Here is a 70,836-nt window from a genome sequence, read left to right on the forward strand (position 1 = left end):
ATCCCATGTCAGCCTCTTCTTGCAGCATGACTTAACATTCACTCAGCTTCCTCCTCTGTGAAACAGAACCACAGAGATAGCACCTACCTCTCAAGGGGGTTGTGAAGATGAACAAAATTATGGGAAGGACAGTTCCCTTCCCATCCCTGCCCCACGGGGGTCCTTGCCCCAGCTCTGGCCCCTCCCATGTATTGACAAGCACTGGTCAGTCCTACTCCTCTCTGTCACCCTTTTGGCAGTGATGGGGACTGAGTGGTCTTCGTCCTCCCATCTCAGTGAGGAGAGCTGGTTTTCCTGTGTGAAGTCTTGGTCGTATGCCCATCTCTATAGAGCACGAATAAGGGCATGGGCACAACAGGAAAGCCACTCGCTCTAGGACCCACCTCCACAATGGGCTAAGGGAACATTTGACCTTTTGGAGGGTGCATTTCCCTACCTAACCCCCCACCCTGCCCCGCCCATTCAATGCAGAATCATGCTTGAAGCCAAAACTCTCCCAACCCCCAGAGTGAGACTACTTAGGCCCAGCCCTCAGCCCCCATAATCAACTCCTGTAACGGCACAGCATTTGGCTCTCAGGCAAGCCTCCTGTTAGTTCCTTCCAGCATGCTGCAGCCCTGTCTCCTGGCTGGGCAGAGGGAGCCAGGGGCCTGCAGGGTCAGCACCAGCACACCAGCACCGGTGAGTGGGGCCTGGGCAGGAAGCCAGGTCATCACAGGGAGATGCTAGGGAGGCAAGAGCCAGAGATCTCAGCTACCCTGGAGTCCAGGAATTGGGAACCAGGAAATAGAGTCACGGTAACAGGAGTCTCCAGGGGACACAAGAAATCATTCTGAGGATAATGTGACCAGTTCTGCTCAGTCATCTCCTCCCCTTCCAGGCTGTTTTTTTAGCGAAGTAGCTCCACTTGAATTTGCTCCAGCCCTTTGGTATAAAGACACCTGCTGATCAAGACATTGAGGGAAATAGGACTGGTGGTATTAATGTCTCCATTTTACTGATGAAGAAATTGAGGTCAGAAAGGGTAACCTATTTCCCCCAGACCACACAGCTTGTAATAGATGAATCTGGGACTGAAAACCAAGTGTTCAGACTCCAATTACAGAGTACAGCCTTACCAGGCCCCCACAGTCTCCCTGACCAAGCCATCGCTCATCCCAGCTGCACCTGTGGGGCCCTCATCGCCATGCCTGTCACCACTCTGCTCAGATCAGGCTCTTTTTTGGGGGCACATGGCATGTGGGATCTTAGTCCCCTGACCAGAAATGGAACGCACGTCGCTTGCATTGTGAGGCAGATTCTTAACCACTGGACCGCTGGGGAAGTCCAAGCTTTGCCTTTTTTGGCACAGTCACCCCCCTGGGCCCTGTCACAGCAGCCTTGGGCTCACATCCTCATCCTTTTCCAGAAGGGCAGCCCAGTCTTGGAGACTTAGTCCCATGCGACCTCCAGGAGGAAGAAACTATAGCCCTGAAGGTCGAGGGAGGGTCACAGTGGCCTGAAGCTGAGGGCCTCCGAGCATGGCCAGGGACCCCACTGGGCCTATAGACACAATTTGGCCGTCACCTCAAAGGATGGCCGCACCCGCCAACTTTCCAGACCCCCTCCACAGGGCCACCCTGTCACTGAACAGAAGCGGAGGGGCTGGCTCCCGAGCCGGAATCTCCAGCAGGCAGCTCTGACATTTTCCTCAGCCACACATGTCGGCTCTCCAGGACAGAGATCTCACCTTGCCGCCCAACTGGAGTCCTGTCTGCTGTGCATGTTCTTGTTCTGTTCCGTGTCTGTGCTGAGAGCAATCCAGTCACGCCCTAAAATAAAATCCACCCACCCCACTCTTTTTCTTCCATGAGAACATGAGGGCAGTGGCTGGGGTGAAAGGATCACTTAGTGAAAGGTCCTCCAGGGGATGGCCCCCAGGCTGTGTTCTCCAAAGCAGATCCTTTTGCTTTACTTGAAATGGTCCCTAATTCCCAGAATTGCCTGGGTGACCTATAGAAGGAATCACTGGAGTCCTGACTCTGTCCTAACACTCTTCATAAGTCACTTCTCTAGCCTCTCCCCAGAGCTGTCCTCCCACAATGAATGCAGAAGGGGTCCAGACAGGGAAAGGGTGCTACCTCGGCCAAGAGCCTACTGTGTACCAGGCTAACGCTAGTAGCTTGACCTACAGGAAGCCAGGTGATCCATGCAACAGCCTGTAAGGCAGTGTTTAATGGTCCCCACTTTGCAGTTACGGAAACTGAAGCTCAGATAGGTTAAGTGACTTATCCAGGGTCACACAGGAAGAAGACCGGAGAGCCAGGGTTTGAACCTAAACATTCGAAAGCTCATGCTCTTTCCACCCCAGGTGCCTTTCATCCCTGTTTCAGCCCCTTCTCAGGAAAAAGGTCTCCACTTAAACTTGGCAGTACCTTTCAAAATGAAAAATTCACACACACTTTGAGCCAGCAATCTCTCTTCTAGGAATGAATCCTCAAGAAACACTTATACGTGTGCACAAGGTATATTAGGTGTTCACTGCACAAAACATGTGAGATGTTCTTGTTTGCAACAGTAAAAAAGTCAGATACAACCTCAGTGACCATCAGTAAGGGAGTGGATAAATAAACAGAATTACCATGCTGCTGTAGGAAAGGATGAAGCAGATCTTAACTGGAAATTTCTCTAAAACAGAGTTAACAGGGAGAATGACAACTGTTTGAATATTGTATGTATTTTTATATATTGAATTTTGTATGTACGCATATACTACATAAATGTATTTTTAGGTCATTTTTTTAAAAAGCATTGATCATTTCCCAATGAGGGGAAGTGGGAGAAATGGAGAAGAGTAAAGAGAGAAGTAACTCCCAGGCACCAGGCAACAGACCCTCCACCCTCTCTGTCTCTCTTTAGGGCCGTGTCCTCCCTCTCACCCCTGCGAGGCAGACATTGGTGTGTCTGGGACAAGGGAAGGGAGTTCCTTATCAGCACAGGGCATGATTTCCTCCCACCATGCCCATCTACACCTGGCATCTCCTGAAGCAGCACAGACAAGACTCGAGGTTGGTGGTCCCCAGGAGGTCATCCCATTAGGTTATAATCGATGGGGTTTCAGCATATCATGCAGTAACAGCAAGGAAAGCTGTGATCACCCACCCGGGGCTGCATCTGGCACATGTCAGAGCCAGGCAACCTGGACCACGGATGAGTCAAGCTTGTGACTTAGTTCCTCCTTCTGTTTCTCTTGTTTATCACTTAGTATCCTGTAAATCAGATGAAATCTGGGGATGCCTGATAAGGAATGGGTGGGGGAGGGGCAATGCTGAACACAAGTGATAAGCAGGGATTGGTTGAATGTTTTCATTTGTCTTTAAAGCTCTGTCTTGGAATGAAGCTTGTTAAAAGTCTTAAGAGCTATTAATAGGGACGTCCGTTGCAACTGGCTGCTGACTGTCAAAACAAATGCTAACTGCCCTTGCCTCCCGCCCCCACCCTCTGTTGACCCAACCCTGTGCAGGCCGGGGGCTCAGGTGGACTTCTGTTAGTACACAGATAGACGGTCTACGTAGCAGGAAAACAGCTTTCACCCCACCTCAGATTAACCCACCTGCAGATTCGTCTTCAGCTGTGCTTTCTTTCCAATAAACTCTGGTATTCCTGTTTCACGGTTGAATGTCAATTCGGTAATCCTAATGGACCAGCCCTCCCCCTGCTTCACTTTCCTTTGCTCTCCTATCAGACTTGGTCCTCATTCCTACAACTGTCTCTGTCAGTCATTCTGTCCTCCTGTTTCTCTAAGCTGCCTTAGTCTCTTTGATGCACATCCAACAGTCTGGCTTAAGTTTTACTCACATAACTGAAAAGTCTAAAGTTAGACTTCAGGTATAGCTGGATCCAAGCACTTAGACAATGTTATCTGGCATCTGTCACTCTTCAGCTCTTGGCTCTCCTCTCCTTTGTGTTGGCTTACTCTTTAATAGTCACTCGCCAAGCGATATAAGCAGCTCTAGGCTTAAACTTACCAACATGGACAAATCCAATGGAAAGAAAGCACTCCTTTTCCATTGGTTCCACAAAAAGACCCAGTGCTGATCTCACTGGATCAGCTGTTACCAAGACATGTGACCCAGGGATGGATGGCACAGATGGGCCAGCTCCAGTCATAGGCCACCCTAGGATCTCATGGACAGAAGTAGGGAAGCGGTGGTTCCTAGGAAAAATCTAGGCGTGCTCAGCAACAGAAGGGAGATGGAAAGTAGTATGCAAATCAGTGTGACACTGACTTGGGCGGGGTCTTCACTTCTCTGGGCTTCTCTTAGTTTCCTTGTGTGGTAAACTGGGTGTGGTGTCCACAGCGGATCCCCTGCTCCTGGACATTTTCACAGCCTGGGTTCTTTTCAGAACCTTGGGCAGGTGATCTGCAGGAAAGCAGCTCCCAGATCTTTTGGTGTCACCTCTACTGTCACCACTCCCTTCCCCATTTCTGCTCCTGGTGGAGACTATGGTGGAGAGCAGTACAGGGAGGGGAAAAAGAGGAAGAGACAGGCTAGGAAAGGAAGACAAGGGAAAAGCAACAGAGACAGAGACTGGGAGGGAGGCAGAAGTTCAGTAGCAAACCTCTAAGGCTGTGCTGATGCTGGGCACTTTGGCCTACCTCCCTGCCCCCCGCCACTCACACCCCCCAGCCTGGAAGTGGTGCATCATGGCTTAGCGGTGCCAGCACCTGGCCGGGCTAAGCTCCAAGCCCCCACTACTTTGTCAGGGTATTATTATCCCCATTCTGCAGCTCTTGTCACCTGGAGGTTCTTTCTTCTCCTCTGGCCCACACACCAAACCTGCACAGGCACCTCTGTGATGGTCTCCTAACTGCCATCTCCTCCAAGGCCCTCTCCACGGCACAGTCAGTGCCTTGCTCCTGTGGGGGCCATCCCTGCCCCAAGACCATTTTCCCCTCCTTTGCCTCCCTCTGACTACATTCTCTACTCTTTGTCTAGAGAGAGCCAGGGTCTCTGCTTCAGAGAGCCTTCTGTCCTCCCTGGGTGGACTAAGATGGAAGGGGCCAGAGGTCAGAGGTGATACAACCGGGGACTGGGCACATCCGGTCAACTGATCACCCAGTAAGAACTGAGCACTCATTCAGTGTCCAGTGTGGGATCCCTCCATGGTCTTCTCCACAGCTTCAAGTTGGCTGATCTTATCCCATACTAAGGATCCACTTTCCCTGGGTCCCTTATCTTTGTCTAGGATGTATCGTACAACTTTCACTTGGATTTTAGGAGACAACAAAGGGCCCTGAGACCCTTGAACAGGTCTCTTCACCTTTGGGTTGCTCCAGAATGAAGAGATTGAAACTAGATCAGGGATGTAAATTCTGGCACCCATGCTACCACTTCTAATTCAGTGCCCATGGCAGACATTGCTAATCAATAACGACACTCTCTTCTCAGGACACTTTCTAGGCAGCTGCTATTCATCATTTAGCATTAACTTGAAACTCCTTTGCCACTCCTGGACTGGCTGATCTCTAAGGGCTATTCCAACACTGACAGTCAAGGATTCTTTTGGCCTGGTTGAATCGATATCATCTCCCCCATTTCCCATTTCTCCCTCCAGCTCATTCTTTTGATTGTCCCATCCCTCTCTCTCTCCCATCCTGCCTTATGTCTAAGTTCCTGCTGCTGAGTCCATGTATACCCGAGATGATGTCTGGGTCTCCAAGGTTCTGTTTACTGTCACTCAACTTCAGTCTCTTTGAAAGTTACATTTTCCAGGCAGTCACACTTACACATGTTGGGCGGTTCTGTGGCATTGGCTCAGGGGAGGGAGGCAATGATAGAGACACCAGAGGCAGTCAGAGGAGAAGCAGGAGTGACATCCAGAGAAATATTAAGAAAGAGATAACAGGGTGGGCAGATAGAGGGCCTAGAGTTAAATTTCTGTCTCAAGGCCATATGGGTGGGAGTGGGGAGAGGGGAGTTTAAATGGAGTTTATCTTGGACCCCCAAGGTCAAGTAGGAGGGAGGATCAGGTAGAACCTAAAAGCAAAGGACAAAGAGGACACATAAATTAGTAGCTCAGCTGACAAACAGGAAAAGGGAAAGGGGATTCTTTGGTGGGAAGGACTATCAAGAATTATAATAATGAGATGGTATTTTAGTGGGTGCTTTACGAACATAAAAGCATCCCCTAGTTATTGATCAGAAGAGTTTGATACAGGAAGGTGAGTGCTGGCCAACAGCCAACTGGAGGGTTAAAGCAAAGCCTGACCCAAGTCGCAGGACACTCCCATCAGAATTGCTTGGAGCAGTTTTGGAATTTCAGGAAATGCTGCCAACTTTACCAGAGGGACCTGTGTACTTGTGCGACAGGCACAAGGGCCAGTCATTCAGGAGCCTAGTGACTACAAGAAAGCCACTTACCTGTAGGCCTGGGTTCAAATCCCAGCTCGTTCATGTACTATGAGACTTTCGCCTCAGTTTTTTCATCTGTAAGATGAGAATGAGTAGCATCTAACTTATAGGTCATGGAAAATATTAAATGTCTGTAAAGTGCTCAGCACAGTATCAGGTTTGAGATTGATAATAGCCAGTAGCTGATAAGCTGGTAATGCTAGCAATAGTATTACCATGGGTGATGCATCTCAGGGGCCCCATGAGGGACCCTCTAATCCACTTACTGTATATATATATGCTGGGTGCTGGCCTAAGTGTTTACCTGTATCACTGACTTTAATCGTGGGATTCTCCCAGGCACCGGTACACCATCAAATTCCCATGTGACAGATACATTTTGTTTAAACCCAAAAGGCTGCAATTCAAAATGCTTGCTCTCTGGTTTCGCTTGTGGGTGGTAGAGGAAGAGCTGGATAGATCCTTTGGGTCTGAGAAGAGGGGCTCCTTTTCTTTAGGGGGAAAACAGAGGTATAGGGGAAAGCACCACGGCCAGGCAAGAGGCTGGGAAAGGGCCCCAAGATGCTCAGCAGAGAGAGGGGCAGCTTCTGCCTTCCCTGTTGTGCTGTGGGTGAGCCCTGTTGAGGCTGCGGCCCCGCCCAGCCTCCCTCTGAAGGAAGCGATCAGGCCAGTGGGGCCCCTGCCTGTGAGGCTGCTGCAGGAGTCCCACTGGCTGGGGTTAACAAGGGTGAGTCGGCTGTCAGGATGCCATTTACTAGCATGACCTGGGGCTGGGTCAGCTCTTGAGCAATCTGTGCCTCAGTTTCCTTGCCGATAAATTAGGGATGATAAAAATTAGCTCCCGACAGGATTAAGTAAGAATGTAGCATGTGTAGTATTAATTATTTGGCCCAGGGCTTCCGAGGTGGCACAGTGGGAAAGAATCTGCCTGCCAGTGTAGGAGTAGTGGGTTCGATCCCTGGGTGGTCGGGAAGTTCCCCTGGAGAAGGGAATGGCTACCCACTCCAGTATTCTTGCCTGGAGAATTCCATAGACAGAGCAGCCTCGTGGACTACAGTCCATGGGGTCGCAAACAGTCAGACATGACTGAGCATGCACACATGACACGTGACTATTTAGCCCAGGTTGGACACAGTAAGTGCTTAAAAAAATGTGAGCTATTATTCTTCCAGTTAATTATTATTATGGCTTGTGACATCCTCAAATGTTTATTTTTACTGCTTGTGACAGCCTCAGATTGGGCAGTTACACCAATTCCAGCCAGGAGGTCCATGAGGGCCAGTGAGGGAGTGGGTCTTAGCCAAGTCTGGTATGATTTGGTCCCAGTCTGTCTGCCACCCATAGTCCTGACTCCAGATGATTCCATAGGGGAAGGCAGCCCCCTACCTCACCAAGCAATTGCTGAGGAAGTAGGAGGGGAGCAATCACTTGTGAAGACAGACAGGAGCGGCCACAGGGAGACCCGACCTTTTCTGTTAGGGACCTCAGTTCAAGAGCCCCACCCAGAGGAGTGTTCTCCACCCAGCTCCCCACATCCATCCCTGACTCCTACCTTCCTTCTCATCAGGAACACACTGTGTTCCTGTGTTTACCTGGGAAGGTGGGGGCTGATGTGTCTGGGTATTTCTCTGGACACGGTCCTTCCTTGTCCCCACCCGGCGGATGCCTGGCCTGGATTGTATATTTCCGGAGCTGCCTACTTGAAACACAGGCTTTTATTTTTAGAAAATTACAAATGCAGGGGGCTGGGAGGAGAAGCTTGGGGCCCCAGAACTGGGGTGAAGGGGAGAAACTCAGGGGTCTGAATATGAATATGATGACTCTGAAACAAGAGTGAAGGGAGGCGTGAAGGGGAATAAGTGAGATGGTGGGAAAACCGAGGTGAGGAAGTAGGGGGCGATCCCACACTCCCAGCACCCTGAGCAGGGATCAGAGTCTTTACCCATTTAGGCTGGGGAGCCCGGGTGGGTGGAGGGGGAAGGGTCAAGGGTCACCTCTCTGGCATGTAGCTGGATCCCCAGGGAGGCTGAGGAGCCTGGGAAAGAGACTGAGCCAGCAGCTCCCCTCCCCACTCCCTGAGGCCTTGGGGACTGGGAGAGCAGCTTCCTGCACAGACAGCTCCTCAGTCTCCTGGGCTGGGGACGTCTTAACCCTTCTGCTGCCAGTATCAGGGAAAGCAGAGAGGAACACAGATGTACACCCAGGTAGCCCAAATGCTGTTTTGTGCCTGCCTTCCTCATGATGTCTTGCTTAATAGGCATCTCTGCATCTCTGGAGTCCCAACCCCAAAGCCCCAGATGGCCTGAAGCGGCAAGAATTCAGCTAATTGTCTTCTCCCAGAGCCCAGACAGAGGGACATAGGGGTGCATCCCCCTAGGGATGGTTGGCACAGGGTCTTTTCCTTCACTGATGGGTGTTAGGGGATGTCAGTCAGAACTTCAAGCTCAGAAGGTAAAGAAGTCCCCATTCTGCCGTAAAGGCTTCCCAGGTGGCTCGGTAGTAAAGAATCTGCCTACCAATGAAGGAGACATGGGTCAGGAAGATCCCACAGAGTAGGAAATGGCAACCCACTCCTGTATTCTTGCCCGAAAAACCCATGGAGAGAGGAGCCTGGTAGGCTACAGTCCATGGGGCTGAAAAGAGTTGGACACAACTGAGTGACTGAGTACATGCTACTGTGAATGGGAGGCCCCGGGCTGAGGGGAAACTCATCTTAAGAGTCAGGAGTCCTGGTTTGCTTGCCCACATGTGACCTTGGGGAGTTATTTAACTCTCTGGGCTTCAGCTGTAGCCTGTGCAAAATGAGGAAATCAGACCAGAGATGACCTCGTGTCATAAGGGGCACACCCTTCTCTGGGCCTTCATTCCCTGGTGTCCCCTGACCAATGCAGCTCCACATCCCTGGACACTGAACTTCAAGGCTTTCTTCTCCACCTGCTCCATGGAGACAGGAAAACGTTTGCTTTCTCCACCCCTAAATAAGCATGCCTAGCACAGTGTCTTACACAATCCTTCAAACAGGCTTGTGACCGATGAGTACATAGATGAACCAGCCACCCTTGATTTAGGGATAGGATGTCTCTTTCTCTTTCCATTGTCTCCTCAAGAGCACTAGACTAGGAGCAGAAGGACCTGGCCTGGGTTCAAGTTCTGACTGTTACTCACCAACTATGAAGCTTCAGGCAGGTCACCTTGCCCCTCCAAACCTTGATTTCTTTTCTCTGCAAAGTAGGAATTAGAAATAAAACATCTACCTTATGGACTTGTCAGGATAAATCCAGAAAGCCTTTGTAAATTCTAAAGCAAAAGAATTATATACAAAAAAAAAAAAAAATCAAGAAGTATGACCATCAGTTACATTCTTGTTAATCCTGCACCCAGTTCAGGGGTAGCACAAAGTATGGTGGTTTTGAGGTTGGGGAGTCTTGATAGTCGTGTGACTTTGGGCAAGTTTCTAAACCTCTGAAAGCTTCCATTTCCTCATCTGCAAAATGGGGATTCTAATAGTACCTACAGTAAAGGGTTGTTGTAGGTATAAAAGAGAGACTTCATATAAACGGTTTCCCCAGTGCCTGGTGCATAGCAAATTCCACAAATAATAGCTGTTATTATTTCAGCACTGGTCCCCAACAATTCCTCCAGCTGCTTCAGCCCTGCCCTCCCACCTGCAGGAAGTGATGGTCTCCGCCATACCTTCCTTGCCTGACACAGACATTCCCAAACTCATTTGATGAAAACGTATCCTGCAGAAGCTGCCTACCCCAAAACCCTCAGAGGAGGCAGAGCAGGAGTGGGTGCTGCTGACGGGAGGCCAGAGGATGAGGGCACTGTGCAGGGCTGTGTGGCGGCCAGGGCCGGGGAACGGAGGGTCAGAGGCTGTCCCTGCACCCTCGCCAGCCAACCAGGATTGGGGCCTCCTCCGCTTGCCAGGCTGGGCCTCATTGATGTTGGGAGCTGCTTATCAGGTTAGCACGGAGCCGCTGTCTCTGGCTGTCTCTGCGTATTACCCGACCCATCCGTCCTGGCCCTCCTGCGTGCTCTGCCTGCCCCCAGCTCTGCCTGCGCTAACTAGCTAATTGGATCTTGGCTAACCTGGTTATGAGCCAAGTCAGCCCAGCTCCTCTGCCTCCAGAAGCACAGGTGGGGGCAGGGCAGAGCGGCTGTGCATGAGTGTGTGAGCGAGTGTGTGTGTGTGTGTGTGTGTGCGCGCGTGTCTGTGTGTAGGAGCCTGTCTTGGCGCCCTTGTTCTAATCCTCCTGGGATTCCCTGGGCCCACGGAGATTGGATCTTAGGCGCCCGAGGTGAGCTCAGAGCACCCCAATCCGCTGTAAGTGGTTGAGGGCATGAGGGCATACACCCTATTCCAAAACTCAGCTCTGCCACTGTCACCATCTAGATGAATTCGGGGCAGCTGAGCCTCAACTTCCTCCTCTGTCAGCTGTATTATGGAATAATAAAATGTGCCACCTTGAGTGGCTTTGAGGACTAAGAGAAAACAGAAGACACATTCTAGTGCTTGGAGCTTAGTAGGCACTCTGGGAATGATAACTGTGATGTGTGACCACATTGTCATCACCGTCGTCATTAGGCACGCTGGGTTCCTGCCACTTCCCCCATCCTGCGGTGGGGGTGGGAGGGATCTCAGGGTGGGGGGCGGGAAAGGCTTTCATTCACAGTTCCTGGCAGGTGTTTCCTCCAAGGCAAGACTCCAATCTCCCCAATTGTTCCTTATGCAAATATCATGCTAATGATCACGTCAGAACACCCTAGAGCTTGGGGAAGGTGAAGGATGGACTGATTCCCCAGGTTTCTCTTTGGCCATTCCTTCTCCTTCCTCCCCCAAAGAGGAGCAAGTGCTGATCCCCACCAGTCCTCAGGGCAAAGAGAGGCAGAAAGACCCCGATTGAGAGAGAAACAAAGAAAGGCCCCAGTCTTGGTGGGAGATGGACAGCCTCATCATCGCCATAATCACCAACATCAAAAAGGCCTTTGGAAACGTCAGATTCTTCCCCGCCTTATGCAGGCTACTCTGCAATTACGGAGGCGCAGCCCCCTGGCCCTGGGGAGCTGGGGCGGGGGTGGGGAGGTGGTGGGGGGAGGGGAGGAGTTGGGGGGAGGGGAGGAGGAGGGGAGAGAGCTAGGGTTTGCTAAAAGGCAAGGGGCTGCTCCCTCATTGTCCTCGAAGGCAGGGCTTGCTCAGGCCACTCCCAGAGCCCCAGTGCCCCAGCTCCAGGCTGAGGCCAGGCTCACAATCAAGTGGGGAGACTGGAGATAAAGTGATCCTGAGGCAGCCACAGTGGGCCTTGCCCTGCTCTGCTTTCACTTTCTGACCAGTGATGATGGGCCAGTCACCTCATAGTCTTTTCCCCTCAATGTTAAATGGGCAAGATAATCCCTGCTTCTTTACATTCCTGTGAGAATTAAATGAGATGCTGTAGGCCTCACCCAAGGATGATCGTAACTGGCAAGTAGAGTGAGAGCAAAGTAAAAGCAAATGCCCATCCCCACTCGTGGCCCACAGTAGGGGGGCTTGACAGAACCAGCCTCATTCTGTACCTGGCAACGTGACACAGGGTGTCCACTGAGCATTTACCCTGCCTTCTGGGTTAATGTTGGACAAGATTTGCAGTTGAACCTTAGCCTTCTGGCACTGTCCTCTGTTAGAACAGAGATGGAAGGGAAGTATACCTGTGCAGGCAAAAGTACTGCTGAGGCCAGTGTGGAACCAGCCTCTTCCCTGAGGGAACTCCCAGCACATACTGCCTTTCTTTTGCTGAGATGTCAGACCTGTAGGCAGCTCTACCAACCATGACCCCTCCTGACCCTGTTGTGAGGACCCCTGGCCCTTGGAACCTACTTCAGGCACACCTGGCCCTCAAGACTTAGAAGGTACTCAGGGACTTACCTGATAGTCCAGTCATTAAGAATTCCCCTTGCAATGCAGGGGCTACGGGTTTGATGCCTGGTCAGGGAACTAAGATCCCATGTGCCTCAAGCAACTAAGTTGTATGTGAACCTACTGAGCCTGCACAGCACAACTAGAGAGTCCCTGCGCCACAACCAAAGATCCCACATGATGCAATAAAGAGCCCACAGCCACAACTAAAAGGCAAATAAATAAAAATTAAAACAAATATGTCTCCTTAAAAAAAAAAAGACACAGTAGGCACTCAATATATACAAATTGGGTGGAATGAGGAGAAAGCCATGAGAACACTGCCAAGTAAGTAACCAATTGTGCAAGTGCAAGCCACTGTAATTAGACCAAGGAGGATGGTCAGTTATTAATATCAGACGAGTGGCAGGGTTAACAGCCATGGAGGGTGGCTGTAAGGACGAGAGAGGCACCTGCTACACCCTCAAGGCCTCCCCTCCCTTTTTGGCCTTCTGAAGACGGCTGAACGGCTCCCAGTGCCCTCCCTGCCTCAGGTTTCCCTGCCTTCATGGTGCCTTCCAAGATGGTCTCTGTCTTGATCTCCCCCCCCCACCATTAAGGTCCCTGCCTCTCCCATTCCTCCTCCCTCCTAGAATCGCCCCCACCCCAGCCTTCTATCTATACCTCTATTACGATGCCTATCAGGATGGAGCCCAATTACAGTTCTTTATGCCCGAGCCTTATCTCTTCTGTGGGATTCTAAACTCCCCAGGGCAGGATTTATCCAGTGGTGTCCATTGCTGCATTCCCAATGGGGGAGGGCAGCCCCTGGCCTGTAAACGATGCTTAATAAATCCATGTTGAAATGGAAAATTAGAGTGAGGAGGAGAAGGGGAGTTGGAAAGAAGGGAGAGAAAGACCTGAGAGAGGGAGAAGAAAGGAGAGGGGTGAAGGGAGGAGAAAGGGAGGAAGGGAGAGGGGACAATGAGGCAGCTGTGTTGTTCTCTGATGGGGGACGCAGCCTAGCCCTCTTTTGGTGCTTATAGTCTGCTTGGAAACACAGGTGGCCGCACAAAGGGTGAGGCCCTAGTGCTCCTGCCGTACTGCAGGCTCCCGTGTCCCTGCCCTGGACCTGCTTCTCTGTCCTGTCAGTCTAGGCTCCCCTCACTCCCTGGCTCCCCTTGGCAGCCCGGCTCTGAGGAGGTGTTCCTGGGTGCCATCCAGCGGGAAGGGGCTGGGCAAAAACCACCCCAAGCCAGGGAGCACGGCCAGGAAGGAGTCGGCAAGGCAGATGCCGCCCCTCTCCTGCTGCCTTGATTAGAGAAATTGAGATGTTAATAATATTCTGAGATGCAAGGTGCTAATTAAAGTTAATTACTGTTTCCTTGTGAAGTAACCTCTCCTCATGTTTACCAGGAGCAAGGCTGCCAGCCGCTCCCCTGGCTCGTGCCAATCACGGTGCCCGCTGCTTAGTGTCCCCACATCCTCACAGGTACCCTCAGCTGCCCTAGTCCAGCAATCTGAGGTTCCCAGGCCCTGCCTCTTGGCACAGTACCAGACTAGCTCTGCCAAGGCGCATGGGGGCACACGGACAGGAGTGTCATGTGGGGCCTTTGAGGTTGGCACCCTGTCCTTTGCCTTCTCCCCTCCTGCAGAGTCTTGCCCTGTCTCTTTCCAGTTCCTAGACCTACAGCAAGTTACTTCACCTCTTAGAATCTCAGTTTTCACATCTGTAAATGGGGCTAATAATTCCTACCTTGTACAGTTGTTGTGAGGATCAAATGAGACTGCCTGTAAAACGCTCACCACAATCACAGGACTGGGATTTAATAAGCTCTCAATTAAGGTTAACTGTGATTGCTGTTGTCTTTGTTAATAATCATCTCCCTCCCAAATCCCTCTCCTGTGTGGTCTGACTGCAGGATTGGCAGTGGGTGAGTTGTAGACACATCCTCTACATATACCAGGGACACCACCTCAGGGACACTCCATGCGCTCCCCACACTGACACCCTTGGGAAGCACACCCTGCCTTGTGGAGGGCCTCCCCATCCCTGCCCCTCCCCAATACAGCTTTTTCTCAGGGCTCAGTCCCTGGTCTCAGCCTCACCCAGGGCAGTAGAGAGCAGAAGCGGGGAAGCTGATAGGGCTCTCTCAGGGATAGAGTTCTGCAAAGCCGTGTGTGTGTGTGTGTGTGTGTGTGTGTGTGTGTGTGTGTGTGTGTTTCCACCCTTGCGTTCCAGGCCACCCTCTTGGGATACAAGTCAGGTTGCCATGACAACCACTGCAGGTGCACAGCACCTCCAATCTTTTCTGCTTCCCCCTCCACAGCCACTCTGACCAATGCTGGGGGAGACACCATCTATCTGATGGGAGTCTCCCCACCCCACCCCAGGCTACCACCCCTGTCCCTTTCCTGCCTTCTTAGGAAGCCACAGCCTCAGGAGGGGGCCCAGGGCTAAGGAAGAGCCCTGGGAAAGGATTCCTCCTTCAAGCCCAGGTTCCTCTATGGGCTTAGTGCTAAGAGTTAATATTGCTGTCACCTTTGATTTGGGCAGATGGAGGCTTCTGAAGCTTGGGTAATCAGAGTCAGGACCCCCTACTGATTTTGTGTACCTCCCTCTCTCCTGCCCTGATTGCTGGCTCTTTCTCTGAGGGCGGCACTGGTCAGCCCAGCCTGGGGCATTTCCTGTTTATGGGCTTAGAAGGGCAAAGGGAGGGGCTCTCAGACTGGGCATCTGGCCCAGATTTCAGATGAGGGTGAGTTGGAGGGACACTGATGGTACCAGCAGGCCCTGGGAAACTCCCATGGCTCAGCTATTCCTGGTGGATTTCTGTGTTCCACCAACTCTGACCCCAAACCCGAATTCCAAGTGTAGCCTTGCTGAGGGTAGAGCCTGTCCTTAGCTTTCTATTCCAGACTTGATCTCTTTCTGCCCAAGTACCTGCCTCTAGCCCCTCTGGAGGCCTGGATCCCTTCCCCCAAAGCCCATGCCTCATGGGTCCAGCTCCATCTACCTCCACCCTAGCCCCCTCCTCACAGCCCTCTTCCCCAGTCTCCCTCTCATCCCCATCCCACCCACCCTCCACACGTCCTTCCCCCTCTCCACCACACCCTCTCACCTATATCCCTGTTCACCTCTCACCACCCTCCCTCTGCCTCCTTTTCTTGCTCAGGCTGCAGAAACCCCAAGCAGATTTCCTCCCATTCATTCATTCATTTGTTCTTTCAGCAAACATTTTTGAGGTCTGACAAATAAGTTAAACAAGATTTTTGCCTCCTGCGAGCAAGCTTTTATTCTAGTGAGAAGAGACCGAAATCGAAAAAGTAAACATAGAAATGAAATAATGACAGATTGGGCAAGGTCAAGGAAAAGGATAAAGGAGAACCTGTGACAGAGATCACAAGGGCACCTTCTAATCCCCTCTTAGATATGGAGTCAAGAAAAGGATCATGGAGAGCAGCCGACAGGGGCCACCTGGAGGCAGAGATTTGGCAGAGGCTGTCCCTCAGCTCCTCTTTAAGCAGTAGACAGGGGCGCTACTAGATCCTGCTGCTCTCCACCCATTCCCCACCTGCTCTCATAGATACCTTGCTCTTCAGTCAAGCATGACAGACAGAGACAGGAAATCAGAAAGACCTCCTCCCTGCCAGCCCTGCCCCTGCCCCCGCCCCACCAGCTTTTGCCAACAGCAGCTCTCCTGATGCCAAGGGCATCAGTCCTGGGTCATCTAGAGGGGGAAACTGAGATACAGGTAAGAAAAACATGACCTTGTCAAAATAGTTTGTTTAGCCTCAAGCCTGAACAAACTACCACAGCTGTAAGAAATAAAATATGCACATACCAAGACACGTTCCTGGCCAGGAAAGGGTTCACTATGGGCAGTTTCCCGTGAGGTGTGGGCACTGAGCATGTGGAATGGCTCCAAGCCACGTGGAGTCCAGGGCACGTTCACAAACACAGCTCGGGGACTTTGCCCTTCCCAGTGCTGCAGCCCCATGAAATATTTAGGCTTCTGGACTCAGCTTATCCCTTCTTGTCCCCTTCAGCAAGTGCACTTCCCCTACATCATTTATGGCTGTCCCTTTTCCTCTTCTTGGAGTCCTGCAGAGGAGGGAAAACCAGTCTCCAGACTGGAGGAGGGTATGTCCCGAACCCCGCATCCTGGCCCCGTGGGCGGGGGCAGGAATCAAGCCTAACCTTCTATTCTCTATCCCCTCCCCACCCCATAACAGGGACAGCCACCCGCAGATAGAGAGCTAGGCAGTGGGGTTGAGTCTAGGAGCTGAGAGGTAATTTGGGGGCCACAATAAGAGGGAAGAAGAACAAGAAAAGGAAAATGCACACGTTATGGTTCCTAAAGGGCCCCAGGAAAGGAAAAGAGCTGGGGACTGATGATGATAAGAGCTGTGTTCATTGAGCTCTTACAACTTACTGTTCTAAGCAGCTCACATACATTATCCTTTTAAATCTACACTCCAAAGTTAGGATCTATTATCCCCATCTCAATAGCTAGAGAAACTGATGCTCAGAGAGGTTAAGTTACTTGTCCAAGGCAATTCAGACAGTTCAACTTCAGAGGTCAAGCTCCACATGCTCCAGAAAGGTGATGAGACTTGGTTAGGGGTGGGAAGTGGGAATAGAGTTGCATATGTGTGTGTGTGTGTCCATGTGTGGGGAGTCATACTGGGGTAGTGTCTGCTGTCTTCCCTCTAACTCCCAAAAGATGAGGCTGCTCTCAATATAATCCCATCCCTTTGCTCCTCCTCCACTCTAAAGTGGATCTGCCCCAGTCAGCACTCCTAATGGCAAACGTTGTTGGCCAGAGATTGGGAGACCCTGAGGAAAGGGGAAAACGAAGGTGAGGAGACAGAGGAGGAGGAAGAGCTAGAGGAAGAGACAGACACTAAGCAGAAAGCAGGTGTGTGTGAGGGAACATGAGTGACAGCTGGGTGGGGGGATTAGCATGACCCACAGCTTGGACAGTTAGAGCCCAGCCCATCCACTGGATGGTGACAGAATGGATGGAAGGTGATAGAAGGAACTCCCGCTCCACTCCCCATCCCCACGGGGCTCCCTCTCCTCCCACCCTTCCCCCTTCACACCCCAGCTTCTCTTCCCCTCCCCCACTGTCTTCTTCGGAACAATTCTAATTAGACTAAGTGACTAAGAGGTGGTTTCAGCCTGAACAGCCAATTAGGCTGGGGAGAAGGGAATGAAGCTCCCCCAAGTCTCCCATCCCTCCCCCTTCATCTGCCTTTTACTCAGACCAAGTATTCTGTGCCCCAAACTGCTGACTTGCTCAGATTCTCCTGATCCTGCTCCTCCCTCACTGGCCACTGGCCCCCAGTTACCTGTGTCCAGACAGCTGTCAGCCCATTGCTTAGTGCCCACCTTGAGGCCCTCCATTCTCAGGCACTGAGAGTCCATTCAAGTCTTCCTGGTAGGAGATGCAAGGAGAAAGAGGGGCCTCCTTGGAAGGCTATCTTCCTGAGTCTCTTTATTTATAATGTTGTTCCTCTCTCTCTCTTTCGTCTTCCTCTGGCACTTATTTCTAACATCCATGGACCAGGCCTACTGGTTGCCATGGAGACACAATGTGCAGCTGGATGGTAAGCGGGTGAGAGGAGCTGTGTGCACTCTGCAGCACGGGTGGCTGTGTGTGATACATATCCATGTGCGAGGAAGCTTTCCTCAAGGGCTCCCTGAAGTGAGACCCTGGCTGAGGGGGAGACTCCAGAGGGCCCCAATGACCTTCAGCCTCTGCAGGTCAGACACTATATGATGTTCAATCCAGGCCTTTGATCAAAAGATTCTGGAGGGGCCCAAACTGCCCCTCCTGTCCAAGGAGAGGATTGGGAACCCCAGAAAGGAACAGGAGTGGGCAGAGACCTTTCCTGTATAGAACAGCTGGAGAGATTAAGCTGTGCAGATGGACAGGCTGCTAAGAGGCCAAAAGCACCCCACCCCAACACACTCTAGGGGATAGGGGTGGGGAGGTTGGCCAGCAAGCTGGAAATTCCCCTCCATTTACTTCACCCCATGTTTATCCAGAAGGTTCTAAGAAGTGAGAGACCTCAGTTCCTGCCCACAGAAAGCTTAGCATCTTAGATGAATCAGGTTACTTCCTTATCATCTCCCACCTCGGGGTGTTGGCAGCTGCAATTTTCTGTACTGGAATACTCTGTTTTGAGCTCTGAAACGTAAGGTTCCCTTAGAGAAGCTTCCTGGGCCACACAGAGTAAGGCAGCCCCCTCCTCTTCCCTACCTCGTTATCCTCCTTCATGTCCCACTGTTTCCTTCACAGCACTTTAACACAGTCTATAATTATCTCATTTGTTTGTTTATTGTCTGTCTTCTCCACTGGAATTGAAGTTCTAAGAGACAGTAGGGACCAGGCCTGTCTAAATGAGTGCAGCTGGCACAGAGCCTGCCCCACAGTAGGTGCTAAATATGTGTTAAATACAAGAGTGGACACATTATTTCATTGAAGTCCCCAAATAATCCTCTGTGATGGTAAGCATTATTAGCTCCATTTTACAGATGAAGAAGCCAAGGCTCAGTCACGTGCCCAAGCTCATACCACAGGAAGTGCTACAGATAGATTTCTAATGTAGATCTGATTCCAGGCATGATGGAAGGACGTGGGGACTGAATTTCCTAACATACACTGTGCTGTGGTTCCTCTTCCCCACTATCTGTGGGTATACGCCTCCACCTCTACCCCAGGCATCTCCAGAAACCTGGGCAGAGAAGGCAAGAGGACAGTTTTAGAATCTGTAAAGAACACAAATCTGATCTCTCCTTTTTGAGGCTTAGAATCCCTGAATGACTCCCTTGCCTTCCTTAGGTTGACCAGCAGGCCCTGTCAGTTCTGGCCCCTGTCTTTTCCAATCTCTCTGGCCCTCCTGAACCACTTCATCTTCTCCTGCTGTACCTTCAGGCCCTTGCACACACAGCTCCATAGCCTGGGAGGCAGACCCCTTCCTCATGGGCTCTTCCCCATCTGCCCTTCAAAACTCAGCTCTGTCCCAACCTCTTCCACGAAGCCTTCTGCAAGGTGCTGGAAAAGGCACCTCCTTTGGCTCTCCAGCCTGAATTTACGGCTCAGGGCAGGGCTGAACATATGATGTGGTCATTGTTTACCTGTCTGCCTCTCCCAAAGAGACCTTGAAATGTCTGTAGCATGAATGAACCAACCAACGACAGGATTCTAGTATCCAAGTCCCTTAACCCTGACATCATTTCCAGGGCTTGGCCTCAACAGAAGGAGCGCCTCACCCCTCACTGTCTGGTCAACTCAGAGGTGGAGATGACATGGGGCCCTCTTGCTGACTCAGTGCCTCCTCTGATCAGGAAGTGAGGCCTCAAGGTTAGGTGCAGGTCTCCCTGGCCTAACTGGTAGAGGGAGGGTAGGAGATTCTGTAACTGGAGGAAGGTGGGAGCACAGGGTTGCACACTGAGCCAGGGAGCTGATCTCACCCTTTGTGGATTCAGAGGCTGCCAGAGGGATCTCTGCTCTTCCTTTCAGGGTGTCCACCCCCAACCCCACTGCCAGGTTGCTTGAGCGCAACTGATCAGACCTGATCTTGGTGGTGTCTTCACTCTGCCCCCTCCCATTTTCCCCCACATCTTCAGCACAGCAGATCCAATCACTTGTCTCCGACTGTAGCGAGGGGGGCGACAGTAGCGAGGGGGCGTGGGGTGGGTCCAAGCCCTGAGAAGGCGGGAGTAAGGGAATGGATAAAGGAGCCCCCACGACCCGCGCCGTACCCGCGGTCGATCCGGGTTTACAAGGAGGCTCATCCAGGATTAGTCCCTGCGCTCGACTAATCCCAGCAGCTGAACCGACCCCGGGGTCCGGGAGTCAGGCCCACCCTGCGAGAGCTGGGGGTGGTGGGATGGGGAAGGGTGCACGCGGACTGAGCGGAAGCGCACGCGGGGGGAGGGGCGCCCCGGCAGGCGGGGCCGCGAAACCGGCTGATCCGGTCTCTGTTCTTCGACTTCTTCCGAGCTGGTGTTTACCAGGGAGCCGGACGGAGGAGGCCTGGCCACTCGGCACGGAAGCGGGGGTGGGGGGCTGGGGGGAGGTGCGCATTCGGGGCCAGAGGCTGAGACCTTATCGGGTCCCCATACATAAGACTTCCAACCCTCGTTCCTGAGCATGCGACGGAGCGACAGACAGGTGTCCCCTGCCCCTTCTCTCATCCAGTTCTGTGATTCAAACTGCTAAATGAGGGGTAGCGGGAATGGATACGTGCCCTATGGAAGACGGCAGCATAGAGTAACCCTCCGCAGCGCGGCGCGCCCTCCAGCCTAAGGCCTAGCTTACACCTTAACTCCGGTGGGAATGGGTTGCTGGGAGCGGATCGAGCCCAGTGGATGGCTTTGGAGTACGAAGTAGATCTGCCATCAGTTTCCGTCCTCTTGTCCCCATCCCTGCGTGGCGCCGATTAATGCCATTATGGATCTCGATCCCTCTTCTCCCGTCCGCGTCCCCCGACCCTCTCCAAGGTCGCTACCCCAGATTTAGCCTCCACTTTCCCCGGGACGCCGACCCAAGGGGCTGGAAGAAGCCAAGTGGGGTCCGGTTTTCACACTTTTATTGTAAAGCTCGGGAATAATTACACGGGTCTTTCATTGACAGCTCAGCAAACAAACCGGAAACGAACCGAACCGGAGGGGTAGGGGCGGTGCCTGCGCATGCTCGCGGCGGGGGGCGGGGGACGGTCAGAGAAAGAGAAAGACAAGAGAGACAGAAATCATTACAAATCAACGGGATTGTGCTCGCAGCGCCAGGGACAGGGGTGGAGTGGGGGCGGAGCGGGGGCCCTTCCCGGGAGGAGCGAGGCGGTGGGAAGTGGCACGAACCAAGAGAAACACGACCCCAGTGTGGGCACCCGACGCGCCCAAAACCCCCCTCCCTGATCCCCACCCCCCAACACACGAGAGAGACACGGCCCCCCTCCCCACTCAGATAACCCGAGGAGACACAGTCTCCCCCTCCCCACGGGCAGACACACCGCCCGGAAACCCCATGGGCGAGACACAGTCCCCCCTCCCAGAGAAGTCCCACGTGGAGACGCCCCCTAAGAGGCTTTCTCTTGGCCAACACAAGCCAACCCAACACCAGGAGACAGCCCCCGTCCAGGGAAGAAATGGCTCCAGAGGCTGGGCCCTCAGGAGATAGAGGTATCCCAGAGCCCCTAGGAGAAAAGACAACTTAGAGCTGCCCAGTCTCATCCCAAGTGCTGCAGGTCAGAGACACCCCGGAGGAGAGGTGCGGGGAGGGCCAGAAACATCTCTTCCCAGACATGCTTCAGAGATAGCCCCCTTCCCTGGGAAGAGAGATGGCCCAAGACTGACATGCCTTAAGTACTCCCAGGAACCCTGGGAGGAAAACAGGCTCCCCAGAGAGCCTGGGTAGGGGGGAGACATGCTCCCATGGTCCCCGGAGGGAATACATATCCCTCTAGAGACTCCCAAGGGGAGAGATAGGGCCTAGGGAGCCCCCAGAGGTGAGGGATGCCCCAAAGACTCTCCCCGGGGGAAGTGAGACACGCTTCAGGGACCCTAGGAGAGAAGTATGTCCCCATATACCCTCCCCCGACCAAGAGACATGCTCTGAAGTAGGGGGTGAGGACAGACTAGGTCCCCTCTAGGAAGACACTGACTGGGTCAGGCTGGGTTTGAGCGGGGTCTCCTCTGGCCAAATGTCGCCTATTTGTACATAAAACTGTACGCGACACAAGGCATTGGGGAAGGGCTTCACAGACCTAGGACCAACTGGAGTGGTCCCCAGTGCTGTCACCCACCCCCTGCCCACCTTTGGTTTCACCTCTCCAGTGCCCAGGTGGTGACAGACTCAGTGCCCCGACCCCAACCAGGGGGCTAGGGGCTCTGCCTTTGCCTGTGGGAAGGGCTCCTCTGTGCTTCTCAGCCCTCCTGGCCACCTGGGCCACTCTCTTCCTTCTGGCTTCTCCATTGTGCAAAGTGCTCCTCTGCCCTTCCACTTAGTGCTCAGGGGCCTCCAAGACCAGGGCAGGGTGCCCAGGCCACCAGGGGCTTCCAAGGGGAGTCTGCCGACCCCAGGAATGCCTCCTGTCTGGACCACCCTCTCCACCAAGCAAATGGGCCGCATACAATCTTGCCAGAATCTTGAACTCCAGGACCCAGGACAGCCCTCAAAGCCACTGACCCACCAGCTGGGCAACTCATGTTACCAACTCCACCAGTATTGCACCTGCCCCGTTTGTGCAGGGGGAAGGGGCTGTCTCTTTAACCAGCCCCAGCCCACCTCCTGGGCCTCCCCGAGGGAAAGGAGCCTTTGGCCAATCCCTGGACCTGGTTGCTGCCACCCCAGCCCACTCTACACCCTGCCCTCCATAGAAGGGCTGTGGATGCTGGGGCCACAAGCCTAACAATGTTCTCCTTCCCAGCACTGTTACCCCAAGCCAAGTTAGGGGCAAGGAGCAGAGAATAAGGTGATTCTTCAGCCCCATGGCTTTCAGGGGTGGAGGTGGGGTCTCTGGGGATACAGGAGTTAAGACCCCAGCAACACAGCTCCCAAAGGCACCAGACGACCCAGCAGCCTGTACCCACCCCTCCCACCCTTGGGCCGACCCCCCCAAGCTTAGACGAAGTCAAGCAAGGGCCATACCCTGAGTCTCCAGCCTCCCAGCCTGGGCTCCTGGGGAGCTGGAGAGGTATGGGCCAAGGCAGTGGGGGTTTCTGGAAGGAAGGGGGACTGAGGCTTTGAGATGGCCACAGTGGGAGATGGAGGCTCTGCAGGATGCCCCTCACACCCTGGCCCCCTGAGGTGAAGAAAAGAATCCCACCTCATCATGGCTGACTGGGCTTCTCTGCCCCCCAATCTCCCCACCCCCATGGGACCCCTGACCCTGGCAAAGGGAAGCCCAACTGGAAGAAGGGGGCCTGGAGCCCAGGGTGCCCTGAGGCGCCCTTCCCACCCCCTGAGATCAAGGCAATGGTGGTTTTACAGGCTGACGGGTCAGTCATGGCAGGGGCTGGGGGTGGGGGGCAGAGAGGGGGCAGGGTGCAGGTACCCCCTACTGGGGGCAGCGACCAGCCACCCCCTGAACAAACCTTCCTGCTCCCAACTCACCCGACCAGGCCAGAGGCACAGTCATCCCACCCCTGTCCAGCTGCCCCCCACAGCCTCAGGGCCCCTCTGTGATGCTCATCTGGATGTGGGGGCCAGCCTGAGCGGGGATTCCCCCCACCAGGGCACAGCGTAACAGTTCCAAAAAAATAGAGATTTGTTTCTTAAAAAAAATTAAATAAAAGCCCAGCTCTGCTGATAGGCGAATGTTACCCTCACCCCCGCCCACCCTTTGTTTCCCTGGCCTGCACCCCCATCCCACCATGGCCCCAGGGGTATTTACAACATGGAACAGTAGAGGCCTGGGGTGGGGGGCACTGCGGCAGGGAGGAGGGGGCATAGGGCAGGTCCCCCCCAGAGGGGTCCCCCAAGACAACACAACATCAACAAGAAAAGTTGCAAATCAGGCAGAAATGGGGACATCATTCCAAGGTCCTTATATACAGACACTGCATGACCAGTGGGGAAGGGGGGGCCCCCAGATGGGACCAGGCATGGGCATGTGGCAGGCAGGTGGGCCGGCCCAGGAGCAGTACAGGAAGACAAGGCCTCTGCCCCACTCTCACCCCCATCCCCACCCCACCTTTGGTAACAACAGCCCTTCGGGGAGCGCCTGGTGGTTGAATTTCCTCTGGGAGTTCCCAGGGAGGGGGGCTCCCCAGTTCAGCCCTGCTGCAGGGCTGGAATAGAGGCATCCTATCCCCGCCCTGGTCAGCCATCCGGGAAACAATGAGTTAAAAGTGTGCTACCCACCCTTGACTCCACTATCTGCCCAAAGTAAGGGGGTGCTCCCTGGAAGTCGAGGGAAGGGAGCCTAGTCATCAGAGAGGAGCCCTCTTGGGCATCAGCTGGGAGGAGCCCCATAAAGGGGAAGAGGGGGCTCCCTAGGGTCTGGGGGATGAAGTGAAGGGAGAGGACCTGGACCCTGCATGGGGGAAGGGCCAGCGTGGTCATGAGGCCAGTACCCCACCCCCCACTCAGGGCCCTGGCCAGGAAGTCCACGCTGGAGGAGTCAGGAGCGGGGACCCTGGAATGGGCCCACCTGGGAGCTGGCCGGCGACTGGGGAAGGGATGGCCGGCCGGCCAGAAGGGGGCTCACAGGTAGATCTCACGCTTGGCTGTCTGGGCAGATGCCGGTGTGGCTGCAGGTGGGAAGTCCGAGGTCTGGGTCAGGGGGATTTCCTCCAAGGTGGCCGAGTCCTTGCAGGAATCATGGCTACTGTGGGAGAAGGCACTGTAGGAGGGCAGGAGGCGCACGGGGGCCGTTTTGGTGTTCCGGTCTTCCGGGGGGCTGGGGCTGCCGGCGCCCGCAGGCTCCTGCCCTCCTCGGTCCTGGTAAGGCACGAAGGTGGAGAGTTTGAGGGCGCTGCTCTTGGTCCGGCGGCTGGGAGACGACTGGCCTGGCATCCAGCACGTGTCGGAGTGGCCAAACTCGCTGCACTCGCGGGTACAGGTGCCCGTCATGGCGACATCAGGCAGAGGGCGCAGGTCTGCAGGGAAGAAAGGGGAGGGTCCTCAGGCAGGGCAGCCTTCGAGGGCTCTGCTCCATGGCCTCCCAACAGCACCTCCACTCTGTCTTGGAACAAGAGTGCACACCCCTTCCTGCCCACCAAGCTCACAGGCACACACACCCTCCCACCATCCACGGCGTGTACACTCTCACACACAGCCTATCCTTAAATAGACACCTCCCTTCTTCCACCCTCACCCATCCTCCAGCTCTCCTCTCACACACCCACTGTATCTGCCCTCAGACAGGTGCACACACAACCCATCTATGCACTCTGTCATCTACCTCCAGACAGGCTGACACATGCACACCTACCCTCAGATAGGGATGAGGAAACCCCTGTCCTCATTACAGACACAATCTCTTTCTCCCTTGTCGCCCTCTTCCCCCCACACACCCATAGCCTTCCCTTCAGATAGGCATGGACGCACAAACCTACACCGGGTATCTCTATCCTCAGACAGAGGTGGGCACATATCTTCCTTCTGAGCCCCCTTAAGCCTCACCATGCCCCCAGCTGTCCTGAAACCCCACCCCAGCACAGCAAGGCCCCACTACAAAGCCAGGGGTTCCCATAGAAGCACACACTCACATAGCCACAAGCACGCTCATGCAGCCCCACCCCGCCTTACTCTGGCCCCTACAGCAACCACCATCCCTGGCCTTGCCCCGGCTCCCTGCCCAGAACACCCACGGGAACAGGAGTTGGCCGCCTGACATCAGCAGTAGCCGGTGTGGTTGCTGGGCAGCCGGGGTCTCTATGGGAACGGCTGGGCCTGGAGCACTTCCTGTCACAGTTGCCCCCGTCCTGCCCTCTCTTGGGGACAGCACCAGGCGGTGACCTCCCCGCCCCCCGCCAGGGACATGACTGAGCAGCACCACCTGGGGTGGGGGCTCCCCTGGCACCACCCACCCTGGTTTGGTCTCCTGCCAGTGCAAGGTGAGAAGGGGACAGCTCTGTCGTTAACCCTCAAAGCACCCAGGCTCTTTAGCTCAGGGCAGAGTGGGGACCCAACATGGCATGGAGCAGAGCACGGGCACTGGGTGGGCGGGGCTGGGTGCTGGGCCGAGTCCCACAGACCCCAGACCCCAGAGCAGCTCCCACATACCTGGCAGTCCGCCTCAGGGCCTGCTCCTGCCAGCCGGCTCTGCGCGGGCACAAAAAGGACGAGACGGGCGTGAGATCGCACATGGACGGGCAGGGTGGGGAGAGAGGACACTCTGAGACCTGGGGCCTGGGAGGTCAGACAACAACCTGTGCCCGCGGGGTGAGGTGTGGAACCTTTCATCTTTTGGGGGGCTTCGGGACTTCGGCTTGAGGGAGGGGGCGAGACCTGAGGAAAGCTCCAAGCTGGAGAGTCTGTCTATCCCAAGGGCAAGCTGATTTAGGCTCCCCACTGTGGGCCACCACAGATGCCTTCACACAGACACGCATTGCATCCATACATTCTGACAACACATCCCCCATCTGTCCCCATACTGCTCCTGCCCAGACCTCACTTCTGCCATCACTCTCCAAGCCTCTCCCAGACAAGACTTTCCCCTTCCCAGCCCCACCACTCCTCTCCTCAGCCAAACCATCTCCTGCTCCCCCGGGGACCATCACACCCTTCTCTGGGCTCCTTAGAGCATCCAGGGTCCCTTGAGCATCCTCAAGGCCCTCTGACCCTCATTACATCAAAAGATTGCCTCAAGGCTCCCTCACCACTGTCTGAGCCCTCTAGCCCCCATTCTTGGGGTCCCTGTTCCCAGGAAGCAATACAGAGTAGTACTAAATGCAAAGTCTTTGGAATCAGAGAAGCCTGGGTTTGAATCCTTCCCAGCTTTGTCACTTCCTGTATATGACTTTGGATAAGTGACTCAACCTCTCTGCGCCTCAGTTTTCTCCACTGTAAAGTGGGCACAATAAAGATCTCAAATCAGAGTGGTTATGCAGATTCAATGAATATATGCCAGAAAGCACTCTGCACAGTGATCACTGCTGACCACAGAAGAGCTCAAGAGATGGAGGCTGTTTTGTAAGGTCTTGTCATCATTTTCAGGCTTCTACTCATTCCTGGGGTGCCCGACCATGCCAACTCCCCTCACCGTTCTCGGGGTGCTCCATCTCTCCTATGCTGCCATCAGGGGTGGTGCGCTCATAGTGATCCTCAGGCAGAGCCAGGGGACCCAGTCGGGGCCCTGACGACGACTTGCTGGATGGCGTCTCAGACTCCTCCAGGCCACTATCGTAGTAACTATGCTGGGACGGGTCCTGGAGCTCCTGAGCCTGGCTGGTGGCGGAGAAGGTGACGCGGCGGTGAGGTAACTGCGGGGAGAGGAAATGTCACTGCTGGCCAGCCAGCCTGCCCCACGGGCCCACCACCACACCAGGCTGCAGCCCCAGCCAAGCCTACACCCAGAGCTTCTAGTCCTCTAGGCCTCAGCAGCAACCAAGAAGAGGCCCAGCCCCCCAGCACAGCACAGCCCCCCAGAAAGCAGACACCTTCATAGAGGACTGCCCTTCATTCTAGGACAGCTCCCAGGACAGCCAGGACCACACACTGGAAGTCCTAACACAGCACAGGCCCCAGTGTTATGATAGCCCCCAGGCCAGCAACGATAAGCCTAATCCAGTACAACCACTTGTTAGAGCACAGCTTCCCAGTATTGGCACAGCCTCTCTCATTCCAGACAGCCAACACCAAAATAGCACAATACCAGCCAACTCCCCTAATTCCAGCATAGCCTCTAAACACCAGCAAGCCTCCAGTTTCTAGAACAGCTCCCTGAAAGCAGGACACACTCCTCATTCCAAAACAGCTCACCAATACCAGAACAGTTCCCTAATTTCCAAATAGCAGCTTCCAGACTCCAGCTCCTCACCTGTTTCATTGCTCCATAACTTCCTACTGCTTCCATCCAGTGGGGTTGCTAACGGCTTTCTGAGCTTCTGTTCCTCACCCCTGGTCTGCAATGCCCCCTGGTCTGTAATGCCATAGGCAGGACTCCCTGCTGAGTCCTCTCCCACTCAGCCCCTGTCCCCACTTGTTCCCCTTCAGAGAGGCCTGGGAGTGGAAAAAGGTGGGAAGGAAGAAGGAAAAGGAGCCTGATAACAAATCAGGGCACCTTGGGGGTGGGGTGGCAGAACAATGGAAACTCCCCAGCCCTCCATATCAGGAAACAGTATTACTGGAGAGGGCAGGGCCCAGGAGGACCTGGGCATAGGAGGGGGAGGCGGCATCCATCAGGGATTCAGAAGACTGGCTTCAGATGGAGACTCCTTCTAGGAAACAGGAAGGAGCTTCTGGGAGGGGCTGCCGGCTTGGTGGATTCAGGATTTAGACTGGGAGCTGGGGTCGGGGGAGTGCAAAAGTGACAGGCTGCTCCCAGCCAGCAGCTCCGTCTGCCTGCCATGGGTTAATGATCATCCCAGGAACCTGGCAACCTCAGCCTGGAACTTGGCACAACCAACCAAGCACCCAAACACCCACCTGGGACTACCACTGGTTCTCCTACCAACCAGAAATTAGGAGTTGTGGAGGGTGAAGACCAAGGGCCCCTGGAGGCCAGGGGTGGGAGCAGCCCATGCCCAGGCCCCTGCTGATGAGTCTCCAGGTTCCCTCTAATCCTCTGACTTTGTGCTGCTTTGTTCTTAAAACTCTCAATAGGAGGTTATTGAGATGGAAGGTGGTCCAGGTTTGCAGACCCACCCTCCTGATACCGTAGACACTCTGTGTCCCATTCAAGGCAGCTGGGGTGGGGGAGGGCGTCAGCACAGGGAGCTGCCTGCCCACCCTGCCTCCCACTCCATCTTCAGGCACAGGCAACCCTTCTTGAGATCCATGTCGGGATCCAAAACACTGAAAGGTCTGGGTGATAACAGACAAGATCTCCCAAACTGACCTGACGATAGGTTCCAGGAGCTCTGGGAGGCACAGAGTAGCCCGGCTATCAAATGTTTTTTTCTTCACAGTTTTCTTTTTAGACATTAGCCAGCAGCTCTCCGTCCCTGCAGAACCTGTGCCTGGTAATCCAAGCTGCAATCCTGCCTCCTGGAATACGCATTACTTGGTCTTTTTCTATGATGCTTTTCTTTAAAATGGAGGGTTGGGTCATACTCAATACTAAATATTCCCTATAGTTCTATGACTATCAAATTTTAAAAAGTCTAGGGACTTCCCGGCAGTCCATTGGTTAAGATCCCACACTTCCACTGCAGGAGGCGCAGCTTCAGTCCCTGGTTGAGGAACTAAGATCCCACATGCTGTGCAGTGTGGCCAATAAATAAATAAATCTTAAAAGCCTATGTCCAAAATCTGTCTCAAACACCCCAGTCCAGAAGTTCTAGACACTTCCTGGATATTTCTAGTTGGTGTCCCCATGGACCCTTCAGATTCAACGTGCCTGAAACCAAATTCTTTTTCTTCAGTCAGCTTCTGCATGGGCAATGATCTTACCATTATCCCCCTTATCCAGACTCAGAAGGATGGTATCTATCTGGAAATCTTGGTAGCTCTCCCCTCACTCCCCACCCCTACCCCACATCCAATTATTCCTTGAGTCCCGTGGGTCTTTTCTCCAGAACGTCAGCCTGATCCATCCATCCATTATTCCCTTTGCCACCATCCTTGCCTAGACCTTAGGGGTTCAGTCCTGTACCTTCACCTCTACCAACTTAAATCCATCATACACTCCAGTGAACTTTCTAAAACTCAGTTCACCCCAAATTCAAGAGCTTTCAGGGGCTCCTATTTTCTCTAAGGAACTTTTGACAAGGCATCTATGTCCTCTATAGCCTACACCTTCCAATCTCCTGTTTCAGCTCCCCACTCCATCCTCCATTCCGTTCAGAGTCCCCTCTCTGCCCTCTCCCTGCCTCCAGCTTGTTGACACTCACTCCTGCCTCAGGGACTGGCTCAGCCTCCCGTCCATCTCCTGCTCCTCACTTCATGAAGAGCTGGTTCAGGTGCACATTTCCCTCTCAGGAGCCCACTCCCATGTCTTCTCATACTACATGCCTCAAAGAAAGGGAGGGGACACCATGGTCAAATAAATGTGGAAAACCCAGAGTTATACAAAGCTTAACAGTTTCTCCTTTCTTGCAGAACTTTGTAGAGCCTTTATTAGGTTAATCTGAACTTAGTCAAAAAGTGCATAATGGAAAATAGCAGACTCTGGCAACCAGATCTCGCGATGATTTGAATTTGACTCCATCGCTACCTGGTTTTCATTTCTGTAAAATGACCTACTCACAAAGAGTTATGAGCGTTGAATGAGCTAATTCACATAAAATGCTTAGCATGGTACGTTGCACCTGGTAAGGACTCAAAAAAAAAAAAAAAGAAAGCGAGTAGTGGCAGAACAAGTTGGGAAAAGCTTTTCTATGTGGCATTCTCACTGGCGAGAAGCAACACCAAGATTCCGAACTGCCTCATCTTTTCACTTGTATGTCTTGTAGAAATATGACCATTTTTCCCTCAGGGTCTAGCACAGTGCTGAGCACACAGTAGGGATTCAGCCTATGTGTTTTGATGATAACAGCGGTATCATGACTTGGTTATGTTCAAATGTGCAGTGTGGCTCCATCCCTGGGTTGGTCTGGAGCCGAGTAAAGGATAATCCCTCAGACTTCGGAAAAGAAAAAGAGATGAAAGAGCTACAGGAACAGAAGAATGAGGGAGAGGCAGCGGCAGCAAGGAGAGGAACAAGAGAGAAAGGATGATTGGTCAGGAGCTGCCGGAGGCCACCCGAGAGATGCTTACTCGTCCAGGAGAAATGAGATGAAACCAGATTTCACTTTCCCATGCCCCACTCCTCCAAAACCCCCAGGATTTTCACTTTGGGGGTGCTCCAGGGCGTTGGGGAGTTTGTGGACCGAATCAGAATAGAGAGCTGGCGCCTTGGACCTCCTGGGAGTGTCTCAAGCCTCTTCAGTTACCATGGACACAGGTTGCCTCTGGCCTCAGAGACTCCCCCAGGACCTGAGTCCCCTCACTCTGACTTTAGCCTCCTCCTTGGGCACAGCCAGCGACAGGGCAGACCCAGGAGAGCAAGAAGTGAGAGACGGAGAGAGAGAGAGTGAATGAGAGCTAGCAGCTAAGGGTGGCCAGAGCAAGGAGCTGAAGGAAGGGAAGGGAGAGGGCCATCTAGGGTGCCTCAGCCCAGGTCCGGGGACACAGAGCAGGTCGGCCCACGGCACTGGAGGATTCCCTCCCCTCTCCCTGGGCCCGCCCTCCCGGCAGCCCAGGCTGGTGACCCTGGTGGGAAGACAGGGCAAAACAGGCTAATTGCTGCGTGTTGAGTGGTACAGGGATGAAGAGGCTGGGAAAGGGACTTGGGAAGATCTTGCCTCTAGGGAAGTTGCCTAGTATAATTAAAAGGTTCTGTGCCTTTACCTGAGGCAGCCAGACTGCACTCCACCTACCTCTACCAGCTGCTCTGGTCTGAGCTCTATTGGGAACTGCTCAGTCTGCACAGAGTGGAAAGGTCAAGTCTTAGTCAGTGGAGAAAGGTCAGGACTTGGGTGTCTCTCCACCCACGTTCTTGATGAAGGGCATCATTCCCAGGGAGGCCTCACAAACATGAGGGGAGGTGGACTTCCCTGGTAGTACAGTGGGCAAGACTCTGTGCTCTCAATGCAAGGGGCCCGGGATTCGACTCCTGCTCAGGGAACTAGATCCCACATGCTACAACTAAGACCTGGCCCAGCCTAAAGAAATAAATATTGTTTAAAAAAAACCACTAAAAACCACGAGGAGAGGGATACACTGCTGGACACACTTCTTTTTGAAGGGTGCTTCACCCAGACATGGACTCGGTCATGGTCATGGGTTGGTGGGGGGGAAGGTGATCAATTAAGATACGGTTGGCAGAGAGGTGCAGGTCTGGGACATGGGGAGGGACAAAGAGCAGGGATGGGGACACTGAGGCAGGACCTCCAGACAAAGGTTTGTTTCCAGTCTCTCTCACTTCTTCTCTCACTTCCAGGAAAATAAGAAACCAAAACTCCAAAAATAGAGAACTTTATTATCAGGGGGAAGTGTTTGGGATGGGGGAAGAGGAATGGGGGGCTCAGCCCAGGAGTCTGGGGTGGGGAAGAGGGTAACACACAGTACACAGAGAAGGCACAAAGGGGGGCCCCCCTCCCTGACAGAGTCCCCACCTGGTTACCCACCAGGGCCCAGGTCTCCCTGTTTCCCCTTCAGAGAAGCACCCATGGCTGGTCTCAGACAGAGATCCAGGTTTGAAGGAGACTTAAGTCTCCATTTCCCTCCACGCTTCTGCCTCCAAACCCTTCTGCTCCCCTGCCCATCAGCCCCCACCTGCAGCACCCAGCATCTGGTCCTGTCCCAGGATGTAACAAACCACAGGCCTCTCCCAGTGGGGAGGGGCAGTGGGTGGGGGGACACAGAACGCACCCTCCATTTTCACTGGGCCCAGCCCTCCAAGCCTAGGTGAGGCAGCAGGGTCATTGCCGGTCCCAGCGTTCCCTGACGTTTGGTTCCACCTCCCACCATTGCCTTGGGCTGGTGAGCAGAGCAGGTTCAAGACACCAGCTCCGTCACTCCCACACCTCGGTCCAGATGGCCCCATGGTAGGGGTGGGGTGGGGGCTGGGGCGTGCTGAGCCTCAAGGGCTGGCCTACCTGCTTGCTGGGGTATTTGGGGGGGTTGGTGCGGTAGCTGTAGTCGGAGTACTGCTCAGAGCCCGTGGACGTCGTGTCCCCGGTGCCCACGAATGTGTTTGCAGGCGGCAGTTCCTGCACCACCTGGTGCTTCTTGGAGGCGGAGGGCGACTGGGGCTGCAACTGGATGGAAGGCAGTGGAGAATTAGAGCGATAGTGGCGACCCAGGTCAGGGCTGCCTGGTGGGTAGTTGAGGGGCAGGTGGATGCGTGGACTGTCCCCGGGGGCGTCGCTCATCAGGTTGAACTTGAGAGACTTCTGCAGGCCAGTCTCATCCTCATCCTCCACCGGTTTCACAGGCTTGGGAGACTTGCTCTTCTTGCCCTTGCTTTTGTTGCCCTTGGAAACTTTGCTGCTGGGCTTGGGGGCGTACAGGTCCTTGGTCTCCTTCTTGCCAGCCTGGTAGCCACTCTTGGCCTCCCGTTGCCGGCAGTAGCGCACGAGCACAGCCAGGGCGATGAGCAAGGCCACGGCCACGACACCAGCCACCACGCCAAAGAGGATGTTGCCGCGCTGCTTGGAGCGCTCATATTCTGGGTCCCCGGCGATGTCAATGTCCAGCGGCGTGTCCAAGCTGTGGCCCAGTAGGGTCTCGAGCAGCGTGCGGTTGGCCAGAGTCTCGTTGACATACAGGTGGACCAAGGCTGTGCCGTAGCGTGGGGGCTTGCCGCGGTCACTGACCTTCACGACTAAGCGGTGCAGCCCATGGTGGCGGCGCTCAATCTCCTTCTCCAGGGTGATGGCACCAGAATGTGACCCAATCTGGAAAAGTCCATAAGGGTTGCCACCAGCAATGCTATAGGTCAGCTCAGCATTGACACCAGAGTCAATGTCCTCAGCTGTCACCTGGCTGACCGTCTCACCCAGACGGGTCTGGGGGGTCAGCAGCCGGTGGGAGGTGTTAGAAGGGGCAGTGATAAAAGGCGCGTTGTCATTCTCATCCAGCACGTTGATGGTGACACCAACATAAGCTGAGCGAGGTGGGACACCACCGTCCACAGCTTTCAGTTGGAAGGTATAGGTGCTTTGTTGCTCCCGATCGAAGCTCAGGCTGGAGAGTATGGTGCCCGTGCCGTTCTGGATAACAAAGTCACCATTGTCCTGCTCCACCGTGAGCTGCACCCGTGCGTTCTCCCCCTTGTCCCCATCAATGACAGTCACCATGCCCACCGGACTCAGTGCTGGCATGTTCTCCATCACCGAGAAGTTGTAGCCACTCAGCATAAACTTGGGGTCGTTGTCATTGCAGTCCAGCACGTTGACGAGGACGGTGGCTGTGCCCTGGAGACTAGGGCTGCCCCGGTCAGCTGCCACCACCTTCAACTCATAGCTTTCCCTCTGTTCCCTATCCAGGGATGTCTTCACCCGGATCTCTCCAGTTTCAGGTGAGATGGTGAAGAGGCCCTTGGCAGCTGGCTCAGGCTCCAGAGAGTAAACCAGCTCAGCATTGGAGCCCGAGTCGGCGTCACTGGCAGTGACCTCGGCAACCACTTCACCCGGCTTGTTGTTTTCTGGGAAAGCGACCTCAGTGACGCTCTGGGTGAAGACAGGCGCATTGTCATTGACGTCCACCACCTGCACCTTGAGGGAATTGGTGCTGGAGAGTGGCGGGTTGCCGGAGTCCACGGCCACAATCTCGATGGTGTAGTCTTTGACCTTCTCATAGTCGAGCGGGGTGGTGGTTTGCAGGAAGTACTTCTTCTTGCTGTCACTTCCCGTCTCGCTGGCCTGGCGAAGTTGGAAGGGCACATCGCCTGCTACCACACAGGTGACAGCCGCATTCTCTCCCTCGTCTCTGTCAGATACCTGCACCAGGGCCACAGCTGTCTCTTCCGCCACATCCTCTGAGATGTTGGCCATCCCGTCCTGGTGCGTCACCAGCCCTATGCCACGGATCTCGATGGTGGGTGCATTGTCGTTCATGTCCTTCACAGTCACCACCACCTGGGCTCGGGCACTCTTGGGGTTGGTGCCACGGTCCTTGGCAAGCACCGAGAAACGCAGGGTGCTCAGGTCCTCACGGTCCACGGGGCCCTGCACAGTGATAAGTCCGGTGTTCCTGTCCAGTCGTAGAAGGCGTCTCACGACTTCAGGTGCCTGGTGGAAAGTGTAGTCGATCTCTGCGTTGGCACCTTGGTCTGAGTCGTTGGCCTTCACCTACAGGGCAGGGGTAGAAACGAGGGAAACAGGGCTGGGTTAGCTTGGGGATAGCAAATTAAGGGACACCAGGGCTGCCTTTCCAGGGAGCACAGCAGACATGACTAATCTAATAAGGCAGCCTTTCCAAAAGCAGCACGTGTAAGCCCTGCCCTTTCCCAGTTCCTGACACTGTAGCTGATATTACTGATCTATTTCCCTGAAGAGCACAGATAACAGCCCACAAATCCTCGCTGGTGCTGCAGGCTAACTACTAGAGATGGGACAGGGCAGAACTGAACTCTACTTATCATTTCTATACTAGTCCACCCAAACGTGGGGATGAGGGTCCAGCTAGCAGCCAGGGTAGCCCTTCCACCCAATTTAACTGACCTTCAACCCTTCTGAAGAGCTGGGAATGTGTGAGTAGTAGAGCTGGTGTGTATGTATGGCGTATGTGTATAATAGGCATGCATGAACATACACGTGTTGTGACTATGTGAGAAGGTATGTGTGTTTGTGTACGTGTGTGTTTGTACATGAATGGAGACCCACATGCCCACCTGGAGGCCACAGGTGAGGGGACTGCTTTTTTTGAAAACAGCCAGATAGGGATGTGGGTCAGAGGGAGCCCGCCAAGCCAGGCCACTACCCTTGTCAAACCGGGGAAACCTGTTTCAAGTCTCTTCTCCTCCCAGGTCTGGTGCTGGCTAGGCACCAACTTGAGGAATCCGGCCGAGCCTGCGGCCAAGAAGGAGGGACTGGTGCAGGCCACAGAGCCTGCTGGCAGCAGGCTGGGCTCCCAGCATCAAACAACGAACTGCCTGTCCCTCTGCAGTGGGCACGCCCTCCTGCGCCGAGGCCGACGCGCACCCGGCCCAAGTCTACACAAACACGGGTGGTGACGGAGGAACAGGAGCCAGGTGGGAATGGCCATGAGGGAGCACCGGTCAGGCAGAAACATGCGATCTAGAGTTAGGTCACAGCCCAGCAGAATGCGTTGGCAGTGTGTGTGGGGAGATGAGACCAGATGGGTGCAACTAGGCAGAGTCTCTGGGGAGCAGAGCAACAGAGTCTTATGTTCAAATCCCAGCTCCACTGCTTCCCAATAACGTGACCTTGGGCCAATGATTTAACATCCTCGAGCCTCAGTTTACAAATGTGTAAAAGGAGGATAATAATAGAACCTATTTCACAAGGTAGTGATGAGGATTAAATGGGATGTTATTGGTAAAAATGTCTAACACTGCCTGGCACGTGCCAAGTGCTCCCTAAATACCATGTATCTCTCTTTTTGTTTATCCATTCAGCCATCCATCCATTCACCTCTGAAAATCAGTGCTGACACTCTATGGGCCACTGCTAGTGTCTTTCCTTCCCATCAGGATTTTTTTCTGACAGTAAAGACACATGGGTCAGGATTCCCAACTGCTTGATCTCTGCTCACTCCTCTAACAGTTTCTCTTCGCCCCTCCATCCCCTCAGTCTGTCACCAACTTTTCATTATGATTCCCACTGTCTGCTTCCCTGTCTCTAGCTTGGTCACCCACCTCCTTATCCGCCTTTCGTGCCAGCTTACCTCTCTCTCTGACTCTTGACTTCTGTCTCTCTCTCCCATCTTGCTCAGTTCTTCAGCCTCTTTCCCACTGCTGGTTCTCTCCTATCCTCTCTTTTCTGCTCTATCTACCTGTAGCCTCGTCTATGCCCCATTGTCCTGCTTCATCCCACTTCTTGACTCTTATACCCATGGGCTCTAAAGTCAAACTGTTGGACGTGGCCAAGGTGGGATCTGAACACATCAGATGGGTGACGTGAGGAAAGTTTCCTAATCTCTGTGGGCTCAGTTCCCCATCTGTAAAATGGGATAATGCTTACTTGGTACTATGGGGATTAAATGATATAATACACAGAATGTATTCAGAACAGTGCCCAGCACCTAGGCTATGATTAGTCACCATCCCCGACTGTCTGTCTCCCTTCTCTCTGTCTTTCTTCTACAGATTCCAGTCCACCAGCCACTAAATAAAGGTCCAAACTCCCCCTGTGCCCTGCTTCAGTTTGGGGATGTAGAAGGAATGGTTTCCCAGAACAGCTAACGGTGTGCAGGGCAGTCTGAGCCCTCCTCAGCTCCCTCACATCAAAGACAGACAACTTCAGCCCATGGGGAAGGAGAAAGGCTCTGGGGCTGGCAGGAGGCCAGGGCTGAGATGACAGCACGAGATACACCCACCTGTCTGCAGGGACGCTTTCTTTGCTCCCTCCCAGGCCCTGGCCCCGCCAAGCTGCCCAGCCCCTGGGGCAGTTCCCACGGAAAGGGGTGCTGAGAACTGCTACAGAGGCCACCAACCCCCCAACTGTGCCCAGCACCCCATATCCATGGGTGCCCAGTGCCTAGGGGAGGAGACAGATGTATAGATATCTGAGCACAGTTTCTAGAATTCTGAGGACTCACCTGGCTAAAATGATTTCATTTGACTGTCAGGGATGGGCAAAGGTAGGCTGTGGCTTTCAGCCTCGGGAAACTCTCATCTGGCTAACGGGCCCCTGGTTGGGAAGATATTCCCATCTCTGGAGAGAATCTACTTGGACAAAAGGCGATTCATTTGTTCAGCTCGCTTGGCTGGGGAGGAGAATGTCATTTGACTTGGGAGGGGGTTTCACTTTGCAGAGGTTTCTCCAACTTGACTCCGCCTCAGGGATGGGGGATCACTGTACTTATGCTGTGTCACTGTCACGTAAATAGCTTGACAGAGGAAAGTCACTCCCCTGCTGGGGTGTGGTAGGAAAGTCTCACCAAGCAGGGGCTGGGAAAAGAGATCTCGCTGCAGTATTTTGACCGTTTTGCCCTTAAGTGAAGGGAATTCTCATGAGGTTGGGGTGGGCTCCCATTTCTAAATGGAAGTCAGCCACAGGGTAGAGCAGGGAAGACGTAGGGTACAGTAGACCCAGGGTAGAGTGGGTCACCCTGACAGATGGAGGGGCCTCTCACCTGGATGACTGAGTGGCCTATGGGGCTGTTCTCAGACAGCTCAGCCTCGTAGGACGGCCGCTCGAACTTGGGGGCATTGTCATTGGTGTCGAGCACGGTGACCCGAAGCAGGGCGCTGCTGGCACGTGGGGGGTTGCCACCATCCTGCACCTTGATGGTGAGGTCGTAAGAATCCAGGCGTTCCCGGTCCAGGTTGCCCATCACGATGAGCTGCGGCTGCTTCCCCTCCTGGTCCTCTGCCACCTGCAGCCCAAATAGCTCCTGGGCCTCGGGCCCCACCTGCAGCTCATATGACGCCACACCGTTGGGGCCAGCATCTCGATCCGAAGCCACCGGGATGGAGAAGAGTGAGCCGATGTTGGTGTTCTCGGGGATGGGCAGTGTGATGACTGGCGAGGCGAAGTTGGGCGTGTTGTCATTGATGTCCTGAACCTCTATCTGGCCCTCCAGCAGCCGGGGGCTGCCATTCTGCACAAGGTCCGTGATAGACACCTCAAACTCCAGGATACAGGGCTCACCAGGGAGCTGGTTCTGGCATTCACGGAGCCCCTCACGGTCGATAGAGGTCTCTGTGGTAAAGATGTCGCCCGTCTTGCCATCCACCCGCAGGTACGGAGCGCCCACCTCTAGTTTGTACAGGTGGCCCACGTCGGGAAAACCGTAGTCAGCGGCGAGGCTCCCGATGAGGGTATTGGGCGGCTGTTCCTCAGCCACCTTGTACACCACCCGAGTGGCATGGCCCGGGGACGGAGCCAGCAGCAGCAGCAGTGCTAGCAGCAGGGTGGGCAACAGCAGACGTCGCTCCCCGGGGCCTGGGCTGTGCCTCAGGGGCCCCATTGGGGCAGGCTCCAGAATCAGGAGAGCTGTAAGGGGGAGAGACAGAACAGAGTGGTCACCTGGGAGGAGAGCCCAGGCTCTGAGGGCTGCCCAGAGCCACCCCCAACTCCCCCTCTCCCACCCACACACTGATCTCCAGGAGAGAGAATACCGATTCCAGGACCCAGAACCCGGAGTCTCACCCACAGCCCAGCGTAGCAGCGGTGTCTGCTCCAGCTGGAGGAGCCGGTAGGCGCCGGAACAGGTCTAGAGCAGTTCCCGCCCCTGGAATGCCCAGACCCACCTGACACTCCCTCCCTCCCTGCTCTCTGCCCAACACCTCCTTCTCACCAGCATCCTGCCTTAGTCACCCATGCTAATTACCCTGATACTGAGATAGGGAGAGACAGCAAGTGCAAGGGCGAGACCTGGAGCCCCCCACCCCCTGCCATGAACACAGTAGGAGAGAGACGCAGGAACCCTCACATTCCCCAGACCCCAATCATCACCACCGCCCACGCTGAGGGCCGCTCAAGTTGGCTGCAGGCAGAAGGGATGACGTCACGTTCCTATCCCTTCTGAGATGCCAAGTCAGTGTGCGCATGTGAGGTAGGACATCTCAAATCCTCTTCTGACACTAATCACCCTGCTAACCAGGATGCCCACCCCTACAAAGGGCCAGCTTGAACAGGGCCCCAACCGAGGCTTGCAAACAAGGTTGAGGAATAGGGGTTCTCCCTCCCCGACCTCCTTGCAAACACACATGCCCCTGAGCATGGACACCTGTGTGTACACACACAGCTCCTCCGCCCTCGCTCTCCATGGGGGCGGTGGGGAGGAGAGACATGGGCAGGTACGTGGAAGATAGCAGACGTCAATACTGGGGTCAGGGCAGTCAATGGTCAGAGCTGACTAGCCCTGGAACTGGCATTGGGAGCTGCCCTGGCCCGTCCTTAGAAACTAGGAGTCCAGCAGGTCTAACTGGGATTGGGCTGCCGATGACACGAGCAGCCTTGCCCAGACCACTTCCCACACGTCTGTTCAGTCTCCCAGTGTGTATCTGGCCCCTACCTCACACCTGGCCCCTCCCGGCCTTAACCGGTCCAGCCCCATCTCGCATCTGCCTCTCCCTGCCCACCCCCAAATCCTTCCAGTGAGAGACCTGTATGCCCCAGCCAACCACAATCTGCACCGCAGTCACGACAGCAGCTTGCTGCTCCTGCTGGTCTCCTCAGCTTTGAGCTGTGTGTCAGCAGACTCCAGCTCAGTACCAGCCTTGACTACCTCCTCTTCTCCAGCACCACCACACCACAACCAGCCCTGCTTTGCAAATCCAAAGTCTTTGGCTTGGCATCTTCAACAGAGGCTCAGGCTGGATCTCCTGTCCCCAGCTCCTTGCCTGCCCCTGGAATAGGTGCCCCGCACCTGGAAATCCTACCAAGGCCCTGTGACAGGCCACACCCACCCCACTAAAGGCAGCCGCTGGTCACCCGGGAAGCCTTCCCAGCCTCTTCAGCCCACAGTGACCTCTCCTTCCTCCAACTCACAGCCACTTATTGTGTGTACCAATCCCTCGGCAATGAATCACCGTGCAGCCGGGGACACCGCCCGCCTGTGTTATTCAGTCCCCATATTGTGCATCTAGTCCTGTGTTTTCCACCTCCCCAAGCATCCTGAAGGAAGGGACAGGGCTCCCTGCATTCATCCCCTTCCCAGAGCTGGGCTCAATACAGTGCTCATTCATGCTTTCAGGGAACATTTATTGGGTACTTAAAATGTTCCAGGCTCTATGGAACACAGTGGAACATACTGCTCTATGGGCAGTGGAACACAGATGCAGTCTGTCGTTGTGGAGCTCACCATTCTAACCCATGACTGGTCGTCACTTTTGTTGGGTTGTACCCATTTGACAGGTGTAGGGCAGCAGGATGGAGAGAGCAGGGACTGTGACATCAGGCAGTCTGAGGCAGACCCCAGCTGCCCACGTCCTGACCATGTGAGCTGCAGAAGTTGATTTAGAGCCTCGGTTTCCTTGTCAGTAAAATGGGAATATGACTACCTCTTTCCTAGGGAGTTTGAGATCATATGGGCTGAATGCCTAGCACATGGGCACTCAACAAACGCTCCCTCAAAGCACTTACCGATGTAGTTAGGTAGCTGTTTGGGGAATAATTTGTGAATGGTTTATCTTTCTGTGAGCAGAAACTAAGAGAGCCTCTGCTTTGTTTACTCGTATATCCATCCTGAGGGCCTCGCCCTGGACCCTGCACACAGTTGCTGCTGCTGCTGTTTAGTCGCTAAGTCATGTCCAACTCTTTTGCATCCCCATGGACTGTAGCCCACCAGGCTCCTCTGTCCATGGCATTTCCCAAGCAAGAATACCGGAGTGGGTTGCCATTTCCTTCTCCAGGGGATCTTCCTGACCCAGGGATTGAACCCGGGTCTCCTGCATTGGCAGGTGGATTCTCTACCACTGACCCACCAGGGAAGCCCCCCGCACAGCACAGTGGGTGCTCAGTCACAGCTAATGAATGACTGCGATTATTTTAGCTAACCTATCCTGGAACTTGGTGTGTGTTCACTGCTCGTCCTCACCCACTTTCTCCACTCCACTGAGGACTCCCCGGGCTCTGATCGAACCCTTCTTGTGTAGGTTAGATCTCAGCAAATGGTCATTGAATGCAGATTCCTTGCACAAGCAAAGCCCCTCCCTGGTCGTTTCTCCCACTAATAGGCTCAACACATGTGAGGCTGTTATCAGATGAGTAGTGTGTGTTTGTTCCCAGCTGCAATCTTAATCTCTTTAAAGGAGAGAGGAATTTATCTGACGCTCTATTTGGATCCATCCTTCAGCCATTTCCCCTCTCCGCATGGACCTGGCACTGGGCTCATCCTACCATCGAGCCCCAACCCAAACACACCTATCTCCAAAGAACCTCATTCCCTTCTGGGCACCTTATTCTGCCCTCCCTTGCACAGCACACACACTATATGGGATCACTGTGAGCACCAACTCCAAGTCTTGGCTGGGTGGGGCTTAAACCTGACAAAGAGGAGAAATAAAGCAGTGACAGCCTGCCTCCACTCACTCTCTCCAGATCAACCTTTTGGAGTCACATCCCCCTTAGTAAATTTTATGAAACTACATGGCAGATTTTTCCAAGAAGAACGAATGTTCACAAATTTTGGCTACAACTTCAGAGGTCCGTGGTCTGGCAGCGTCAGGGTGACTTTGATTTGTAGCTGCTCTAAGAGCTACAGATTAAGCACCAATCTCGGGGGCTTTCTTCCCCATCTCAGGTCACAACCAGGGGCTCTGACCCCTCAGGCCTCCCAGGCAGCACAAACATAGCGTGTTTGTGACACATTCTCCCCACCTCCCGCCTGCCTCCTAATACTCATACACATTCTCTCACTCTTGCTGTCACCCGTGCTCAGTCGCTCAGTCACGTCAGACTCTTTGCGACCCCGTGGGCTATAGCCCACCAGGCTCCCCATTCCATGGAATTTTTCAAGCAAGAATACTGGAGCCGGTTGCCATTTCCTTCTCCAGGGAAATCTTTCCCACCCAGGGATCAAACCCACGTCTCTTGCATCTCCTGCAGTGGCAGGCAGATTCTGTGCCACTGAGCCACCAGGGAAGCCCCCCTGTCACCCTTAGGAGTCAGGAAAGGATTGTGGCATCTAACTTCTGATTGGGAGGAACACTAAAAAGGAATATCCAAGGCAAGGACGGTTGGGGGCAGGGGGAGTTTCCAGGGGTTGGGAGAGGCTTGCCCAGAGTAGGATCAAGAGCTGAAGAAGGCTAGGCTCTTTAAGTACCTGAAGAGTCCCTTTAAAATGAGTACAATCTGGTCCCACCCTTAGGAATTCTGATTCTGGAAGAGGGGCCTGGAGAAACCCCCCAGGCAGCAAGGTGGAGGCAGCAAGGGTCTGGAACCTTCTGGGAACAACCTTGAGGTACTCTAGGTCTTTGGAATTAAGAATGAAGTATAATTTCTGTCATCACCTTTACCATCATCATCTCTAACACTCCCAGAGATTCTACTACATTTACATCCATTTCCCATTTAATCCTCCCAATCCTCTGAAATGGGTCCTGTTTATTATTACATGGCTTCCCATAGTACATATGATAAAACTGAGGCTCAGAAAGAATAACTGCCTTAGGTCATAGAAATAGTAAGCTGAAAAGTTAAAGTGAAGTTGCTCGGTCGTGTCTGACTCTTTGCAACCCCATGGACTGTAGCCTACCAGGCTCCTCCGTCCATGGAATTTTCCAGGCAAGAGTACTGGAGTGGGTTGGCATTTCCTTCTCTAAGGGATCTTCCCTACCCAGGGATTGAACCTGGGTCATCAGTATTGCAGGCAGACACTTTACCAACTGAGCCAACAGGGAAGCTCCTAGTAAGCTGAAGAGTTGGGATTTGAGAAATAAGAATGCCTTCCCACATGAGTTGAGAAAAGGCTGGATGGAGGAAGAGAAATCAACAGAAATCACTGGTTGCTATGTACCCCCCCTCCCCCAACACACACACACACACACACACACACACACACACACACACAATCCCTGGGTTGCCAAACCTGCAGGGCAAGGAGTGAAAGAGAAAGAGAGGGTCTAGGGTTCAAGGACGGAAGGACGCCAGGCCTCCCTGGATGCAGGGAGAGAGAACAGAACAGCCAGGAGTGGCAGTGAGGCAGCCCTTCCTACTCCTGCTCCCACCATCCCTGAACTTTGTCCTGGTGGTTGGTTACAGGGAGTCATTAGTCCCAGACGGCAGCCTCTGAAGCCATTAGTGCCTTATCTGCCCTTGCCCAGGCACTGGCTGCCTTCCCGGCAGGGGTGTCCCCACCTCCACCTGGTGACACTGGGAACCCAGGACCCTGAGCAGTCAGAGCCTCAGGAGGGTCAGTGACTCATTCTTCTCAGGCTCCACGAGCACAGTGAGGTGGGAGGGCAGAGGCCAGGGAAAGCCAAGGAAAATGCCATCTGTGTCAACATCTGGGCAGGAAGAAGGACGGCTGTGGGGGTCACCTGGAACCTTCATTGCCAGCCTACCTCGGGGACCAGGGGCCATTTCCTCCTGAATGCTGTGGCCAGAGAGGAAACATACAGGGGCAGATGTCACAGCCCCAGAGGCCAGGTCAGCTGTGACCCCCACCCCTGCAGTGTAACAAACAGCCACCACCACTGCGGGCACAAAACACCAAAGGACAAAGCAAACATCTGGGAAAGGAGGGCAAGCAAGCTGGGCTGTATGGGGTGGAGCTGCTCAGAGGCTTCCCACAGTGAATAAGTGCACAGCCCTCAGCTCCTCTCCCTTCTCTTTCACAACCCTCTATTAGCCTCTGTGGAGTTTCCAGGCACCTGCATTCTTGAGTCAGATTGTCAGAGTTCAAACTCTTGTTCCACCACTTGCTAGCTGTGTGACCTTGGCCAAGTGACTTTACCTCTCTGAAGATATTTCTATATTGTGGAATGGAAATAATCCTGCCTCTTGAAATTATTTGGGAGGATTAAATGAGAGCTGATACATTAAGGTCTATTGTAAAGGAGTGATATCTTTCTATCTAAATGGAGCATTTCATTTTCAGCCTCAGACACACAGTAGGTGCTCACTGGTTTCATCAATAAGTGAACAAATCCCTTGCCAGCTGGGAAGACCTATGAAGGCAAGGGTAGTTGTGTATCTTACTACAGTATTGCATCCTCATCACCCACCATGGGCCTTGGCAGACAGTAGGAGCTCAATACATGGTTGAAATAATCTCTGCAGCACCAACTATCCTCTCTTATGGTAGGGGCAGCCCTCACCCCATGTGAGGATCTCCTCCTTCCCCATCTCCTCTCCCCAGCCCTGACTCCTGCTCAGCTCCTCCCTCCATCCTCCCAGACCCTCTCCTGACCCTTCCACCCACACTCCGAAGCAGTTAGCTCACCATCTCTACCTAGCCCAGGTCCCCTGACCAAGTAGCCACAGCAGCAGAACCTCTGCCAGCAAGACGCCCCTTTCCAGCTGAAATCCCTTTTGGGGGTGGGGACTAGGTGGGAGGGAAGGGGAGAAACTAAATGCAGCCAGAACTGAAACCAGACCTGCTCCCCTGCTATCCTGCTCAGCAGTCTCTGGAGGCCCTTCTCATCCCTCCCTCCTCGATCCACTCCATGCCCTGGTCTAGTTATAATTACAGATCTCAATCCTCCGAGACCCCCACATCAAGAAAGTAACACTTGCCCCACCCCTAACCCCCACACACCTAGACCTCTGGCTGTCACAAACACCTCTGGGCGCCCTCTTTCCAGGCAGCTACCAAGGGTTGGCTCAAAGCAGGTAATGGAAGGCCCTCGGCGTCTTCCGGCACGACATCCTAGACTCAGCCGGACAGGCCGGAGCGGGCAGACCCCAACCTACACCGCTGCGGTCAGCGGGCGCTCGCGGCACACACCCTGCGCTCGGGGCATCTCCTCCCAGAGGACACTGGAGAGTGTCGGGGGTGGGACAGCGGCAGTTCCTCCAGCATCCCCGGGATCTCTCGGCCCCACCCCACCCCCACCCTCACCCCCGCGGCGCCGGGCCTCCCCGAGCCCGAGGCGAGACGCGAGTGCGGCGCCGGGAGAATGCGCCTCACCAGCGGGCCCCAGGCGCCCCCTGCCCCAGGGGCCGCCGCCGGGAATCCCTCCTCCTCCGCACTCCCGGTCTCAGCCTAGGGACCCCCACAAGCCGGCGTCGCCGAGAGCCGCGCCGCGGGCGCCGGGAGGGGGCAGGGAAGAAGCCGGCGCCGGAATCACAAAGCGGCGAGCCCGGCCCGGAGGAGAAATTCTCGTAAAACCGAGCCTCTCGCGGACAGCAGAAAAGGGGGCTTTACCCTACTCTCAATCATGAAAGATGTCAGAGCCGCCCCGAATATTTCCTGCTAGAAGGAATGGTCGCCGGCCACTGCTGAGAAACAGAGGCCAGAAGTCTGGGCTCCCGAGGGTAGGTGGGGGGAAGGAGTGCGAGTCCTTGTCGCCTGCCAATTCTGCTCCTGCGCGTGCCGCGCGTGCCCTCCTGGTCCCAGGGCCTCGCCCGCGCACACGACTCTGGCCTGCAGCCGGGACCTGGCGCAGGGGACGCCCAGGTGTGAGAGAGACACAGGTGTGTGGGACCCAGGTCTACTGGGGATCCAGGTGGTTCGGAGAACGCAACTGAATGGTCCGAAGAGGGTCGCAAACACTGCCCAAGGTTGGCACCCTTTGCAAAAGGGCCTAGTGCCCCGGAGCTTCGGGGAGGCGGGGTGGCGCGGCCTGCCAGGTCCAGCTTGTTCCGGGAATACCCAGCCGGCCGGCCCGGGAGTGGGGGTGGGGGAGGCGCCGGCGGGGAAGCTGGTCCGGCCAGCCCGCCCCTAGGGTTCCCGCCGCCGATATTTACACTGCCTGTATCGTGATAAGGGGAAGGGGCGCTAGGGGCTCTCCCGGCGGCCCGGCAGCTTCCCAGGACGGAATCTGGCCTTTGAGGGAGAGGGACAGAGCGCGTGTGTTTGTGTGTATACCCCGCAAGGTGTAATGTGATATTGTTGGTGGAAGGTGTGTGTGGAATCCAGTGTTAAGATGTGGGAAGCAATAAACTGTGTTTGTGACCGTGAAGCGCTGTTGTGGGTGCCACTTGCTGTGTTAGGGTGTATGCCTTCAAGGCGTGTGCGGAAACACTGGGTTCTGTGTTTATGGGTGCAATCGAGGGGTGCAAGCAAGACGCGTTGTGTACCTGTGTTCTGGCCAAGGAGTGTAACATAATTTATGTTAGGGTGTGTTCCTTAAAGGAATATGTGTGTGTGTGACTGGGTTTTGAGTGTTCATCTGGCTAACTGTGGCCGTGACACTCCTGTTTTAGAGCACGAGATTGCCTTTGTGTGTCCAAGTCGCCGAATGTCACCCCCGGTTGTGTTCTATTGCTTTGTAGGACCACAGGTTGTGTGTCCGTGCCGCTGAGCGTGCAGGCGCTGAAGCGGATTCTCAGCTAGTGACGGTGCCCCAGCGGGCGCTGATGTGCGGGAGGTATGCCTGTGTGCACATATGTATGTATGTGTGTACATATGTCCGTGGTCTGGCCCTCCGGGTGCCCGCGGGGAGCTGGACGCGCCTGAGTGATCCAAGCCGGTCGCCCAACAAGTGTGTGTGCTTGTGGATGAGGGTCCTTGCTTGCTACGTCCTCGGGGAATGCCCCCCCAACTGGGGGCTGCGCTCTTGCCCCAAACCATCTCCATCTCTCGCGCTCCCGGAGCCCCCTTATGCTCGCAGCTCCAAGCGCACCGGGGTGCAGGGCGCCTAGGCTGGGGTCCAGTCCAGCACTCCCTCTCCTCGCTTGGCTTCTTGCGGCGGACCTTGGAGGCCAGGGTGCCCCGGCCGCAACCCCCACTCCGAGCTTCCAAACGCCCCCAATTCAACCCCGGCACGCGGAGCACCGACTGGGCCCCCGTGGCCTCGCTCGGCCGAGCGCCCCTCCCTCGGCTCCCGCCGGCCATGGCCGCTCACGGGCGGGAGCCACCGCCGCCTCCACCGCCACCGATCCTTACCCGACTCTGGGCAGCGCCGGCCGCGGGCCCTGCAGTCCATGAGCCGCCACCGGCCCCGGCCCGGGCTGCGACTCAGCACGGCTCGGGCTGGCGCTGCGGTTCAGGCTTGGCTCCGGCTGGCTTTGCGCGCAGCAGCCCCGGCGGCTTCGCGTCCGCGCCGCGCTCCCGCTCCCGGAGTGTGTGAGGCGGCGGCGGCGGCGGCGGTGGCGGCGGCGGCGGCGGAGCCAGCAGCGAGCGGAGCGCACAGCCGGGCCCGCCCCCTCCCTCCCCCTCCCTCCTGGCCCGCCCGCCCGCCTCCCGCCCGCCTCCCCCTCCCCCCGCTCCTTGGCCGGGAGGTGGAGCTCGGGACCGCTCTGGTTCTGCTGGGAGGGGACCCCAGCACCGCTCCGCAAAGCCGGGACCCCTTTTGCTGTCTCCTCGCTACCCGAGGCCCGTATACGCAGATTGTCCCCCTCCCAGGCTCTTCAGTTTACACTTATCCCACCCGTGCCCCCATCTGGAACCCCTCCCAAATTCCTTTCCCAACCTTATTCAAACACCTGTCCTTTACTCTGCCCCCCTGGGAAGTCGAGGCACGGGAAATGTCTCCCGATGCCTTCTCTGGGCATCTGCTTCTCCAGATCCACGTTCTTCCTGCCCAGACCCCCAGAGCACCCCGAGTGGCCCTCCCTTCCCACTGCGCTCTGGGGAAGTCCACCCCTCCCCCTCTGGCCGAAGCCGCAGAGCGGTCAGCGTCGGTGGCCGCAGCAAGTCTTGGGGGTGGGGCTACGGAGGGGACCGTGGAAGGGGGAGGGTAATGGGACCCGGAGGCTCCCCTAGAATGAGGACTGGGGAAATATGCAAGTGTGAAGATGAGGTGACGCGCCTCAGCTCGGGCTGTTAGAGGGTCCCCCAATCACCTGTCCTCTGGGCGGCATGGAGCTGTGGCCCCAACACATTTACCAGTGACAAACATATTCACACTGAGTCACACGGGTCCCTACCCCGCGAAGCCGCGCGGTGTCACGGCCTGTATCACACGCCCTCGCAGTGCCACACTCTCTGTTACACTCACACTCACCGACTCACACGGTGGCAACACGCAGTGTCTCACACACTCGGTAACTCAGTTTCTCCCACTCAGTTTTGGCTCTCTGGCGCCATCTAGAGGTGGCTGAGCTGCCTGGTAATTCCTTTTCCTTCGCTCAGGGTTTGGTACCCGAGGCTCTTAAGTACCCCAGTCCAATACGACCTCCAGCCTTTCGCCATGGATAAGCCAATGCAGAGGGTTGAAGTTCAGAAGAGTGAGAAAGACTGTGTTCCTGGCAAGGACTGTCACTGGGTGTGGAAAGGTCTAATACGGGATGACCGATATCTGCGTCTCTATTTGCCTTGGCCTCTGACTCCTCGTCCCTATCCAACTGCATTTTCCCATCCCTATCGCTCTTCTACCCCTTGTCTCTTTCCTCTGCTATCTCCCCTTCTGACACCTGGATTCTCGGTGGAGCCCTCCTCAGGGTAAGGTTGGGCTTCTCCGGCCAGCTAAGGGCTGGCCAAGATCTCTCCGAGAGCAGCCCCCTCTCCGTTGGACTCCCTTTCTGGCCTGGGCCCTGCTCTAGTCTGCACCCCTAGCCCTCAGCCCTAGAATCCCAGGTGGGGGGCTCTGGGTGAGAGATGAGGTGAGCTAGTGGCAGGCAAATCTGTCCTTTAGGTGGTTTCTCTCTGTCCCTTGCAAAACTCACACTCTCCCCATCATTGAGCACAGCTCCAAGGGAGGAATCAGTGGCCCAGAGACAAGAAATCTTCCACAGAGGAGCTGCCCCAGCCTCCCTGCCCCCAGCATGTGCCTGCTGCCCGCTGCAGCAAACCCTCCCCAGTCTGCTTGCTGGGAGCCATTCAAAGGCTCCTCTGTTCTCCTCCCTTGCTCAGGGCTGAGCAAGATAGGCAGCCGCAGAGCTGGGCAGGAAATGCTAATCTCCCAGATGTTCTCCTCCGTCCTCCCTACTCTACCACCATCAAGCCCAAATCCTGCACCAAGTGGTGGGAGCAGAACTGGGCCGGCGCAAAGCCAGGGTGTGTCTACTCTTCTCCCTGCTCTCTCTCCCTTCCTAACCCTCTGCCAGGCTGGGGGACCTGAGCCTGGGACAGTGTAGAAATGAAGATAAGGCTGTTTTCCCAAAGAAGGAGGGCAGGCAGAGGGCAGAGACCAGGAGGTTACATTTGAGGAGAGAAGCCAGGTTCCTGGCCCCATACCAAACTGGGAGGAGGACCTGACTGACAAGTAGGATATGGGGTCAAGTTCTAAACTGATGGTGCCTGAGATTCCAGCTGAGACTATGGCTGGGGATTGGACCCTGAGTTATGCTTGGTGTGGGAGTGGTTGGGATGCTTGGGGCCTAAGGCTCTTGCTGTGATATGTATGTGCCTGGGATGGACTGTGACTAAGAAAGTTAGGATGGTGTAGATCCTGGCATTGTAACATAAAAAAATTGTTGCCACTGATAGCAGCTGGGACACTGTTGTGATGCTATGATGCTGGTGTGCCTAGGCTATCTCCAGAACAATCAGATTATGACAGAGGCTGTCGTGTGTGTTCATGTGGAAAGGAGGGCTGTAACTGAAATGCTGTAAGCCTTGAAGCTGAAGATGTGAGGCTGGCATACCTGAGACTGGCTATAGCTGAGAAGCTGTTCTCTGTTCATATGACGTAGGTAGAACTGTAGCTGGATCCGTTGCTTAGGTCCTAGGAGATGAGAGGCTGTTGCTAGGAGCCTGTACCTGAGAGGAAGGCTGTTACCTGGGATAGGAGCAGAGCTACTGTTGTGTATAGGACTGTAGCTGGGATGCTATTGGTCCTGAAACTATAGCTGTGATGACAGCATACTGGGGATTGGCTATAGCTAAGATGCTGTTGCCCAGGCTTGTGGCTGGTCTATTATTGTGTGCAGGACTCTAGCTGGGATGCTGTTATGCCTGCAGCCATAGTTCTGAAGCTCAAATGTAGCTGGGAGGCCATTTCCTGGTAATATAGCTGGACCACTCTTGTGTGGGGGATGGAGCCCAGACTCTGTTGCCTAGGAGATGAGAAGCTGTTCCCTGGGAAGCTGTTCTGGGAGGCAGGATGCTACCTGAGATGGGAGCTGATCTTCTGTTGGAGCTGATCTACTGTTGTACTTGGGACGGCTCCCGAGTGGCTGTTGCGTCTGTGGCTGGCTGGGTCGGGGAAGGCGAATGAGTTCTGCCTTGAGGTCTGGGAGATGCCAGGAGCCCAAAGCTGGGCGGGGGCTGCTGCTCTGGGAGGCTTCAGCAGCTGCTTTGCTGTGAAGCTGGGAAGCCTGTTTTCATTACTGTTTTAACTCTTTTTTTAACCTTGTTTTTCTCTCGGCTGCACTTTTGCTCACTCATTAATTTTGGTATTTTTCTCACGGTGCCTCAGCCCCTGTCACGGCTGCCATGGCAACGGGAGACAGTTTGCACAGTGCCAAAATATCTGATCAAAAAATAACCAAAATAAGCAAACACCAAAACGACTGTTCTGGGGGCTTCAGCCAAGGGAGAGCCAATGGCTCAAGTCCAGGAAACTCTAGGCTCCCAAGGGACCCTTTTTGTTCCCCAGGGAAGCTTTGCTAAACCTTCTGATAACCTCGGAGGCCTCTTCCCAAGGGAATCCCCCCCAACAAATTCTCCCCGGACTCTAAGATTTCCAATGGTCTCTGCCCAAGAGGTACTGAGAAGATGTGAGGACCGGGGTTCACTTCCCAGGAGCTGAGTCAAGCCTCTATGAAGCTCCCTCCCTGCCCTCACCAGACATGTCTGCATTACTCCTTCCACCCCTCTTCTGGCCCTCCCTCCTTCCTCAGGCTTCTTTTACTTTCTCTCCTCCCAACCCCTGCTTGGCCACCTCCACTCTCTTCTTTTCATTACCCCAGCATCCTGACAGGTTCAATAGAGGGGAGGAAGCTGCAGCCTCCAGACCCACCCCCAACTCTTCAATGGAGATATGAGGAGAGATGCCACAAAAGCACCTGACACTCCTAGGCTCTGGCCACCTCCAGCTCCAGCTGCCTACAGGAAATTCCTGAACAGCCCTGAATACCCACACCCACTCTGGTTTCCCCCCAATAGCATTCTAGTTTCCTGGGGACTTCCTTCTTTCAAGTGGGCATGTCCCCAGGAGGAGTAGAACAATAGAGCCTCAGGTGGAAAAGGCAGGGGCAAAACTCTTGGTACTACCTGTTTCACTTCTTCACCCACTAATTACCCCTCTGATGGGGCTTGTCTAGATTTCTAGAGCACTAAGAACCAGAGCAACAAGAAGGTGCCCTTCAACTCTGCCTGAGTCACATCGCAAAATTATATTTCTGGCTTCTCTTCTTTGAGCCCCTCCAGCAGTGAAAATCTCACTCCCAACAGGTCTTTGTCCCCCTCTGAGAGCTAGAACTCATCTTCTGCTCCTTATGTTCAATTCCTATAGCCCTCTCCCCACCAATAGCAATAGTGGCCTTGGCCTCCTGGCAGAGCCTTCCTGGGCCTGTTACCATAGAAACCGGATAGTCTGTGCAGTGTGAGATGGGGAGGGGAGACAGGAGCAGGGAGGAGGGACCAGACCTCAGGAACAGCCCTAGAAGAAGGGACCTGGACACTGAAAGGAGGACGCTGCCCCATCCTAAGGGAGGGGGGACCTTGATTTGGTGAGGGGAGAGAGAATCTTTGTAGGTTCTGTCCCTACACAGCTTTCTCTGTTGCCTCCCAAGGAGGCACACAACTGTCTCCTCGCCTGGCACAGAGAAGGGGAGTTCCTCTTTCCCCACACCTCTAAAATCCTTCTTTACCAGGAACTTTCTGATCTGGGATGATTCTCTTTCCCAGGAGGCACCAGTCTTAGTCTAAGACCAGGATCATAGAATACCTTCCCTCTCCCAAGAGCTACGCAATCGCCCCAGACCAGTAACTCTGTGCTCTGAAGGCTGGGCAGCCCTGGGACCCGGTGGCCGCTGCTGACCCCGTGGCGTGCGGCTCTGAAAGGCCCCATTCATCTCTGGGGGCTGAAGGCACCATTGTCCCTGGCGGGGGGTGGTGGAATCAGTGGGGGGTCTCGACTCAGAAGGAAGGAATGTGTCTGGAGAAGTTGCCCCCAGGGCTCCAGTCTCCAGGTCCCCACCACATCTCCATCGGGACCCCCTCACGACCCCAAGCCCTCTCCCCTACTGCTCCCGGCAGCCTTCGCGGTTCTCCTAAGGGTGGGAATTGCGGCGGTTTGGGGTAGAAGCCTCGCCCCAATTCTCTGGCCCTCTCTGGAGAAATATTTCTGGGGCTGGGAGCTGTCCAGCACCTCAGGTCCTGACGGACCAACGATTCGCCTAGGTGCCATCACACCAGAAGGGGCTCAGGGCCAGACTCAGCTGGCTGGGAGCTTGGGAGTTCTCCTCCACCTAGGCTAACACTGTAAACCACACCTAGCCTGGGTGGGCATGGGTGCAGCTCTGGACATGGGCATCCATGGGTGCTGAGAACTGACCCAAGGGGCAACTTGACTCCTGCCCTATCTGAGGAGAATTGAAGGGTCAAGTGCCACCAGGCCACTCCCTTGGAATGCTGTCTCTGATAGAGTTAAAGAAAAAACTGGGAGAGGTCAGGCCCTGCCTCCCTTCCCCCTATCTCTGCCTTGCCTCTGTTTCTGTTTTCCTAACTCTCTCCACCCTCCTCCTCTCTTTCCCTCCCTGCTGGGTTGGGGGCTGCTGAATTATCATTTCCCAGCTCTGCTAATGTGCTCCCTGCTGCGGGGAGGGATCATAATTCTGGGAGATGATTAAGTTTCAAATTGTTTTTCTGTGTGTTGTTGAAGATGAGGCTTTAATATGGTCCCTCCCCAGATAGGGAACCTGGCCTGGCCCCAGCTGCTTTCCCTATCCTCCTTTGCCAGCCCTCTCCTCTCTGATAGACCAGGTCTGGGCACATGTCCCTTTGTGTGCCCTCTGAACTTATGCAGGGGGATGGGGGGGGTGGGGTGGACCTACCTTTGACTCAAACAGGAATACATATAATGTGGTGGTGAGAAATACTGGTTTTGAAGTCAGACAAGTCAGGATTCAAGTTCTAACTCTGCCACTTACTATCTGTGTGATCTTGGATGAGTTAAACTGTCTGAGCCTCAGTTTCTTCATCTATAAAATGAAGATACTTTAACAGTTGCCTCATAGAGAGCTTTGTGTGTTTAAATCCATAATGCATGTCAAATGCTTAGCAGAGTGCCTGGCTCACGGTAAAACTTGATGAATATTAGTGGTTGTAAGTACGCACATACCCCATCCTGTGTGATCCTGCCTCCTCCATCCTTCCTAACTTTGTTCTTCAGTTTAGTAAATGTATATCTAATGCCTGCTATTTTCCAGGCACTGTGCAATAGAAATCAAGTATTCAGGAGTGAGGAGGTTGGTTTTCTTGCTTATCTCCCCTTAAGTACCCCTTCATTCGCCTCCTTTCCTCTTTGCAATTTAAGTTCACTCCCAGTTTACTCTCCCACATACTTCCAGCTCTTCCTTTGTTATTCCTACTTCATTCGTTCTCTGCAGTCTTATCACTTCACCTTGATTTTTATCTTCCTAACACACACACACACACACACACACATACACATCTTTTATCTTCTACATGATTCTCCACCCCATTTGGGGCCATCATACTAAATAAAGGTGGCTGAATTTTCAAGCTAGGAGAGAGAATCCCGAGTCATGCTCTGTGTATGTGTGTGCGTGCGTGTGTGTTTGTATCTAAGGATCACACACATTGAGTGTGCATTCAATGGTGGATCTGTAACAGACTTCTGAACTCATACATTTGAACTGTGTACTTATTTGCCTTCTATCCCCTTTGTACAAGGCTTACAGCCCTTGAAATATGTCCATTTCTTTTCCTGCTATCTACCTACTCTGCCCTGCCACGAAGTCATTCCACAACTCTTTGAAGGCTTGATTCAGTGCAGGAAACAGAAGCTACTCTAGGTGTTTTAAACTGAAGGGAATTTAATATAGGGAATTGAGTCCTTACAAAAATATGTTTAAAGGTCTGTGGAGTGGACTCCTAGAAGCTGTACCAAGAGGGCTAGGACATATTCCATAATCAGAAATGGGGACTCAAAAGGCCACCATCGGTACTATTGAATTAAAGAACACACTGCCAAAGCTTTGCCATCTAGGAATTAGGAAGAAGAGACCAGGAAGCTGGAATAACTGTTGCAGGAGAATTACACCTCTCCAGAATCCTGCTTACCAGCAGAAAGCCCAAAATAGTAGAAAGAAGGCCTTTCCCACTTTTCTGCCTTCCAGTCACACAAGTGTACTTAACTGTAAGGGAGTCAGGGAAATGTAGTCTAGCTTTCTAGTCTCTAGAACACAGTAGAAGAAAGCAACAGTAGAGGATGCATGCCCACTGACCCTGTTCAACACTAATTTGGACCTTGCCCTTTAGCAGTTCACAGACTAGAGGAGAAAACATCAGGATCAATGCAGGCTAAAAAGATAAGCTGGAAAGTATCTGTGACAGACCAAATTTCAGCCGCATGGGGTCTGGGACCTTAATGGTCTTAAACTGAGTCCAGACCTACTTTGGAGCTCAGGCTCTGCTAATCACTGGAGGAATAAAACTGAGGTGAGTGCACGAGGGAGAGGTGGGGGAAAAAGAGACCATGACCTGGTGTCCACAATAGTTCTCATCTTCTAGACTGGGCTCTACGCAATAATCCAGGACCCTAAGTGAGATCCCAAGAAAACAGAACCCATGCTCTGTGGTAGACCCTCCCTCATACTGGCTGGGTTGGGTTTATGTGACCCTGTGTGGCTCATCTGTCACTTACCTCAAACCATCAGTCTAAAATGAGCCCTCAGGATCACCACTGGGAGAAGAGAAGTCCAGAGGGAAGGCTAAAATGGGCCCGACTTTCAAGCAGGAGGGCCTGAACCCAGGCATGTTTTCCTGGGGAATATCCAGGAACTGGCACCTTCTAGCAATATGTATCTGCTTCCTCCTGCAATTCCAGATGTTTTGGCATCTTTCCTCTTCTTTGACTCTAGGAACCAGGAGCTGAGTCTAGGTGCTTCTAGGACAAGATCCCAAATAAACCCCAAGTTTATAAATGGTGTCAGTTTCTATCTTCTGAGTAAGTATGAAAGTCTAAGGATAAGGGATAGGCTGGCATTTCCTCATGGGCTTAAAATTGTTGTTCAGTCACTAAGTCGTATCTGACTCTGGGACCCCATGAACTGCAGCACACCAGGCTTCCCTGTCCTTCACTATCTCCCTGAGTTTGCTCAAACTTTTGTCCATTGAGTTAGTGATGCTATCTAACCATCTCATCCTCTGCTGCCCCTTCTCCTCTTGCCCTCAATCTTTCCCAGCATCAGAATCTTTTCCAGTGAGTTGGCTCTTCACATCAGGTGGCTAAAATATTGGAGCTTTGGCATCAGTCCTTCCAATGAATATTTAGGGTTGATTTTCTTTAGGATTGACTGGTTTGATCTCTTTGCAGTCCATGGTCCACTGGAGAAGGGAATGGCAAACCACTTCAGTATTCTTGCCTCGAGAACCCCATGAACAGTATGAATAGAGCTTAAAAGGGAAGGTAGTATATCCCAGTGGGTAAAAACTTGGCCTCTAGAGTCCTGTCCTGACTCAACTGCTTCCTAGTTTGGCCCTAGGTGACCTTGGGCCAATGACATAATCTCTCTGAGCTTGTTCCCCATCTGTAAAAGGGAATAATACATACTTGCCTCTCAAGACGGTTGGAAAACTAATTGAAATAATTATATATGTAACTATTGTTAAGTGCTTGATTCAGTTCTTGACACATAGTAAGCTTTCAGTAAATGCCAGCTGTTAGTATTTTGTTATTATTATTGATGTCATACTTTCTCAGACAATACAATACAAAAAGCTTCCATTTTATTTACCAGGAGATATCTAGAAGAGGGGCATCCTCATACAAGGCTTGCTCTAGAAGTATGAGTTCTTAGTCATGATTGGGAAAAGTAGGGAGCCAGACCAGGCAGGATGCCCCTCTTTCTTCCAGCTGAGAAGTCTCTGTCAGCTTAAATCCTAGGGCTGTCCCTGTGTGGACCCATTCAGACATCTTAACATCACCCAGGGAAGTGGACCTGATGTCACTCTGGCGGGTTAGGAAAGGCAAGACTAATAATATTCACAGGCCTAGGATTTTAAAAGTTTGGAATTATCTGCTCTGACCTTTTGTGCCCCCTTTCCTCCTTTCCTTTCCTCAAACCCTCCAACTCCATTTAAATTTTATTGAACATCTACTATGTACCAGGCAACATGTTAGGCACTGGGGGTACAGTGAAGATCAGAGAGAAAGACAGCCCCTAACCTCCTGGGGCTCTCAGTTTTATTGTAGCCACGAACTATGCAACTATAATGACACAAATAATCATTTAATTACAGTTATAGTGGATGTATCTAAGGAAAATGACAGAGAGTAATGAGAGTGGATGATGGAGGAACGTAACCTCCCTTGTTAGTCTAGAGGAAGAGGGAGCAGCAGGGAAGGCCAGAGCAGACCTGAAGAATGAGTAAGAGTCAGCCAGCCAGGCAGGGGGAAGTGCCCTGGGCAAAGGGAGTTCCTGCCAAAATGTTAGATGATAACTTTATGGTGTGTTGCCTTCACCAGAGGTATTTGATTCTTGACTGGGGACTCCCAGAGGGATAAATATTTAATGGTGGGGTTTTTGAGAGACATGTGACCAGCTGATAGGGTAAGGAGGCCGTCTCAGCAGCATTCGAACCACACCATGTGGCCAGGAACCCTATCTCTGGGTATGCATTCTGTGTTGGAATGTAAATGCTTGTTTGAGACTGTGAATGTAGGTGCAGGTGGGTATGAATAAATGCAGAGCTATAACTAATAATTTTGACATCTGGGCCACGCAGCAGAAACATATCTTTAAATCCAGGGATATGCCAATTCATGGGGGAGATGCAGGAGAACCAAGAAGGAAAACTTCCCCTGCATGCACATAGAGCCCCCACCAGTTAAACCCCGCACCCTTGACCTTGGACATCCCAGATCATCCATCTCTGCCAAGGTCAGGGGCAGACTAAGCAGCCCTGCTAGTGAAGCATTGGTATTGAAGGTGGGGGAGGAGGAGAGGCTTTAAAATTTGCACAGTCTTTTAGAAAATTGATATTTAGAACATCGGCATCCTCCATATTTTTGTTCCTGGGCCCTCACTGAGTGCCACGTGCTCAGTTGTGTCCAACTCTTTGCAACCCCATGGACCATAGCCTGCCAGGCTCTTTAATCCATGAAATTTTCCATGCAAGAATATTGGAGTGGGTTGCCATTTCCTCCTCCAGGGGATCTTCCAGACCAGGGATAGAACCCACATCTCCTGTGTCTCCTGCATTGCAGGAAGATTCTTCACCTGCTGAGCCATTGGGGAAGCCCCTAGTGAGTGAGCATACCTTTATTGAGACTTTGAATGTATGCATACATCTATATGTGTGTGAATGCTGACTGTACGTGCTTATGTGGGTATGAATAGGTGTTTGGGACCACTGTCAACTGTGACAACTAAGAGTCTGGGGCCGGCAAGCATGTTCCTGTGTTCCTCCTCTCCCATTATGCCTGTCTCCACTGATCTCATGAGATGCAGAGGCTAGGATTATCTGTTGGTCAGGGCCGAGTCTTTTCATATTCACGGACCGAAAATGTACTGACCACAAGGCAAGCAGAAATAATATGCTCACCTTCACCTCCATCCCATAAAGCAAGTGGAACCTGGGCCCTTTGCAGTGAATGAGCTTCAATAATTCATCCCAGCTGCGGGTGTGGTATTGACATAAAGCTAATTTAACACTGGGGAAGCCAAGGGAGGTGAGGAGCAATTATGCCTTCACCTGCAGCCTGGTCACTCTGCTAGCTCTCTGATGCTATGTTGGAAAGCAGAATCCTAGAGTGGGAAAAGGTGGGGGAGGTCACTTGTCCCTTTCCCTGCTTGTAGGCAGTTGACTTTCTGAGGCTGTTAAGATGATGTTCTATTTTCTTCTTGAGAATATTCTTGAATAGAGGCTTCCCATCCCCATTTCAGGACTTAAACTTCTCCAAAGTGACAGAGATGTTTCTTAGGTCAGACCAAGTTCTCCTGTATCTCTTTCTGAGGAATCAAAATCATTGGCACTTTCTATAGGGTGTGATGGGTTTTGGAGAAGTGAGGTTGAGGGTTTTGCTGGACAGAGAGGGAATCTATGGTTAATGTTTTAAATGACATCCAACAACTCCATTTGATTTTCTTTCTCAAAAATAAAAATCACTCATTCAACATCCAAAAAATGCTCATTGAGTTCCTTTCTTCCTTTATTCAATAAATGCTTAGTAAGCACCTACAGGTACTAGAAGAACCAAACAGTCTGAATCCTTGCCTTCATGTGGGTTTATATGATAACAGGAGAGAGAAACATTAAACAGATACACACATGAATAAGTGCAAACTGTTGCTAATGCTACTTATTTGTATTCATTCACTCATTCAAATACCAATACAATGATGGAGAGTAATAGGGAACAGCTTTGGAAGAAAAGGCCTCTCTGGAGCCCTGAAGGTTGAGTAGCCTGGGGAAGAGAGTGGGAAGAATAAAGCAGGGGAGGGAAAGGCACGTGTTCAGTGCTTTGCTTCTTGCTGCAAGTAGATGGTGAAGCTTTCCTGGGGCCTGATGGGAGAAAATGAATTGGAAAAGAAAGAGCTGAGTTCAAATTCTGCCTTTGCCACTTTATACTTAGGTGGCCTTGGGCAAGCTACTTCTCTCTTTCAAGTCTCAGTCACCTTTTCTATAAAATGGAGATGGTAACATTTCCCACTTTATAGGACTGTTGTGAAAAATTAAGTAAAATAATGTTCTAAAGTGCTTACCAGTGCTTGGCATATGGTGAGTGTCAATAAATTACTATTATTGCTATTATGATTATCCTCAAATGCTCCAAGTTCTTTATTACCCCCAGGCTTTGGCACAGTTTGTTCCCTCTGCCTGGATCACACCCCATTCCCTTTACTTGCTTATATGCATCTGTCAAGTAACAGCTGAAATGTATTTCCCTGGAAGGACTCTCCTGACCCTAGATCAATGGCTCTCAAACTTTAGTACATGTAAGAATCGTGTGTGTGTGTGTGTGTGTGTGTGTGTGAGGATGGCTTATTACAAAGCAGATTCTCAGTCTGACAAAGTACCACGGTAATGTAAGATGAAACATCATGGGAAACTGAAACTGAATGAGAGATACAACTTTTCTGTAAATCTAAGATTATTCTAAAATATTAATTTAAAAGTTTATTTAAAAAAAGATTCCTATGCAAGTCACAGCATAATGAGATAACACCACATACTATTAAAACAAGAGAGAGAGTAATAAGTGCTGGCTAGATGTGGAGAAACTGAAACACTTGTGCACTGTTAGTAGGAATGTAAAATGATACAGCCACTTTGGAAAATAGTATGACAGTTTCTCAAAAACTTAAAATAGAATTACTATGTTCCACCAATTCCAATTCTGGGTATAACCCTGAAAGAATTCAAAACAGGGTCTCAAAGAGGTATTTATATGCCCATGTTCACAGCACACTATTCACAGTGGAAGCAGGCCATGTGTTCCTTGAAGGATGAATCACTAGATGAAATGTGGTATATACATGCAATGGAATATTACTCAGCCTTAAAAAGGAAGGAAATTTTGACATATACTGATGTTCAAGCAGGTTTTAGAAAAGGCAGAGGAACCAGAGATCAAATTGCCAACATCCGCTGGATCATGGAAAAAGCAAGAGAATTCCAGAAAAACATCTATTTCTGCTTTATTGACTATGCCAAAGCCTTTGACTGTGTCGATCACAATAAACTGTGGAAAATTCTTAAAAAGATGGGAATACCAGACCACCTGACCTGCCTCTTGAGAAATCTGTATGCAGGTCAGGAAGCAACAGTTAGAACTGGACATGGAACAACAGACTGGTTCCAAATAGGAAAAGGAGTACATCAAGGCTGTATATTATTACCCTGCTTATTTAACTTATATGCAGAGTACATCATGAGAAACGCTGGACTGGAAGAAACACAAGCTGGAATCAAGATTGCCGGGAGAAATATCAATAACCTCAGATATGCAGATGACACCACCCTTAGGGCAGAAAGTGAAGAGGAACTCAAAAGCCTCTTGATGAAAGTGAAAGTGGAGAGGGAAAAAGTTGGCTTAAAGCTCAACATTCAGAAAACGAAGATCATGACATCCAGTCCCATCACTTCATGGGAAATAGATGGGGAAACGGTGGAAACAGTGTCAGACTTTATTTTTGGGGCTCCAAAATCACTGCAGATGGTGACTGCAGCCATGAAATTAAAAGACACTTACTCCTAGGAAGAAAAGTTATGACCAACCTAGATAGCATATTCAAAAGCAGAGACATTACTTTGCCAACAAAGGTCCGTCTAGTCAAGGCTATGGTTTTTCCTGTGGTCATGTATGGATGTGAGAGTTAGACTGTGAAGAAGGCTGAGTGCTGAAGAACTGATGCTTTTGAACTGTGGTGTTGGAGAAGACTCTTGAGAGTCCCTTGGACTGCAAGGAGATCCAACCAGTCCATTCTGAAGGAGATCAGCCCTGGGATTTCTTTGGAGGGAATGATGCTGAAGCTGAAACTCCAGTACTTTGGCCACCTCATGCAAAGAGTTGACTCATTGGAAAAGACTCTGATGCTGGAAGGGATTGGGGGCAGGAGGAGAAGGGGACGACAGAGGATGAGATGGCTGGATGGCATCATTGACTCAATGGACATGAGTCTGAGTGAACTCTGGGAGTTGGTGATGGACAGGGAGGCCTGGCGTGCTGGGATTCATGGGGTCACGAAGAGTCGGACACGACTGAGCGACTGAACTGAACTGAACTGAACAATATGGATGTAACTCGAGGACCTTAATGCTAAGTGAAATAAATCAGTGACAAAACAATGAATACTATATGATTCCATGTATACGAGGTATTTAGAGTAGTCAAATTTATACAGATGAAAAATAAAATAGAGTTGCTAGGAGCTTGAAAAAAAGGAAACTGGAGTTTTTTTTAATGTGTTTAGAGTTTGTCTTACAAGATGAAAAAATTTTGGAGATAGGTTGCACAGGAATGTGAATATACTTAACACTATTGAACTGTATACTTTTTTAAAAAGTTAAGATGGTAAATTTTATATTATGTATATTTTACCACAATTTAAAAAATTCAGATAGCAGATTCATGGGCCCCATCTTCAGAGGTTTTGACTCAGTGAAGAAATGGAAAAGCTGACCCTAAAATTCATATGGAATTACAAGGGACCCTGACTAGCCAAAATAATCTTGAAAAAGAACAAAGTTGGAGGATTCACATTTCCTGATTTCAAAATTTACCATAAAGCTACAATAATTAAAATAGTGTGGTACTGGCATAAGGATAGACATATAGATCAGTGGAATAGAATTGGGTTCAGAAATAGACTCATATATCTACGGTTAATTGAGTTTTGACAAGAATGCCAAGAATATTTTATGGAGAAAGAATAGTTTCTTCAACACTTGGTGCAGAAAAAACCAGAGATCCTTATGCAAAAAGAAAGAGGAGAAGAGGAAAGAGAAGAAGAGAAGCTGGACCCCTACTTTACACTATACATAAAGATTAACTCAGTGTGGATCAAAGGCCTGAATATAAGAGCTAAAGCTATTACACTGTGAGAAGAATGCATAACAGCAAATCTTCATGACCTGGGTTTGGCAACGGTCTTAAATGTGACACCAAAAACACAAGTAACAAAAGAAAAAATGGACATATTGGACATCATTGAATTTAAAACTTTTGTGCATTGAAAGACACCATTAAGAAAGTGGAAAGACATTTTGCAAGTTATATTTCCAATAAGGTTCTATATGGAACTCTTACAACTCAGCGACAAAAAGACAAATAACCCAGTTTAAAAATGAGCAAAGGCCTTGAATAGACATTTTTCCAAAGGAGATTGTACAAGTAGCCAATAAGTACATGAAAAGATGCTCAACATCATTAGTCAGGGAAACGGAAATCAAAACCACAATGAGATACCACTTTACATCCCCTAGAATGGCTGTACTAAAACCAACAGAGCAAGCAAACAAACGAACTCACCAAAACAAAAAACAACTGTTGGCAAGGATGTGATGACCTTGGAGCCCCTGTACTTTTCTGGTGAGCATGTGGAATTGTGCAGCCACTGTGGAAAACAGTTTGGTGGTTTCCTAAAAAGCTAAACATAGAATTAGCATGTGACCCAACAATTCCACTTCTAGGTATATACCCAAGAAAATTGAAAACAGATACTCAAATACTTGTGCATGTATGTTCACAGCGACAATATTCACAATAGCCAAAATGTGGAAATAATCCAAATACCCATCGATGGATGAATGGACAAACAAAATATAGTATATTCATCTAATGGGATATTATTCATCAGTAAGAGGAAATGAAGTGCCGGCATATGCCACAACATGGAGGAACCTCAGGAATATTACAAGTTGAAGAAAACATGCACAAAGTGTTATATGTGGTATGTGTGTAATTTCATTCAGATAAAATATCCAAGATAGGTAAATCCATGGAAAGCAGGTTAGTGGTTCCAAGAGATGGGGGGAGGGGAACATGAGGAATGACTGCTTGATGGGTGATGAAAATGTTTTGGAGCTAAACAGAAGTTATGATTGCACCACGTTGTGAATATGCTAAATGCCACTGCAATGTATACTTTTAAAGCTATTGTTTGTTATGTAAATTTTGCTCCGATGAAGAAAAAAGCAGATTCCTGGCCCCACCTTCAGAGTCTTTGACTCAGTAGATCTGGTATGAAGCCCAGGAATCTGAATTTTCTGCAAAGACCTTAGATGCCTGATGCAGGTACAGGTACATATTTTTGAGAAACCGTCTTAAGTCTCCTGTTGACTATACTTTCCCACAGGACCTAAGCTTTTCCTTTTGTTCATTGCTTCATTGTTCAGTGGCTAAGTCATGTCAGACTCTTTCTGACCCTACAAACTGCGGCATGCCAGGCTTCCCTGTCCTTCATTATTCCCCAGAGTTTTCTCAAACTCATGTCCATTGAGTCAGTGATGCTATCTAGCCATCTCATTCTCTGCTGCCCCCTTCTCCCCTTGCCCTTGATCTTTCCCAGCATCAGGGTCTTTGCCAATGAGTCAGCTCTTCGCTTCAGGTGGCCAAAGAATTGGAGCTTCAGCTTCAGCATCAGTCCTTCCAATGAATATTTAGGGTTGATTTTCTTTAGGATTGACTGGTTTGATCTCCTTGCTGTTTAAGGGACTCTGAAGAGTCTTATCCAGCACCACAATTAGAAAATATCAATTCTTCGGCACTCAACCTTATTTATGGTCCAGCTCTCACATTATACATGACTACTGGAAAAACCATAGCTTTGACTATACAGACCTTTGTTGGCAAAGTGATGTCTCTGCTTTTTAATAACACTGTCCAGGTTTGTCATAGCTTTTCTTCCAAGGAACAAGCATCTTTTAATTTCGTGACTGCAGTCACTGTCCACAGTGATTTTGGAGCCCAAGAAAATAAAACCTGTCACTGTTTCCACTTTTTCCAAATCTATTTGCCATGAAATGATGAAAGTGAAAGAAGAAAGTGAAAAAGTTGGCTTAAAGCTCAACATTCAGAAAACTAAGATCATGGCATCCAGTCCCATCACTTCATGGTAGTGCATCCAATGTTTCAACTCCCATCTCTCCATGAGTTTCACTGCGTGATGAAGTGTATCCTCCCTGGTGTGGAAACCAGCACACTCTGGTTGGGAAAGGCCTTCCCCAGGACCCAGATTAGGGTCCCCATGGGAAGGCACACAGCTAGGGAGCTCCTGGCCAAGCCTGGGGACAGCAATTTTGGTTCTGGGGCCCTCAAACATGGCATCTAGAGGTACACACCTCTGTTGGCATCTCTTGGCTGGAAGACTTGGCCAGGTTTTCCCAGCCTCGTGAGCCCAGTGCCTTTTGGCTGGGTGGCTGCCTCCACGGTACTTTCAAGCATACTGTCAGCAGAGTGGCTTTCCTTGCTGTCACTCAGCTGGGCCTGAGCCATCCTGCTGTCTCCTGTGCAGACTTCTGAGGCCCCACCACACTGCAGGAAGCATGATGGAGCCCAGAAGGTGTAGGTGAGACATGCCAGAAGATGGCCAGAGCCTCACGCCTGGACCTCTCTGATGAGGCCTGCAAAATGCAGTTTTCTCTTCACTGCTCTTACCCCTCCCATCCAGGCTCCCTAGGGTTACCCTTCCCTCTGTGTCTTCTCTGAGGGGGCGAGTGAAGTTTCCCAGCTCTGCACTAAGCTTATGACTGTCAATTAACCCTAAATCACCAAGCACCACCCCCCACAGACTTATATTTACATACCAGATATCACAAAAATAGGAAGACAGTGTGTCTCAAAGGAAAAACCAGAGCGTTTAAAATTTTTATTACTGGCTAATTACGTGGCATTTCTCCAAGGCCCCCGATATTTCCCTCAACATGAAAAAAGTCACTTCCTTTAAGCACATACTATACACTAGGAAACAGCTTAATACTTCCGTGCATTACCCCGTTCAATCCTCACAGGACCCTACCAGGTATATCATGCTTTAGAAGCTTAATTGTAGAATATAACATACACAGAAGATGTCTAAAACATATATATGAACTCTTTGACACATACTTGTCCCCTATAATATATTAATATAATAACAATAACATTGGTAGATCATGTATCATTATCACATGTATCTGTGGTAAACATTCCCTTATTTTTCTTTATAGTTTTATTACCCATGTATGCTGCAGTCCATGGGGTCGCGAAGAGTCGGACATGACTGAGCGACTTCACTTTCACTTTTCACTGTTCACTTTCATGCACTGGAGAAGGAAATGGCAACCCACTCCAGTGTTCTTGCCTGGAGAATCCCAGGGACGGGGGAGCCTGGTGGGCTGCCATCTATGGGGTCGCACAGAGTCTGAAGAGCAACTTAGCAGCAGCATGCATTCCTAGGGCTTCCCAGGTGGTGCTAGTAGTAAAGAACCTGCCTGCCAATGCAGGAGACATAAGAGTGGTGGCTTGGGAAGATCCCCTGGAGAAGGGCAGGGCAATTCTTGCCTAGAGAAGCCCATGGGCAGAGGAGCCTGGCAGGCTATATATATATAGTCCACTGGGTCGCAAAGAGTTGAACACTTCTGAAGCAACTTACATGCATTACTAAATTGTATAGTTTTCTTTTGTTTCTTTTAAAACTATACATGAATGGAATAATACAATATATATCCTCTAAAGGTTTTTCCTTATCATGAATTTATGTAGAATTCATTTATGTTGTTTCACATATCTGAAGGTAACTAGTATTCACTGGTATATATTCCACTATATGAAATACCACAATTTATATTTCCATTCATTATAGATGGGCATTGGGGTTGTTTCTCCTTTTCAGACCACACAAACATTCTTGTACATGAGTTCTGGTGTACATGGGTCCATAATTCTCTAGAGCACATATATAATTAGTAATGGAATTGCTGCATCATAGAATATGAGTACCTTCAGCTGTGATGAACAATCCCAAAGATTGTTTTTCAAAGTGGTTGTGTTTTGTGTTGTGTTTATCCCTCTCATTTTACTGATGAGGACATGGATACTCATCAGTAGCTCAGGATCACTGGTTCCAAGTGGAGGGGAGCTAGGATTTATACCACGTCGATCTGACTTTGAAGGTTAGGCTCTTAACCAGCTCACTACCTACCCTCTGCTCTAATTAAGGTATACTCAACTGCTGTAACTAGAAAACCAGTAATAACTCAGTAGTTTAAAATATAAATCTCTCATATAATGGTCTGAAGGGAATGTTTCAGATCAGTAGGCAGTTCTATTCTACAAGCCATTAAGAAATCAAGGTTACTCTAGGACTTTGTCATGAAATACGTGGTTGAGGCCGGATTGCTGCCATGTTCGAGATCCAGCTGGCGAGAGAGTGGAATCATGTGTAAGTCCTACTGGTCCAGTGCCTAAGACTCCACACTCCCAGTGCAGGGGGCCCAGATTCGATCCCTAATCAGAGCTAGATTCCCCACAGCTAAGCATTTGCATGCTGCAGCTAAAGATCCCGTACGTTACAACAAAGATTAAAGATTCCATGTGCTTCAACTAAGACCCAGCACAGCCAAATGAATAAATTAAGAAAGATTTTATGTACATGTAAGGTTTTATAAATTTGGCCTGAAAGTGTTCTATATCACTTCTTAGTCTCCTGGCTATACCTAGCTGTGATGGATGGTGGAAAATATAGACTGACCAGACAGACATATCCCAGCTCAAATCTGTTACCACGGACAGGGGGGAAGATGGATTTTGGTGGATAATTAGCCTCCTCACCACAATGTTTTGCCTCCCCTCCCCCCATTATTTCTAGAGTTGTTTCTTCCTTGCTTACCTTACTAATAATGTTCCTCTTCTTTTCTGTCTCATGGCAATCTCAAGGATAAATTATGTAACCAAGTAGTAGGTTTCAGTTCAAGAAGAAGGTAATGGGGGCGGGGGTAGGGGGCTTGCCTGATAGCTCAGTTGGTAAAGAATCCTCTTGCAATGCAGGAGACCCCGGTTTGATTCCTGGATCGGGAAGATCTGCTGGAGAAGGGATAGGCTACCCATTCCAGTATTCTTGGGCTTCCCTGGTGGCTCAGCTGGTAAAGAATCCACCTGCAATGCGGGAGACCTGGGTTTGACCCCTGGGTTGGGAAGATACCCTGGAGAAGGGAACGGCTACCCACTCCAGTATCCTGGCCTGGAGAATTCCGTGAACTATACAGTCCATGGGGTCGCCAAGAGTCAGACTCAACTGAGTGACTTTCGCTTTCAGGTAGTTGCTGAGCAAAGTGAACAGAAGTGCCCTCCTATACCATCGCATTCTCTTTAATAATCTTATTTTGAGTTACTTCCTGTAACGCACTGAGCACATACAGAGACATCAAGCATGTCTGTTTATCATATAAGGGAGTTTCAGAAAACAGCTCGTGTGGATGAAGAGTTAAGGACATGTGCACCTACAGAGTGAGCTTAGAACCAATCAATCACAGAGTCCCAGATATGTAGCCATGTCCTGCCCTGCAGGGAGAGCCCCACAGAGCACATGCAGAGAAACTTGGACTGGATGGAATATACATAGGGAGGGAATGTCCTTCACAGTTCAGTTCAGTTCAGTCACTCAGTCGTGTCCAACTCTTTGCGACCCCATGAATCCCAGCACGCCAGGCCTCCCTGTCCATCACCAACTCCCAGAGTTCACTCAGACTCATGTCCATCGAGTCAATGATGCCATCCAGCCATCTCATCCTCTGTCGTCCCCTTCTCCTCCTGCCCCCAATCCCTCCCAGCATCAGAGTCTTTTCCAATGAGTCAACTCTTCGTATGAGGTGGCCAAAGTACTGGAGTTTCAGCTTTAGCATCATTCCTTCCAAAGAAATCCCAGGGCTGATCTTCAGAATGGACTGGTTGGATCTCCTTGCAGTCCAAGGGACTCTCAAGAGTCTTCTCCAACACCACAGTTCAAAAGCATCAATCCTTTGGCACTCAGCTTTCTTCACTGTCCAACTCTCACGTGCTAAGGAAAAATCTCACACTGAATAATCCCTCCCTCTGAGCAACAAGGGGTCTTAAGGCGCTTGGTCTGTGGAAATCGTGGTTTGTTACATTCAAAGGGTCTGTGAGTCTCCTGATACCTAGAAAGTGAGTGAAGTCGCTCAGTCGTGTCCGACTCTTTGCGACCCCATGGACTGTAGCCTACCAGGCTCCTCTGTCCGTGGGATTTTCCAGGCAATAGTACTGGGTGGATTGTCATTTCCTTCTCCAGAGGATCCCAACCCAGGGATCGAACCTGGGTCTCCCGCATTGTAGACAGATGCTTTACCGTCTGAGCCACCTAGAGGCGCCCTCAAATAGAAGGGGCTATAAGGAGGTGAGTTTTCTGTATCTGTGGGGAAAGTCTGAATGGATTAGGTAGAAGACAGGATGAGATGACCTGTGGGTGCTGCCCAAATCAGGGCCTGTGTTCTAAGGTTAGATGGATATTGTTCTAAGATGTCAGACATCCTAAACCATAACTACTAATCTTTTCTTCTGCCTCATGGAAAAGAGGGTGCCCCCTTTCTGCTGCAAATGGCCTATCCTGAGAAAGCTGGAGGAACAGTGGGGCAAGAGTTGGGAGTGAGTAGGGTGAGGATCAGAAAGACATAGGAATGTGTCCTGGCTCCAAGCTAGTCAGGCAAATCTCTTAACTACCCTCAGCATCAATGTCTCATCTGTAAACTGTAACTGTATCTGAGGAAGAAACAATAATCATCCCCATTTTACAGGCTCAGAGTAGTTTTACAGGCTCATTTTAGAGGCTCAGAGTAGTTAAGGTGCTCAAGAATTCACTATGCAAAGTGAAGTCAGGATTCAGACTCAGGCAGTCTGACTCTAGAAGTGAAGCTCTAAGAAATCACTACTGGGGTGGTGTGTGCAGGGGCGGAGGTGGGGTGTAGAAAGAGATAGTCTTTAATTTGTTTAATAAGACATCCACTGTTAGATGGAGGGTAAGTGTCTTGGCGTGAAGGGAGGGCAGTACTGTGGGTGGGCAGGAGGGAGAAGGAACAGACTGGAGTCTCTCCTGCCGTTTCTTTGTCGGGTTTGCAGGCACCAAGCAGGGCAACAGCCATGTTGACGGGGACCTAGGGCGCCTGCCCCGCCCCCTCAGAAGAGGACCTGCCGCTGCCTTCTCCACGGGGTGCCACTCACTCCCCTCCTCCTGGCAACCAAGGTTTGGAGGAGGGGGGAGGGGTACAGCGGTGGGCACAGTTTATGCTCCTCCAGAGCTTCCGAGCAAGATTTCCCCAAAAAGCCGTATTAAATAAATAAAAGGAAATTCAGCAGATGGAAACATAAATCAATGAAAACTCCCATATGAGTGCAAAGATTTATGTCAAAAAACAAAACATCAACATCTGGGAGCTGCCGCGTCTCCTCTTGGCTGCTCATTTGGAATGGATTCTCGCTGTCGCTTTCCGCCCCTTTCTAGCTCTGGAAGAGGACAGAGAGAAAAAATAAAACCCATTTTTAAAAGTCATTTTTTAATCAGAAATGAACGCTGTTTTCTCCCTCAAGGCTGGAGGGAACGTGATCCGGACTACGGGGGGCATCGCCGGGAGAGAGGGCCCTCGGCAGGACGCCGAGGGGCGCCCCTCCTTCCCCACACCCCCGCGGCTCTCTGGGGTCCGATACCTCCAGATTTCACAGCCGCCGCGGCAACGCTAGCATACATACCAGTGCCCACCGCACTGCGGCCGCGCTCCGCGACTCCAGGCGCCCGCGCCCCGACCCCTCACGTGGGTGGAGGAGGCCTGCGCAGAGGCGGCTGGGTGCCCGCCCCTACCCGCAGTCCGGCCCGCCGCCAGGGAGCTCATCTCATCCGGGCGAGCCTCTGCGTGAGTTCCTCCAGTTCCCGGGAGAAGGACTGGGAACATGCTGAGAGTAAAATGCAGGCTTTGAGGATGAAGCGCACGGACTGAAGGCGACGTTTAGCCCATACGTTGAGCCACACAGGGATTAAGAGGGCAAGCATTGGCATCCTGATGGTTCAAATCCCATATCGGTCACTGCCAACTGGTTGACCTTGAACAAGTTAACCTCTGAGCCAGGGTTTCGTCATCTGCAAAATGGGAATAATATCACCACCCTCCTGGGGGACTGTGAAAAGTAAATGAGAAAACACACATAAAGTGCTCTATTCAGTACAAACACACATAAAATTGAATAAATGTTATCTATTATCATCACGATAAAGGCTTAGATTCTCACCATAACCTACAAGGCTCTGCATAATCCATGCTCCCAGCTTTCTGGCCTTGGAGAAGCCACTGACCACTCCATCCTAGGCACCAGTCACTAAGTTCTGCACAGCAGCCTAGCTCCCTTGCACTTCGGGACCTTTGCACATGCTGTTTCCTGTGCTTGGAAGGCTATTTTCCACCTTCCACTTCAACCCAGGCTGCCCATTCTTAGGGCTTCAGTTTACTTGTTACATCATCCAGGAAACTTCCTGATTCTCCATTACCACCCTCAAATGTAGTCTCTGCTCTTATACTACAGCCCAGGCTTCTTACTAGCAATGCTCCAGTTGTAATATATCATCATTTCGGTTATATCTTTAATGTCTGTCACTCCCTGGACAGTTCATACCATGAGGCCTGGAGCTCAACCTGTTCCATTCATTGTGGAATCCCCAGCCCCCAGGACAGTGACTGACACCACTCTATTTGTGGTGAAATGATGGGACTCTGAGACCAGAGAAGCTTGAATCTTCTATATTATTTTACCACTTCCTTTCAACAATAAATGTATTTATTAAGCAGGGCACCAAGGGCACAGATTCATACAATTCTGTTGCTGACCTACTAGAGCTCATAGTCTGATAGCAGAGACAGACATGTAAATAGAGGACAACACAGATAGGGTAGAGACAACAGAGTGTGTGGGGGTGATGGGGAAGACTGTGTCTATAAGGATAGGACCCTTGGTTCCAGGTGGTCTAAGTTGACTAAGCTTCATGCTTGACCTGCATTATCTTACTAAAACTCACAACTATTAGATAGGCTTATTATCATCCCTGTCTTCACCAATGGCTCAGCAGCTAAGAATCCTCTTGCAATGCAGGAGATGCAGGTTCAACCC

At 52.0% G+C, this 70,836-nt stretch overlaps 1 protein-coding gene across 3 annotated transcripts; it reads right to left on the minus strand.

The window, feature by feature from the left end:
• Window positions 1–20,857: 20,857 nt before the first annotated feature.
• On the minus strand, window positions 20,858–47,261 carry PCDH1 (protocadherin 1). Of its 3 annotated transcripts, XM_070374515.1 has the most exons (6): window positions 47,061–47,261; window positions 37,695–38,557; window positions 32,531–34,726; window positions 26,992–27,211; window positions 26,013–26,051; window positions 24,753–24,883 (listed from the first exon to the last, which is right to left on the minus strand). In XM_070374515.1, exons 1-5 carry the CDS (start codon window positions 47,098–47,100, stop codon window positions 26,026–26,028), a joined length of 3,345 nt encoding a protein of 1,114 aa, XP_070230616.1. In that variant the 5' UTR covers window positions 47,101–47,261; the 3' UTR covers window positions 24,753–24,883; window positions 26,013–26,025. The 3 variants fall into 3 exon arrangements, 2 of the variants coding, with proteins under 2 accessions (XP_070230615.1, XP_070230616.1); XM_070374514.1 differs by lacking the exon at window positions 26,013–26,051 and having other exon boundaries at window positions 20,858–24,883; XR_011464835.1 differs by lacking the exons at window positions 24,753–24,883; window positions 26,013–26,051 and having other exon boundaries at window positions 27,094–27,211; window positions 29,783–34,726.
• Window positions 47,262–70,836: the final 23,575 nt, after the last annotated feature.

This window comes from Bos mutus, chromosome 7, assembly GCF_027580195.1.
Source record: "Bos mutus isolate GX-2022 chromosome 7, NWIPB_WYAK_1.1, whole genome shotgun sequence".
In the NCBI taxonomy this organism is placed as follows: domain Eukaryota; kingdom Metazoa; phylum Chordata; class Mammalia; order Artiodactyla; family Bovidae; genus Bos; species Bos mutus.

Excerpts from the sequence above, each read along its gene's own strand:
- PCDH1 (XM_070374514.1), bottom strand. The coding sequence starts at position 47,100 with ATGGACTGCAGGGCCCGCGGCCGGCGCTGCCCAGAGTCGG. Across the intron at positions 38,558-47,060 it reads CCGGCGCTGCCCAGAGTCGG|CTCTCCTGATTCTGGAGCCT; the intron begins GTAAGGATCGGT and ends TCCCCCTTACAG. Across the intron at positions 27,212-32,530 it reads CCAAATACCCCAGCAAGCAG|TTACCTCACCGCCGCGTCAC; the intron begins GTAGGCCAGCCC and ends CTCTCCCCGCAG.